At 37.2% G+C, this 72089-nt stretch overlaps 1 pseudogene across 1 annotated transcript; it reads left to right on the top strand.

The window, feature by feature from the left end:
* The first annotated feature begins 1776 nt into the window (after positions 1-1776).
* Positions 1777-28721, top strand: LOC308533043 (heterogeneous nuclear ribonucleoprotein H-like; annotated as a pseudogene). The gene is made up of 3 exons: positions 1777-2169; positions 2580-2878; positions 28714-28721. The product of its transcript is annotated as a heterogeneous nuclear ribonucleoprotein H-like (transcript).
* The last annotated feature ends 43368 nt before the right edge of the window (positions 28722-72089 follow it).

The raw sequence follows: 72089 nt of genomic DNA on the forward strand, positions 1-72089 counted from the left end.
CTAGTTTTAAATATGTGGAGATCCTAAAGTAAAATAGCCCTTTCAGTGCTCTCTCAGGCTACACAGAGCTGAGTCAGCTACCCCGTGATAGTCCAAATTTATTACCTTGGAAATGTCCATATAATTAACAGTGTTTCCAAATCTGTCTTTCTCTCTGAAAAGTAAATTTAGTGGAAGCTCCTTATCAAATACATTATAGTATACAAAGGTCACTATGAGTCAAAGAAATTGCTCATCTGATATTCAAAACTATGCTCTAAGTTCCATATTGACAGGTATACTCATTCAGCTTGGAAATGAGTGAACCGTCAGGAAAAAGGTAGCTAAAGAACTAATGAAAAACTTGTCCTAACGTACAAGCTTTATTAATGCAAAAGATAAGCAAATATGAAAAGCAAACCTTAGCATCCATCAAGCCATTTTTGATATTTTAACTTATTCTTTTAAAGCGTGATTGGAATTGCAACAGTTTTCAGTTAATTTAAGAACTGCCTTATGATTAATATTTGAAGCAGCCAGGCATATAGTCCCAATTCAGAACAGAGTTACCTCTCCAGCTTCCAAATATCATTAATTTATATTTTCAACAGGACTCCACAGACCAGCTTTTAAAAACCTAAGGGCATAGAACTATGTGCAAAGAGCAGGAGTCTGGATCAATCCTTTCTAAGAACTTTGTTTCTGTATGTGATGAACACTTTTAATCCTTTCTTGTCTTTTATTTTTTAACAACATGCAACATTGTTTTGAGATTCTTTTCCTTTTCTTAAAATATATTTTTATTGATTTCAGAGAGGAAAGAAGAAAGAGAGAGAGATAGAAACATCAATGATGAGAGAGAATCATTGATCGGCTGCCTCCTGCATGTCCCCTACTGGGGATTGAGCCTGCAACCCAGGCATATGCTCTTGACCAGAATCAAACCCACCATCCTTCAGTTGGCAGTCCGATGCTCTATCCACTGAGAAAAGCAGGATAGGGCTTTTTTCCTCTTTGAAACAATTTATTTCCTGAACAACTGTGATAGTACCTGCTTTTAGTTATCTTCCTAATCCTTTCCTGCCGTTTTGTCTGAAACTCTCGTGTTGACTTTGCCACAGCAGCCATACTTAGATGCACAATAATAAATTTTCACATATTTAAAGTATACTATTCAATAGGTTTTGACCTATGCATCTACCAGTAACACATCTCTACATTTAAGATAACGCACAAATTCATTACTTTCAAAAGTTTCCTAATTCCTCTTTGTAATACTTCCCTTCAGCCCCGGTGCCTCCCTCTCATTCCTAAGTAATCATTAATCAGCATGCCGTCATTATTGCTTAGCTTTACTTTTCTAAAATGTTATATAAATGGAGTAATATAGTGTGTTCCTTTGCCATCTGGCTACATACTTATTGTGAAATTCATCTACTTATTGTGAAATTTATCTACATGGTTGCATGTATCAACAATTCTTTTTTCTTACTTCAAGTGCTACAATTTGTTTATGCTTTTATCTCTTGAATGACATTTGAGTTGTTTCCAGTTATTTTGTTGTTGCAAATAAAGCTGCTAAGAACATCTGTGTACAAGTCTCTATATGGATATGTACTTTCGTTTTTCCTGTGTAAATACCAAGAATTGAAATGGCTGGGTGATCTGTTAGTTGCATGTTTAACTTTTTTTAAAAGTTCCCAAATTTCTTTTCAAAGTTGTTAAACCATTGATTTGCTCAGCCACGCAGAAGTCGTGTGATCAGTCTGCTTCGACGCCAGGATCCACTAAGAGACGATGCTGTTGGGGACCGAAGGCGGAGAGGGACTCGTGGTGAAGGTCCGCGGCTTGCCCTGGTCTTGCTCGGCGAGCGAAGTGCAGTGTTTTTTTCTGGCTGCAAAATTCAAAATGGGGCTCCAGGTATATGCTTCATCTACACCAGAGAAGGCAGACCGAGTGGCGAGGCTTTTGTTGAACTTGAATCAGAAGATGAAGTCAAATTGGCCCTGAAAAAAGACAGAGAAACCATGGGACACATGGTTGAAGTATTCAAGTCAAACAACGTTGAAATGAACTGGGTGTTGAAGCAGACTGGTCCAGACAGTCCTGACATGGCCAAGGATGGCTTTGTACGGCTTAGAGGACTCCCCTTTGGATGTAGCAAGGAAGGAATTGTTCGGTTCTTCTCAGGGTTGGAAATCGTGCCAAATGGATAATATTGCTGGTGGACTTCCAGGAGAAGCGTATGGGGGAGGCCTTCGTGCAGTTTGCTTCACAGGAAGTAGCTGAAAAGGCTCTAAAGACACACGAGGAAAGAATAGGGCACAGGTATATGCAAATTTTTAAGAGCAGTTGAGCAGAAGTCAGAACTCACTGCGACCCACCATGAAAGCTTATGGCCATGCAGCGGCCAGGTCCCTATGACAGACCTGGAGCCGGCAGAGGGCATAGCAGCATTGGCAGGGGAGCTGGGTTTGAAAGGATGAGGCAAGGTGCCTATGGTGGAGGTTATGGAGGCTATGATCATTATAATGGCTATAATGATGGCTATAGTTTTGGGTTAGATATATTTGGAAGAGACCTCACTTAATGTTTTTCAGGAATGTCTGACCACAGATATGGGGATGGTGGCTCTATTTTCCAGAGCACAACTGGACACTGTGCACACATGCGGGGATTACCTTACAGAGCTACGGAGAATGACATTTATAATTTTTTTCACCACTCAACCCTGTGAGAGTACATATTGAAATTGGTCCTGATGGCAGAGTAACTGGTGAAGCAGATGGCGAGTTTGCAACTCACGAAGATGTTGCTTCGAAAGACAAAGCAAATATGCAACACAGATATGTAGAACTCTTCTTGAATTCTACAGCAGGAGCAAGCGGTGGTGCTTACGGTAGCCAAATGCTAGGAGGCGTTAGGAAGGTTGAGAACCACTGTCTTAATGTAATTTTAGTTTGCATTTCCTTCACTAACTTTTCATGTACTTACTTGTATCTGCATAGCATGCTTAATGAAGTTCCTACTCAAATCTATACCGCATTTGTAAGCAGCTTGTTTTCTTATTAATGGTTTTTGAGAAATCTTTATATATTTAGGAAACAAGTCCTTTATCAGACATTGAATTTGCAAATATTTTCTCCCAACCAGTATTTTGTCTCAAATTAGTGTCTTTATAAGAGCAAAATTTATTAATTTTGATAAAAATCCAATTTATTAATCCTTTGTCATGTGGTCATGCTTTTGGTGCTCTCTATAAATATATATATATATATATATATATATATATATATATATATATATTTGTCTGACCCAAATCACAACATTTTTTCCTACATTTTGTTCTAGAAGTTATATAATATTATGTTTTACATTTAGGTCCTTGATTCACTTTGAGTTACTTTTTTCTATATGATTATTGGTGTGGATTAAGGTGTTGCTTTAGCAAGATTTGTTAAGTAAACAATCTGATCATTTATTTGGGTCTTCTATAGTTTTTCCTCACCAATGTTTTGTAGTTTTCAGTTCTTAAACATTTTTGTCATACATACCTCTAAGTACTTTATTTATTTGATGCTGTTTTAAATAATACTGTTATTAAACTTACATGCTGTAATTATCCATTGCTAGTATATGGAAATAATATTGATTTTTGTACTGATCTTGTATTCTACAACTTTGTCAAACTCACTTATTGCCTCCATTAGATATTTTGTAGAATTTTCCACACAGATAATTATGTCATCTACAAATAAGGACAGTGTTACTTTTTCCCATCCTGGATGTCTTTTTACTGATTTAATTTTGCACTATCTAGAACTCTCAGTACAACATCAAATAAAATTAGTGAGAGCAGAGATCCACTTCTTGATTTGACATTAGGAGAAAAAGCATTAAGTATAATTTTTTGCAGAATGCACCGCCAGGTTGAAAAAGTTTTATTCTTAGTTTTCTGAAAGTTTTTATTGGTGGTTGATGAATATTTTTAATGTTTGTGTTCTGTAATTATTGAGAAAGAACCTGTCAAAAATCAATGCTAAACCTATCAGTTTCATCAGCAAAACATTTGAGTATAAATACCAATTTCCAATTTAATAATTCCTGAATGGCTGACAGAGGACATCCAATAGTTAATATGGCTGTAGCAGTCTGGGTCCAATTAGGAGGTAGACTGACTTGAATGGAGACATGGTGAAAGAAATATCCTGTTTTTCACAGAGCGTATATTGAAGTATGTGTTGAGAGCTGAGAGGCAATAAGTTGATAACTGATCTGCCCCCCCTTTTGGCTAATCAGTTTATATATGCACTCTTCCATTTACATTTTCACTCCCTTGCAATAGCACAACCTAACAAGGTACATCTATCCTTCAGGAGAAGTTCTCACTCTTCCCTAAAATGTAATGACACACAGTCCCAACAGATTTTATTTCCATTGCAGACAATATTAATTGCTCCCCAAATTTAGTCATGGTCCCATTGAGTATTGTACTACCTAAAGACTAAACTTCCAAAACCTCTGCAGAAAATACATTTTTATTAAGAAATAGGAAGGAAAAAGAATAGAATGATTAATATATACAAATATGAAGATGCATATAAAAAGCACAGGAAAAATATGCAAGGTAGCTGTAGTCCCTATTTCTCTTATTTGTCCCAAGATCATAGTTGATCTTTATGGCTTTCTTCTTTAACTGCCCATCCAACATTTCCCTTGGCTTCTGCCAGAATCTCCGCTCCTCTCTTTTCTTAGCTGGAGGAGTGAGAGTGACCTATATACTGATTTCCAAATGGTTTGCAGTTCTGAGTCACCCTGCCTTTTCTGGTCACTGTAGTTTCCCGTTAACATTTACTGTTAGGCATGGCAGTCCGAGAGGCACCCGGAGAATCCCCGTGGTTCAGATACAGTCCTCTGTACCTACCTGCATGTGCGGTAGCAGCCTTGTGTTCTTGATAATAGTATCAATCATTTCAGCCAGCACATTATCTCCTTTTTTACCCTTTTGATTCAATGTCAAAAAGAACCCAAAATGGCCAGATGAAAGCTTCAACTTCTGATTCAATGAAGCCATTATTCTGCAAGGTGGAAGCATTCTCCTCTTAGAGACTAAGATCTTCAAGCCAGCAGGGACCACTGATGCCAGAGTAAAAAGCACTTCAAGTCACCAGGAATAAGCCTCAGTGCAGAGCCAGTGTCTAGTAATCACCGACGGGTCTAAGTATTTCTTTCCCCCGACACAAATTCACTTAGTAAACGGATGCCTGACGATCTCCTTCAGGGAGGCTTGAAGGAGGATTTGCAGTGTGTTCTTGCATCAGTAGTTCAATGTCCTTCTTCCAGGGGACCAGAATTCCTACAGTCAGGACCCCTGGGTCTGTGAATGGATTTGCATCTGGAAACTTGGTGAGAGGATATAATTCTCCACTTTGGCAACCCAAAGAAAAGTTCCTTTTTACTAGATTTAGAGTTTGTCATAATATGTACATTAAGCAATATGCCAGTGGACTGTTCATTTATGTCATTCCTGGAGACATTGTGATCAATTGGCCATCACTAAAGATCTCTGCCGATCAATGAATTCTAATTACTGGCAGACCCCTGTTTCCCTCTATGGTTAATGTGACCACCTTTCCTTTGAGAATTATTTCTGCTTGGCCTCTGCTAGCCTGGGATCCTATCATTCTTTTTTGAAGTTGAGGAGCCAATTTGAAGGGTGGCATCCCCTAAAAACACAGCTGATCCACAGTGGAAAGCATCCACAGCGCTTTTCGGAGATGTTCCTGCCACGAGTGTATTAACCAATGCCTGAGTAAGGGGAGTATTTCTAGGTCTTTTCATGGAACAAAGTTTTGGGATGGGTGCACTGGTCACACATTTAGTCCAATATTTCCATCTCCCTAAGACTTTGAATTCTCTTCTCATTTCACGTCAGGAAAGCTCTGGCACCTCAGTCTCATTAATGGATTTTACAACTGAGTTTATATGCACTCAAATAACCAACTAAGTGGCTCAAGCCACACCCAAATGCACAAGTTAATGCATTAAATCTGGAAACATTAAGTACATTCTTATCAATTAATTCAGCCCAATCTAGTGTTCTATTATGCCCTCTTTGGTTTAATATCCTGAAAATATACTTGCACATATTTCTGCTGATATAGTTTAGCAAGCTCTTGCAACCTTTCAATGTATAAGATCTTTCCATTTCCTCCTGGAGTGTGAAGAAAAGGCATACCTGTGCTACTTGAGGATGATGAGATTTAACACAAGCTATGAGCATAGTGGCAACAGGATGGCTGTAATGTGTCTTGAGGAAAATGAACAATGTCTTTCACAGTGATGGATTATTGCAGAGTTTTCAACACGAGGCTGTCTAATTTCCTTGGCCCTTGGATGGAAAGCTCCTTCTACTCATAAGGGCGTCTCAGCATGACAAAGGTTTTTAGAATAGTTAGTTTCATCTGGGTCCAATGAGATGTCTCCTTTTTGAGTTTCCGGATTCAATTAGTTCCTGATTAATGCCTTAATTTTGACATGAAAAACTAAGAGAGACTTAATTCAACTGTCATTGTATTACAGCAACCCCGTGAATGAAAATTGTGTTTGATTTTCAGCAATATCAGCCACATTGGCAATGAGAAGTAAGAGATTCTTTTAGGGCTGACATGAAAGCTGTCTGGTTATCACAGTTAAAATTCAGGTGCTATTACACCACTTCAGGTTTAACATAAGAATCCCCCAACAGTATACTTTGATCTCTCTTCTTCTGGCCTTTGTAATATTTTTGCCATGTATTTTATTTCTACATAGATTACAAAGTAGATATTGTTTTTATAATAAAGTTATTATTTTCATTTGAAACAATGACATCTTTTAACAAGATAAAAAGTATTTATATTTATATGCATAGCTACCATTTCCAGTAATCTTTATCTCTTTATGTATATCCTTTTCCTTCTCCTTGAAGGACTTCATTCAATATATTTGATATTGCTAGTTGACTGTTTATTAATTCTTTAAGCTTTTGTATGTCTGAAAATATCTTTATTTCTCCTTTATACTTTAACAAGTATTTTTCCTGGGTATACATTTATAGGCTGTCAGGTTTTTTTGTGTTTTTTTTTTTTAAATTTGTATTATTTTCTCTTAGCACAGACAATGTCTAATCAGAATAATGCAATGTATTCTGTCTTTTGTGCTGTGTTATTTCTGATTTAAATCTGCTGTGATTCCTTTCTTTGTCTCTACACATGTAATCGGTCACTTTGCTCTAGATGGTTTTAAAATATGCTCTTTATCCCTGGTTTAAGTGCTTTGATTATAATGCCCCTACAAGATTCCTGTGCTTAGGTTGTGTTGAGTCTGTTTTTATCTGTGGGTTAACAGTTTTCATCATATTTGAAGTGTTCACCTTTTGTTTCTTCTCTTTTATTAATTGCATTGCTCTCCTTTCCTTAGAGGACTCCAATTAAATTTACATTAGGTCACTTACTTTTTCTCCACAGCTTACTGATGCTTTACTTATCTTTTTAATTTTTTTGTCTATTTGTATTTTATTAGGGCTATTTTCTATTGTTGTGTGTTTAAGTTTATTTATCTTTCCTTCATTAATCCCATCTAGTCTATATTTCATCGTAGACATTTTAGTTTTCTCACCTAAAACTGCAACTTGCATTTTTATATCTACTTATATCTCAACTTGCTTAATATTTCCTCTAACTTTTTATCACCCATACAAGACCATACATCATTTGCTCACTCAATCCATAAACCTCACCTTTAATTGCATTCCCTTTGTTCACCAAATAATATTTGGGATATATTTATACTAAAATAGTTATTTGTCTTTTTAAAATTGAAATTCAACTGAGTGTCCTGTATTTTATCTGGCATTCCTAATAGCAAACTGCACCTCATGACATTTCCTAACTACTTTACTAATTTTATTTACATACTAAGCACTGATCCCCAGTAAACCTCCTATGTCCTTCATGGAGTTAATTGTTAATAACCTGTCTTCTCCCACCAGAAAGTAAGCTCTGTGAGGGTAAGTATTTGCACCTGATTTTCCCACTGCTGTATTTCAGAGCCCACAATCCCAACACATATTGGAGTTTTCAAAAACTTCGATGAATGAATAAACAAATGTTTAATTAATTAACTGATCGATTTTTGCAAAAGTTCTTTTGGAAAGGTAAAATGGAGGATGGGAGGAGATAGAAGAAGCTAGAACAGAGGCTGTTGTATAAATCACAGTACTTTCATTTTATCATCTTCCACTTTCCTGATTACATTTCAGAAAATATTACTTAGAAGTGGACAGTGATATAACGTGTGGTTTCCTGAGAAGTAAGTTTTAAGCTGAATGTCCTACTAGAAATGATCATCTAATGGAATGAACCATTTACTTTACATTTGGCTTATCTTTGTCTTCTAAGATGCACGTTTCTTCTGACTGCTTCTGTGAACCACTTTTTCTTTACTCAAACAAGGAGAACTTTAACAAACTTGACTCATTGGTCTCCTGATTCAGATTGAAGGGTGATTGGAAGGACAGTTTCTTGCACAAAGGAAAGGGTGATGTTTTAATTTTCTTTCCCTTGTTCCTTTGAAAGTCAACTGTGTAAATCCTGCTATCTATGTAATGAGACTTGTGAGCTTGGGTTACACGTAAGACTTCCACAAAGAGAATATTATATTACAGTTTCTTTCTCTAGTTTCTAAATGTCAGCATTGATATTACCAGGCAGCATAAAGATATCAATCATCAGAAAGCTTATCGACTGTTCAAAATAGTTCTATCAATATCTAATTTACTGTCTGATCTAATGCACAATGAGCCAGTGCAATGGCAATGTACTGGCTCTGTCTTTCAGGATATCTCATCTTCCCTCTATAGACAACGAGAAAAGCCTTAATTTTATCCATGGATGCTATACACAAATTCTCTTTATGTGTTAAAAGAGAAAATGTTAAAAGAAAATACCAACATTTTGGTTCTTGTTTCACCATAGTTTAGAGTTTAAAATGATTGTATACCTGCCACCAGTTTTATTTTAAAAAAGAACCAGGGATTTTAAAAATATTCTACAAAGTTGTTATTATTGAACTCAAGAATAGCAAACCCTTGCTCATCACCCATAATGAATTATTGCTGATTTTCAACTACATATCTAATTCTCTTTGCAACTGTGACATTCAATTTGATAATGTTCCTCAAAGGGGCAATTTGAACAAAGGTTAAAAGTAGCTTATACACTTCCCAGAGTTCATATCTGATTCCTGGTCTTTCTATTACATTCTCTTCAGTTTTCCCATTTGTACAGCCACGTTTTTTTATTGAGTGAAAAGAGTATCTTACCCAAATTACAGTTAGAGAATTATCAATTTTGGTGGGAAGAGTGTTATATTACACAAAATGGGTCATCATAGCTAAAGGACAACTCTATCATTCATAAAATCTAATGTACCAAAAAATTTTTGATCACTGATATGTGTTTTAGGCCCTGGCTTAGTCACTGTGGGCAAAACAATCAATCAACATACCTAGAGTTTATGGTTTAGTACAATGGTCGGCAAACTCATTAGTCAACAGAGACAAATATCAACAGTACAACGATTGAAATTTCTTTTGAGAGCCAAATTTTTTAAACTTAAACTATATAGGTAGGCACATTGTTATTAACTTCATTAGGGTGCTCCTAAGGCTTAGGAAGAGCCACACTCAAGGGGCCAAAGAGCCGCATGTGGCTCGCGAGCAGCAGTTTGCCGACCACAGGTAGTAGAAGAGAAGCACAGAAGTTCAAAACGTCACAGCTCATCTGAGCTTGCAGATATCTTTTTCTATGCATCCCATTTTCTGCCGTTGCTTTATATAATTTGGCAAGTGTTTAGTAATTTAAGAAGCCCATTTGTAGAGCATGTTAAATCTTTAAAAACTATTTAATATATGAGCACAATTAAAAAACGGATGAACTTTGGTTCCGTTTTCCCCAACCTGCTTGTTCACGGTTCACCCCTCTGGAATGAAAGAGCAGACTACCAGCACTACAGTGACGCTCACAGTTGGAGGGTGAAGCTGACCGGCAATCTCTATGTAAAATAGCGCGCATTAGATTGAGAGCTGAACAAAACATTGACAGGAACAGACTTTGCTTTCCTCCCCTGCTAAAAAAGAAACTTCGCAATTGTTGAAAACGTTCCTCAGTTCTCAGTGCTCACCTCAGGGACGCAAAAGCATTTGGTCGTCACCTGGCCCCAATTCGTTTCAGAAACCTTATTGAAAGAATACGGTACATATAACATAGGCAGACATCCAGGATATCAGCAGAGGGGAGTATGGCACAAATATGACATTTAAATACTGACTAAAATAGTATACTTTCTGCCCAAACTCAGAAAATACAGATGTAAGATCCTCCGGGTGTGTTGGAGGGCACTTACATTTAATAAAAGCCTGCCCTTTCTAAAGGAGGAACATGAGAAATCCTTGCAGATTGTCAGTTTAGAGGAAAGATTGTTGGTGGGAAAAATTGAGCTTCAGCAGCTTCTACATTTGTTCTCCAGGTAAACAGCTGGCCATTAAAGCATGAAAGTTGCTACGATGTTTTGTCACTCACAGACAAAATGGTTTAAATAGAAGCTAGATGACTTTGCTGCTGCAGCATAGTAAAGTCCTCCAAAATTTAATGGTTTAAAACAGAATATTTTTTTTCACATGTTGGAAGGTCAGTTGGGTTGGCTGATCATGGTTGAGCTTGGCTCAGCCTATTCACCCCTTATCCTTGACATTTGTCTGCCTCTGGAGACCAGCAGGCCCGCTAGCACATACCTTCTCATAGTGATGTCACAGCAAAGGAAACCTCCATGGTTCCTACAGATGTGGTCTGAACAGGCATCCTCTTATGTCTTCCTCCACAGTGTAGTGGCTAAGGCAAGTCACCCGGTCAATTCCGAAGCCAAAGGTTAATAAAACTTACTCTGCTTCTTTAGGGGAAGGAGATCCATGAAACAGAGGGAGGGGTAAAAGTGCCAATTAGTGCAACCTTCCTAGGAGTCAATAGAAATACTATTGTTCTATTTCCTCCTCAGATGCCTTCAAACTGGTCTAAAGAACTCACCTCTGATTTCTAGTCAAATCACATGGAGATGGTATTGGTTTTCTATTGCTGCTGCAAAAAATAATAATTTAAGGGCTCAAAACAACAGAAGTTTGTTTTATTTTATTTTTTCATTACAATTGACACTCAATCTTATTTTATACAGTATTAGTTTACTAGTATAGTGTCTGAACTATGATTTACTAAGTGATCCCCCTGATAATTCTAGTACCTGTCTGGCACCATATGTAGTTATTACATTACCACTGACTATATTCCCTATGCTGTTCTTGACATCCCTGTGACTATTCTGTAGCTACCAATTTGTACTTCTCAGTCCCTTTACCTTTTCCCTCCAATCCCCTCTGGCAACCCTGTTTGTTCTCTGTATCTATGAGTCTAGCAATAGAAGTTTATTATCTTACAGTTCTATAGAACGAAAGTTCAACACAGTGTTACTCGGTTGAAATCAAGGTACAGACAGGACTGTGTTCCTTCTAGAAGCTCCAGAACAGAATTCATTTCCTTGCATTTCCCAGCTCCTACAAGCTGTTTTTATTCCTTGGCTCAGGCCCCTTCCTTCACCTTCAAAGCTTGCAAATTCAACCATCCTTCTGGTTCCTATCTGTCTCTCTCATTCCCTTTTAAGGGCATGTTCTAACACTGATGTTTTACCATAATCCAAGATAACATCCCTCTTTTTTAATTTAAATTCTTTATTGTTTAAAGTATCATATGAGTCTCTTTTTTCATCCATTAACTTCTCCCCAGCTACTCCCATGCCCCCAGCACATGCTCTCACCCCCATACTGTCTGTGGCCATTGGTTATGCTCATATGCATGCATACAAATCTTTTGGTTGATCTCTTACCCCCTCACCCCTTGCCTTCCCTCATAGGTTGGACAGTCTGTTCCATGCTTCTCTATCTCTGATTCTATTTTTGTTCATCAGTTTATGTTGTGCATCATATTCCACAAATGAGTGAGATCATGTGTTATTTATCTTTCTCTGACTGGCTTATTTTGCTTAGCATAATGCTCTCTGGTTCCATGTGTGCAGTTGCAAATACTAAGAATTTCTTCTTTTTTATAGCAGTGTAGTATTCCATCAAAATAAAAAGCTGCTGCACAACAAAAGAAACCATCAACAAAACATCAAGAAACCCCACTACATGGGAGAACATATTTGCCAATGTTATCTCTGATAAGGGTTTAATCTCCAAAATTTATAGGGAACTCATACAACCTAACAAAAGGAAGATAAACAATCCAATCAAAAAATGGGCGAAGGACCTAAACAGACACTTTTTGAAAGAAGACATACATAAGGCTAATAGACATATGAAAATATGCTCAAAGTCACTAATCATCCGAGAGATGCAAATCAAAACAACAATGAAGTACCATCTCACACCTGTCAGAATGGCTTTTATCAACAGCAAATCAATAAACGACAAGGATGGGGAGAAAAAGGAACCCTCGTGCACTGCTGGTGGGAATGCAGACTGGTGCAGCCACTATGGAAGACAGTATGGAGTTTCCTCAAAAACCTAAAAATGGAACTCCCATTTGACCCAATAATATCATTTCTAGGAATATATCCCAAGGAAATAGAAACACCAATCAGAAAGGGTATACGCACCCCTATGTTCATAGCAGCATAATTTATAATAGCTAAGATTTGGAAATAGCCTAAGTGCCCATCAGCAGATGAGTGGATTATAAAACTGTGGTACATCTACACAATGGAATACTATGCTGCTGTAAAAGAGAAGGAATTCTTACCATTTGCAACAGCATGGATGGAACTGGAGAGCATTATGCTAAGCAAAATAAGCCAGTCAGAGAAAGATAAATATCACATGATCTCAGTCATTTGTGGAATATAATGAACAACATAAACTGATGAACAAAAATAGAACCATAGTCATAGAAGCATCAAACAGACTGTCCAACCTATGAAGGTGGGGGTGAGGGGGTAAGAGATCAACCAAAAGACTTGTATGCATGCATATGAGCATAACCAATGGGCACAGATGGGGGGAGTGGGGGAGGGCATATCCCGGGAGGTGGGGGCCTGGGAGAGGTCAATGGGGGAAAAAGGAGATTTATGTAATATTTTAAACAATAAAGAATTTTAAAAAATATATATCTACTAAAAAAATGGTCAAAGAACTTAGATACTTTTTGAAAGAGGACATACAGAAGGCCAAGAGACATATGAAAACATGCTCAAAGTCACTAATCATCCCAGAGATGCAAATCAAAACAGCAACGAAGTACCATCTCACACCTGTCAGAATGGCTATCATCAACAAATCAACAAATGACAAGTGCTGGAGAGGATGTGGAGAAAAAGGAACCCTCGTGCACTGCTGGTGGGAATTCAGACTGGTGCAGCCACTGTGGAGAACAGTATGGAGTTTCCTCAAAAAATTAAAAATGGAACTTCCTCTGACCCAGTGATCCCACTTCTAGGAATATATCCCAAGAAACCAGAAACACCAGTCAGAAAGGACATATGCACCCCTATGTTCACAGCAGCACAATTCGCCATAGCTAAGATCTGGAGACAGCCCAAGTGCCCGTCAGCAGATGAGAGGATTGGGAAGCCGCGGTCCAGCTGAAGTCCCTCTTTTTAAAGTTGGTTGATGTGCACCTTTGTTTTCATCTGCAAACTTAATTCAACTTTGCCATATGAACTCTGGCACATTCACGGATCTGACGATTAGAACACGAACAGTTTTGAAAGGGGCATCGATCTGCCTACTGTTAAAGAAAAAGACTGCCATTACACTTGCTAAAGAACAGTAAGGAACACTTTTTGCAAGGGAGCTACCACAATGGGATTCCGTGGTAGGGAAGAGAGATAGGACTCAATACAAGAAAAAGTGGGAATTTATAGCTAAGGAGCAAGGGAGGGGGCAGTAATGCAAAAGTACTAAGAAGAAACGTAAGGGGTTAGTTAGGGGGGTTTCTATCTAAACAACCTAAGAGAATTCTTACTGAAGGCAGGCCAGAGTGATCAGACACACCTGGGAGTGGAGGCTGTGGTACCCAATCAGATATTCAGGGTGTAGGATTCTGGCTACACTGACAGATTTCTTGCTCATATTGGGACAGGCAGAGACTGACACAGAACCCCAAAGTTGAGAAATTGGTTCAGAGGAGCCTGACTATAGTTGATCAAGAAGTGAACCTTTATCACTACCACAGGGATCATATCATTTTATATTACTAACACTTTCAAAGAAACAGGAGTGTGTATGTTCTCAGAGGATGCTGACGTGTTCATTTAATGTACTTCCCTTTTGTCTTAGGTTATTTTTTAAAAATAACATTTATTACTATTCTAATTATACAAGTAAATTGTGTTCATAGTGAAAATTTTTAAATAGAGAAATAAAGAAGACAAGAGTCAAAACAATCTTGCCAATTAGATATCTACTTTTAATGATTTTGAAAATATACTTTATATACAAACCATATATTTATAGACAAATGTTTTCATTACAATCTCATCTGGATAGTGTATAATCAGTTAATCAACCTGTATGTTGGACTGATGGAATTGTTCCTAGTGTGATTAGGAGACAGATTAAAACGCAAAGACAAATTGGAGTATTGTGAGTGGAAGTGGGGGTGGATGTCTTTGACAATGTAATCATCTGGAAAAACCAGAGGGTTAGTCATGGCAACAGTATTCCAACTTCATGCTCTTGCCTTTGCTTCCTCCTGTCTACATTCAGTTGTGGTGGAGTAAATGAATTTCTAGGTGAGCATAGATGTGCATAAGATAAGAGTGGGGACTGTTCTGTTGGACCTGCCATAAGAGCAGGCCAATAATTTTTGCAGGATTTATGAAAGCACTCTCCCTTTTTTTCTAATTTAGCAATTTCATTCCTCAACAGAGTATAACTCAAACCCAGAAATATAAAGGTCATACTGTGGTTAATTATACCAATTGTATCATTAATGGTATGGAAGAGACGAGGTGCATTTTCTAGCAACCAGTTATTATTTCTGGAAGGTTGATCCTACAATTCCAGGTAAGACAACACAAATGGAAATAAAATCTTATTAATTTTTTTGACTAAACAACTAAACATGGTAACTGAAAGATGGTATAAATCATGACCCAGGTGTTATAAAGCATGAAATTAAGAGAAGAAATACTCCTTCCCCTGCTTTTCTCCTGCAGACCACCTCCTCTCTATCTATCTTTGATATCATGGTGCAAGGTCTCCTTATATCACACCTCATAAGTGGCATCCTGGCTACAACAGTTCTCATTCCAATACCTGGCATCCATGACTAGTGATGGTAACAAAATGATTTTGTTCTAAAATTCAAATATTACATGTTTCTCTTAATTTAAACTGATTAATGCAGTCAAGAATAAACTACATTTCTTAGTTAATTAGAAGATCTTCAGAATATGCCCCCTTATTCATTCTACCTTAGCTCTTGCCACTCTCTTGCCAGCACTCTCCATCTAGCCTTATTACATTATTTGCAAATTTAAGAATATTACACAGTTTTAAAGCACTGTGCTTTCCCACAGGCTGCCATATCTCCAGAAAAAGGCCAGCATTTCATTTTTCCTTTAGATCAAACTTCCACATATATTATTTCATAGCTTAAACATCTTTTCTTTCATGAATTTTCCATGACCACAAGCCCATTCAAAAATGTCTTTTCTGAATTCCTGTAAATCATTGTGCAAAATAGAAACAATATACTTATCAGTAATATTACTGTTGATTTTTATTTTCTCTCTTCTATTAGTATCTAATCTTCTTGAAAAGGCACTCTATCTTATTTTGCTTAAAATTCAGATATGCATAGTTCCAAAATTAGGAATAATTTCTCATCCCAAAACATATTAATCAGTCATTGAGTCATTGCTTGACATTCAAAAGTTATTACTCCCACAGAATCTGTTTTACATACTTCAAAGATAGTCTTTACGAAAGGTACTTTTCTGGAGAAATTGAAGACTTTGTGAAAGATTTGTTTTTATGTGAAACGTATTTTAAAAGATATACTATAGGTTCTGTAGGTGAATAGTAGTTCCTTTGAAAGTGGCATTGAGCAGAGATTGAGGGATACTGAGACCCATGATTTTTTTACGTCACACTTCAGAGACTTCCAAATTGGAGACACATCAAAGGTATTCATTGGAGACACATCTCATTTTAAATAATCTGCTCAATAATGAATTAGGGTATTTAGGGTATATACCGTATTTGTCATGTCTTCCTAACTATTGGGTTTATTTTTTTAGGCACATACATTCTTCAGACATGAGTGTTGTGGCTTTTAGTATTTAACAAAAGATTTAATAAATATCCTGGTACCATTGCTAAAATGAGAAATGTCCTATTGGAGTAGAGTGTGCACACTGAGGTGGAGAAAACTGATTTATAATGCATTAAATATTCAGTGTAAATTGGCAAATTGGAAAGTAATTTTTTAATCCAGGTTATTGTCTAGTCTTTTTGGATGGAGAAGAGAGATAAATTCCAGTTCTGCTCATACCTGTTCATACTTTTCTACCTAGGCCAGACAGCTGTCTCCAGATCTCAAAGGAATTTTGCTGATACTGTGGGACATACAATCAAGCAGGGTTTAGAACTATAGTAAAAATGATTAAGAGAAGCTGGAACAATTCCAGGAGGATACTGTGATAAGAATCAGAGAAAGAGACATGGAATTATTCTTAGAACATACCACTGTGAAGGTACAGAAACAGCAGTTTTGGCAGAGGACAAGAACTAAAACCTAGGTGAGTCTAGCACTAAGGTGATTCATGGATATGAAAACTGTTAGAAGTTATGAATACCATCATATCTTTATAATCTATATAGATAGACGAGACATTCCTAAGGGCTATGATTCTTATGTTTATCTAGTTAATAACCAGTCATTATTGAGAAATAAGAAACTACTGTGAGTTTTTTAGGACTAGAATATAATTATTTAAGTTATTCTAAATGTAGAATATGACTTGAAGGTTTGAAATTCCTGTAATAAGTTCATACATCAGTAATTCATTATCATATCAATAAATAATATATAATATAAATAATATATTCAAAATACCAAAAGGAAAGTACCAATTAACCTTGTTACAATAATTATACCAATGGTAGATTTCACACACAAAACAACATTGGAAATCAGAATAGTATGGAATAATTTATCAGGGAGGGGAACCTTACTAACTTCAAATTTTATACGCAGGAAAACTAACTTTGAGGAATGAGAATGAAATAAAGATAGCTTAAGATAAAACAAACCAAAAAAAAAAAAATAACAAGAAAATACTGACAGAATTTACCATAGATAGATCCTTAACTGAAGAAAACTCCAAAAGATATATATTAGGAAAATAGTAAATAATCCTAAGACAAAGACGCTATGAGAGAAGAAATGGTGAATACAAAAAAATTTAAATGGTAGTGAAAAAAAGGTAAACATCAGGAAAAATCTAAAGAAATGTTGGCTGAAAATGATAATAGTAATATTACTTATTTAGTGAGGTTGAAAAACATAGAATCAAAATATACCAGCAAAAATTTTAGTATTAACAATAATCAGAATTTAAATACTGTAAATTTCTTTTAAATCTACAAGGACAATAAGCATATTATTTAATATTAAATGTTGTTATAATATTCATTCCAGTAAAATGTCTATGAAAATCTATAACTTCTAGAATAATAGGAGAAAATCAATATAAAGGTAAAGTCAAGCAAATCAAAATAATTCAAGAAAACAGAAAAATAATTATGGAACAAAATTAGTCAAAGATCATAAAGTTAAAAAATAAAGACATGCGTACATGTGATTTATCCCAATTAATGAATTAATTCTTTAGCTAGCAAAGTTTTAATCATATGTGCTAAACTATGTGCTATTAACAACAAATACACTTAACACTACAAATTGAGGAAAAGATGAAAATATGAGTTACCGCAAGTCAAAAATTTTTTGTCAATATATTAAAAACAGACAAAAATATTTCAAGGGAGAAAAGCATTTTTAGTGTTTTATAAGGTTGTCATCTAATGATAAAACATCTAATTCACCAAAATGATTCCTTTAGTTGTCAAAAAATATTTCTGGAGTCAGACACAGTTCCAGATATCAAACACATAAATAGTGAAAAACAGATGTGAAACCCTGTCCTCGTGCAGAACTTATATTCTACTATAAAAAAATTGCCAACTCTTAGCATGTATGCAATTAATAAATAGTATGAAAATATGGACACAATCAAAGGAGAAATTCATCCATATACAAATGTTAATATACTTCTGTCTCTAATTGGTATAACCAAATAAACAGGTAACTGTAAGGATGTAAGGGTATAGAATATTTAAGCAACTAGAATTAGAGAGTTAATATAATGAGCTTACATACAGCATGCACTCAGCAGTCTATCTCAAGCTCACATAAAATGATGTTAAATGACCAAGCATTGGTCAAAGATCAAGTGCCAACATATTCCAATTCGTTCTGCTTTATAAAGACCAAATTATCTGACTAAAATGTAATAAAAAGAGGTATCTAATCTAATAAAACACAAACATGCAAATTGACCATACCTTCGCTATGCCTAAAGCCAAATCCACCAGCCAATCAGAGCGACTATATGCAAATTAACCCAACCAAGATGGCAGCTGGCAGCCACGGAGCTGGAGCTAGCAGGAGGCTTGGTTGCTCCAGTGATGGAGGAAGCCAAGTTTCCTGCCTGTCGTGGCCGGCTCTGAGCTCCACTGAAGGCAATAAAGTTTCAATTATAGAAGGTAAATAAATCCTAGGGAAAAAAAAAAAAAGGAGAGGCTGGAGCTTCCATCGCTGGGGGGCTTGGCCAGCCTGAAAACGGCCCTCAGCCCCTCATCCAGACTGGCCAGGTACCCCAGTGGGGACCCCCCACCCTAAAGGGGGTGTGGCCAGCCTGAAAAGAGCCATCAGCCCCTTATCCAGGCTGGCCAAACCTCCATGGGGTGAGGGTCCCCACTGGGGGGGGGGGGCTTGACCAGCCTGAAAAAAGCCATGAGCCCCTCACCCAGGCTGGCCAGGCAACCCAGTGGGGACCCCTACCCTGATCCGGGACACCCTTCAGGGCAAACCAGCCAGCCCCCACCCATGCACCAGGCCTCTATCCTATATAGTAAAAGGGTAATATGTAAACTGACCCTAATAGCAGAAAGACTGGGAATGACTGGTCACTATGACACACACTGACCACCAGGGGGAAGACACTCAATGCAGGAGCTGCCCCCAGTGGTCAATGTGTTCCCACAGGGGGAGCTCTGCTCAGCCACAAGCCAGGCTGACGGCTGCCAGTAGAGCGGTGCTGGTGGGAGCCTCTCCCACCTCCTCAGCAGCACTAAGGATGTCTGACTACAGCTTAGGCCTGCTCCCCGCTGGCAAGTAGACATCCCCCAAGGGCTCCCAGGCTGCCAGAGGGATGTCTGATTGCCAGCTTAGGCCCAATCCCCCGGGGAGCTGGCCTAAGCCAGCAGGTGGTCATCCCCCGAAGAGCCCCAGGCTGTGAGAGGGCAGGCCGGGCTGAGGGACCCTCCCCTCCCCCAGAGTGCACAAATTTTTGTGCACCGGGGCTCTAGTTAATAATAATAAAAAACAAACAATATAAAAACCTATACAGTGAGGCCTTGACTTACGAGTTTAATTCCTTCTGAGACCGAGCTCATTAAGGAGCTTGTTAACTGAAATTACCCTGTCAACTCAATGCAAAAAATTGGCCTAGAGACAGCTGGTATCTCAAAAAACTCGTTAGTCGGGACACTCATAAGTCAAGGCCTCACTGTATACTCAATGGCTTGTGTTTTAATGTAGTCAACGTACAGAAATTATAAAACATTTGAGACAAAACAATGAATATCACATACCAAAATATTCCAGGCAACTGAAAAAATTTTACAAGACTTAATTGCTTATATTAGAAAAGGAAACTACAAATTAATATATTAATCATACCATTTAAGATGTGAAAAAATAAAAATGAAATGAATAATGAACACAAAACTGTAGAAATTATGTATAACTTCCAAAACAATAGAGAGAAAGCATAGATTCTAGTTAGATACATTTAAAAATAAATAAGTAAATAAAAGAACATGAGAAAGTATGGACATTGAAATATGGAATGTAGCCTTGGCCAGTGTGGTAGGAGGCATGCAGGAGGCAGCCCATCTGTTTCAGTTTCACATTAATGTTTCTTTCTCCCTCTCACTCTCCATTCCTCTCTCTCTAAAAATCAATTTTTAAATATTTAGAAAAACAAATAGATATGGAATGTGACCTTAAATGTTGCAGATTTTAAAGAGTATTATGCTAAGCAAAATTAGCCAGTCAGAAAAAGATATGTAGCACATGACCTCACTTATATGTGGAATATAATGAACAAAAACTGAGAAACAAAAGAGACCCAGAGACATGAAAGCATGCAACATACTGACAAATCTCAGAGAGAAGGGCATGGGGTGCCTGGGAAGGATGGGAAGAGATTGACTAAAGAACTTATATGCATAACCCATGGACACTCACATTGTGTGGTAGGCCTTGGGAAGGGGGGTTGAAGGGTATCAATGGGGGTAGCATCTGTAATACTTTGAATAATAAAGATAAATTTTTTAAAGATGATATTATCATACTTTTATACTAATACACTTTAAAATTTAAACAAAGTAGACAATTTATAGAAAAATAATATGTAAAACTGGTTCAAAAATAAACTGGAACACAAATGATAATGCACTTATTAAATTAGTTTAAAATTGTGGCACTATTCTTTATTGGCCATTGTCTTTTCATTGTGACTTCAAATGATGAAGAAGATTGAGGGGTGTCTTGGGGGCCACTTTTATTTATTTATTTAGTTAGTTAGTTATTTTTATGTGTCATTTTTATTTGGGGGGAGTTTTTTCTTTATAATTTACCTTTATTGTTCAAAGTATTACATATATTCTCCATTTTTTCCCCCTTTGGCTCCCTCTACCCTGCACCTGCCCTAGTGTTGTAGGCCTTCCCCACTTCCCTCTGAGATTCATAAGTCTGTTCTATGTTTCCATGACTCTGAATCTATTTTGTTTGTCAGTTGATTTTGTTCATTATATTCCTCATCTAAGTGACATCATATGATACTTACCTTCCTCTGATTGACTTATAATTAATTCTATTCATGATCTAATTTCTTCCCAAAGTTCTACACCTAATAAGTATCACGCTGAAGATTAGGTTCTACCATATGCATTTTGGGGGCACAAATACTCAGGCAATTGCAATAACCAAGCAAAAACTACCTATAAGGGCAAATGTATGGATCAATTTTGAATGCGAATGTAGATGGTATAGTAGTACACAAAACTTCAGCAAATTGAATGCAACACATATATTTTTTTAAAAAAATAATATAACAACATTCGGTTTATCCAAAGAACACATTGATACTTATCACTATTAAAAACCCGCATTTTATATTGCTGGCAAAAAAGCGAGAAGAGAGTCAAAATGTAAGAGGAAAACATTAAAATAAATACAAAATTAAAAGTAAGATTAACTTTTAAAAACCATTATACTTCATAATATTAACAAATTCAAACAATAAACATGAGCTTTGATAAAGGTGCAGGTAAGTACAATTTAACAAAAATTAAAATCCATTATTAATAAAAACTCTTAGTATTCTAAATCATATGAAGGACTTTTCAATACATCAAAGGATAAGCTGATGAAGAGCACAGCAGTCAGGTTTTAATATTAGTACTATGTTGAATATGTATTTCTCATTATTAAAAGGTATAGTATTAATTTTTAAGTATAGTTTCAACAGCTTAACTTATATGAAAATGACTTCAGTAAAATTAATTCTATAAATAGTCATATAAAATGCTGATGATGATTATATACCTATATTCATTAAGGAATTGTTAAGAAATGAGAAGTAGAATCTATAATATATCTTGAGAGGTTATGGTATTTAAAAGTGAGTTGAGCCTCTTTCATTTCTCTTTATGCTTATTAACTGCTAATGTAGGACTTTATATGATCAAAGTTGCTAAACAACTGTTTTTATTTATTTGTTGCAACATTACCTAGATATACACAAGAAATATAAAGTAACTTTCCCAAGACATCACAATATATCTGTGTTGGTATACACAGTACATATCACTTAAAATAAGCAAGTATTTAAAGCCCCTTTTGCTCTCAAATATTATATCTTCATGCCAATCTTTTATGATTTATTTCATTAGTAGGTTAGTAGATATTTATTGTTTCAAGAAAACTTTCATTTTTAATTTAAAGCTCAATTTATTGTATTTACTATGGTATATGTTTATGTATATTTACTGTGTCTTATAAAATTGGAATGTTGGAAGATAAAATGAAAACAGACTATTTAGGTAGGTGCGTGCACGTGCGCGCGCGCACACACACACACACACGCACACACACACACACACACTGGGAAAAGGACAAAAGAAACTATCAATTAAAATGTATTTTACATAATATTCTTTGCTAGGCAGTTGAATTCAGATATTTGTAAACATACTATTAATGTAGTGATCTAAAATATTCTTCTAATTTATACCTGAAAATTATATACTTAATGTTTACATGCCAAGCAAATAAATAAATAAACTAAATAAAATGGGCAATGGACTTGAATAAAATTTTTCAAAAGTAACTCATGCACACTGCTGGTGGTGATGTTAACTGGTCCAGCCTTTATGGGAAACAGTGTAGATGTTCTTCAAAAAATTAAAAATAGAACTACCATGTGACTTAACCATTTTACTCTGAGTATCTATCCAAAGGATATGAAATCAGGATCTGGAAGAGACTCCTGCACTCCCATGTTTGTTGCAATAATGTTCAAAATTGCCAAGATATGGAAACAACCTAAATGTCCTTTGACAGATAAATAGATTTAAAAATGTGAGATACATACTCACACACACACACACACAGAAATATTTGTGACATTCATGAACCTAGAGGATATATATTAAGTTAAATAAGCCAGAGACAGAAAGATAAATGCTGCATGATCTCATTTACATGAGGACTCTAAAGAGTGAAATGCATAAAAGCAGAGAGTAGAATGGTGGTTTTCAGGGGCTGGAGGGAAATTGGGAGATATTGATCAAAAGGTACAAAGTTTCAAATATGCAAGTTGAATAAGTTCTAGACATCTAATGTACAGGAATGAAACTCTAGTGAATAATACTGTATTGTCTTCTTGAAATTTGCCTATAGGGTAGATCTTTAGTGTTATTACCTTACAAAGAAAAAGAAGAAAATGGTAACTATGTAAGGTGATGGCTAATTAGCTTGATTGTGGACATTATTTCACAATGTGTACATATATAAGAGTATCATTATCTTATATATTTTTAAAAAGCCTAATATGCAAATTGACCAAACAGCAGAACGACCGGTGGAACGACCAGTTGCTATGATGTGCACTGACCACCAGGGAGCAGATGCTCAATGCAGGAGCTGCCCCCAGCCCGCAGGCCCCAAGCCAGCCTAGGCTGGTGCCATTGTGGGGCCCCCTCTATTGCCCTGCCGATCACCCCACAAGATCGGCCCTGATCACCGGCCAGGCCTAGGGACCCTACTGGTGCATTAATTTCGTGCACTGGGCCTCTAGTATACCATAAATATATACAATTTTTTATTTGCCAATTATACCTCAATAAAGCAGGAAACAAGAATAAAACACACCACCCCTGACTGGTTTGGCTCAGTGGATAGAGCGTCGTTCTGCGAACTAAAAGGTCCCATGTTTGATTCCAGTCAAGGGCATGTACCTTGGTTGCGGGCACATTCCCAGTTGGGGGTGTGCAGGAGGCAGCTGATCAATGTTTCTCTCTCATTGATGTTTCTAACTCTCTATCCCTCTTCCTTCCTCTCTGTAAAAAATCAATAATATATATTTTTAAAAAAGAAGAAAACACACTAAATATTCCAAAGCAAGCTCAAAACAATTGTATAAGGTATATGTATATTTTTCCCCATTGAAAAACTATAATTGTTATAGGAATATGCTGCTATACTGTTAAAAGTCAATCAATAATTAATGTATTGGTTATTAATTATAATTGATCAAAGATCATACATGTAATTAAGTGTTTGGTATATATTGCTCTTTTAAAACAAGTCACAATTCAACTTCAAAGTATGAGTGACTATCATACAATACTTAAACTATTCTAGCAGCCTTGGTATTTACTTTGAATAAACGTTAGGTTATTTGGTCAGTAAAAATGCTTTATAATGCTATTTTTGTATTTTTTATTAAAAGCTGTTCATTTAGTGCTGACTGTGAGTTAGGCATTATTATGGCTCCTCCATACCCTCTAGTGAGCAGGACAGATTAGGCTCATTTGCTCTCAACAGATGGTCTTATTGGGGAGAGATAGATCCTACTCAAATAGAAAAATAAAAATAGTGTCATATTCTTTCAAATGCTAATGAGTAAAATTAACAGGAAATGTGTTTGAAATTGAAGAATCTTATGCATTACTAGAGCCTCGATGCATGAATTCATGCACCAGTGGGATCCCTCCGCCTGGCCTGCGAGATCAGGCCAAAACTGGCTCTCCGACATCCCCCGAGGGGTCCCGGATTGGAAGAGGGTGCAGGCCAGGCCAAGGGACCCCACCAGTGCATAATTGGGGCCAGAGAGGAATGCAGGAGGTTGGTCAGCTAGGGAGGGACTGTGGTAGGGCTCCAGGGCGTGTCTGGCCCATATAGTTCAGTCCCAATCAGCCGGACCGCAGCAGCAGCCTAACCTACTGGTCAGAGCATCTGCCCCCTGGTGGTCAGTGCACATCATAATGACTGGTCAACCGGTTGACTGTCTGCTCCCTGGTGGTCAGTGCACACCATAGCGAGCAGTTGAGCAGCCTTGGCATATCATTAGCATATTATGCTTTGATTGGTTGGATGGATGACAAGATGACTGGAAACTTAGCATATTAGGCTTTTATTATATAGGATTTGTTGAAGAAGTCCTCCCAGATGATATTTTAAATTTAGATCCAAAGTATAAGAAAAGTCACTATTTGAAGATCTGGGAAAAATGATTTCCAGGCAAAGGAAACAGCTAGTGCACAATCCCCAAGAATGACCAGAGGTTGGCATTTCTGAGAAACCAAAATAACAGCACGTGGTTAGGATAAGCAACATGGCTACCAGCAAAGTAGAGAAGGGCCTGTGATAGTGATGATTCACAGCAAGAAATAGTACTCAACCATCACTGTGTGGGTTAGGACAACACCCTCAGCAGACAGCATTCAGAAATTGAGGAGAGGAGACAAACCCAAAAGACAGACAGAGATAAAATGACTCATGAGGCTGGAGAAAAACCTGGGGAAATCATCAATCAAGCTAAGAAGAGAAATGCTGAAGAAAAGGGAGAGGGTGATTAGTTGTGCCAAATGCTTGTGAGATAAAAACAGAGAGGGAATACCAGGGTGTTTTTAAAGATGAGATCCAAGCTGAAAAAGAATGTGGCAGTGGGGGACAGTCAAAGAACGTTGGAGCTAACACATCAGAACTTCCAACGACATTTTAAAAGATTGATATAATAGAACTCCTGAGTAATAGCTGGAAAGAAATCGAGATTTCAGAAATGTCACAACAATCACAGATAATCCTTTTGAGAATGTTAACTCTAAAGGGGCAAAAGTAGGGTAGATAAAGATGAATGAGGGCTCACTACCTTTTTACTGTTTAGTTTTCGTTTTTTAATAGAAGAAATTATGGCACATTTGAGGATGTAAGGGACAGCCATTATATGAGATGTACACACCTCTCAAAAGCCTTAGAACTAGGTTCCCTGCTTGCTCCCCCTCAGCCACCCTGTGGTTGAGCTCGTCCACTTAGGTCCACGAAGCCTTGCAGAGTCAGTCTAATCAGCCATTTGACCTCAATTTTTGTTTCCTTCCTTTTGAACTTGAATAATACACCGCACTCTAGGGCAACAGGTCCAGTTCCCCAAGCAAACACAAAAGGGGCCTAATAATGCAACTGGAAAGTGTGTGTGCGTGTGTGTGTGTGCGTGTGTGTGTGCGCGCACGCGTGTGTGTGTGTGTGTGTGTGTGTGTGCGCGCGCGTGTGTGTGCGTGTGTGTGCGTGTGTGTGTGCGTGTGTGTGTGTGCGCGCGTGTGTGTGTGCGCGTGTGTGTGCGTGTGCGTGTGTGTGCGTGTGCGTGCGCGTGTGTGTGTGTGCGTGTGTGTGTGTGTGTGCGTGTGTGTGTGTGTGCGTGTGCGTGTAACTTCCTGTGGGCGAAAATTTGATGACTGGCAAAGAGAAGCCCTGTTCTTTCTCCCTCCAGTAGACAACAACACTATGAATTCTGTATGTAGTTGTCCAACAGGAAAACCTGCCAAATGATTGGCTTTGTCTTAAGAGGTAATTGTGAGGTAGTGGCCAGAAAGATAATACATCATCTTTCTTGACTTCTCTTCCTTCCCTGACTTAGTTCCTGTGTCTCTTACTCTTGTTAGCCTGACATTGAACCTCTTGAAGATTAATCCCAAGCTTCTCCTCAGACTGTTTTATTGGAAATCCAGGCTTTGAAAGTTATATATATAAAAAACATTTGAAGTATGTGTTCTTTATGGATTCCATTAATGTTCTTTCTCTTTTACTGGTTATGGAAAATAAATAGTTGTAGTTTTATAATTATGACTTGATATTCAATAGGATTATTGCATCTAAAATGTTGAAAAAATATTCCTCTTTTCATCTGTATAGTCATACAAGTGACATTTAGAACAGTATTGTTAGGCAGGAGAAAAAATATTTTGAATTATAATCAATGAAACTAATTTATTCAATATAAAAACCCATCTTTTATTATAATCAGTAAAGCACATTAATTTATAAAAAATTGAAAATTTGCATTTATTAAATATTCTTATCTGTAAAATATATAATCATGGTATTTTTACTTTTATTAAATAAGCCATTTACATTCTTCTATTAGTTTTGGTTACTACATGTTGTCATTATGAAAGGATTATATACTTATTATTAAAGTTTAGAGCAGACCCATGTGCAGATATAAAAAATAAGTTCTTAAGTATTGTTTTATCTCTTTTTTGTTTGCATTTGCTGTATGCTTTATATAACTGAGAAAAGCTATATGTGATATTTGAATGTTTTCCTTTAATGCAATATAGACACTATTATTGAAAGCTATATAAATCTAGATTTACTTTCTAAACATCTTAAACACTTCTTGATATTATTCTCAAGTTTAGCTATTATAGGTAATTTGTTAAAATACTTTTATACATAAATGTCTTTTGTAATTTAGTCATTTTCTTAGAGAAGATGCTTAGACTATAGTACTTAGGCATTATTCCTTTTATGATTCTTGATATAGTCAAATTTCATTCTAAATATTTGTCCCAATTCATATTCTAAAATCAATAAAATAAAATCAAGATGTAATAAAACATCTTCTTTACTACATCCTATTCAATATTTTGTATAAACTTTTATAAATGGCTGCTTTACTGTACAAAAAAAGACTTTCATTTATATTTTTATGTGTTGAACTTCTAGTATAAACATACAGAATTTGTTTTTGCTGAATTTTCTAACTTTTTGTGTTTTGTAAATTTGTAATTTCTTCTTTAGTTATACATTATTGCATGTTAGTATAATTTTCTTATGTTAAATTTTAACTCCACATCTATAATATTTTCTTTTAGTTATTATAATCTTTGCTAATTTATAATTTGCCTTTTTATTTTAGTTTGTCATAATAAAGTCTCTCAAATGATCATGCAATCTAACATCTGTATTTCTTTTGTGCTTTTACAATTTCAGACCATGAATAACTTTTCCTCTGACCAAAAGGGCTTAATTTTTCTCAAAGTTTTTAGAATTTTTATCATTCATTAAACACTTCAGATCAGCTGAAACTTATTTGGATATTGTCTGATATGGGATCTACATTTGCTCAAAATAGAGTTAAATTATTCCAATGATTTGGTTTCCTTTTATTATTTTTCTTTCTTTATTGATTAAGGTATTACATATGTGTCCTTATCCCCCAATTGCCCCTCACACCCTGCTCATACCCTCACCCCCCTGGTGTCTGTGTCCAGTGGTTAGGCTTAAATGCATGCATACAAGTCTTTCTCTCCCCCTTACTCCCACCCTCCCCTGCCTTCCCTTTGAGATTTGACGGTCTGATCGATGCTTCTGTCTCTGGATCTGTTTTTGTTCATCAGTTTATGTTGTTCATTATAATCCACAAATGAGTGAGATCATGTGATATTTATCTTTCTCTGACTGACTTATTTCGCTTAGCATAACGCTCTCCAGCTCCATCCATGCTGTTGCAAATGGTAGGATTTTATTAAAAATCTGCTGATCAATGAATTTATTTTTTATTGTATTAAATTCTATACACTTAAGCTTGCTTCGGTTTTTTGGTCTCATTTATACTGTTCATTCTTTTCAGTCTTGGAACTGAACCTCATTATAACTTTTTAATACCTGAAGGGAATTGCTCTATATTGTTAGTATTCTATTTTTTTTCTATTTTTTTCTTATTCAATAGGAACTTAAGAATGGTTTCAATACATTCAAAATAAAATTTATTTCACTTTACCAATTTATTTTAGAAAAACAACATTTTTTTTTAATACTCTGCTTTCTTACCCAGGAACCGTGCTTACCCCACTTCATTATTTGAGTCTTCTTTTTTATCTCTCAGAAAAGTTATAATATTCTATGTGCTATTTTTTTTTTTACCTGAGTTACTCCATATTCTATCCATTTTAGATAGTTACAGCTTGAAATTTAAACATCCTTGAAAAGTTCATACAAGAGCCTCCAGGCGAAAGCTAATGTTGCCCAGGATGACAGCAGGAGTTTTCAAACTGATCAAAGACGTGAATCCAAGCTTACTCAAAGACTGAAAGAAAAATTGGAGATTTAAAATTGTAGATCATAATAGCATTGCATACAATATATAATTGTCTCCTCTTTTTAAAAGGAAAAGATAAGAAAACATGATGGCTGTTTCGGAATGACAAAGTCTCAGTGTGTTTTCTTTGTCCTAATGCAAAGCAGCCTTCCTGAGGGAGTCCGCTATTTTGGAACAAGCATAATTTTATAAGTTTCATGTATAATGCTTCCTCAGGATTTCATTGTTGTGAATTGACTATGGTTTACTTTTATCAATTTTGGCATCTGGAAGGAATAAACAGTGTAATGTGTGTGAAGCAATGTTGCTTTAGACTTTATGTTGGCGCCTTTCACCACGGCTAAATTAACCATGACTGAGTGTTAGAGGAGAGGAAGGGAAGGGATGCCCTCCTGATCCTGTCAGCATTTCTGGAAGTTTTAATCCCACAGTGAAGTGAAGATGATGAATCACATCATCATTCCTGACCAATCAAGCAGAGAAAAGGGCCAGAGCAGGAAGGAATTTTTTAGACATTTTTATTTATCTTTTTAAAATTATTATTATTCACATTGCACTTATTTTGAAAAATGTCACAGGGCTCCTCTTAACTTTCCACCTCTAAGGACAACTTTGTTTCTGGTTCCTTTGCCAAATTTATCTCCAAGCTACTACAGAGAAGCAAACACACAATATCAAAGCACAAATATAAGATTGATGGGGAGCATAAGACATTTTGGGGGGCATGCAATATTCCATAACGAGATCACCTTTTCACATTCCTAACAATGCTGAAAATTTCTAATGTTTGACAGAATGGCAATGCTTTGAATGTGTTCCTTTCCTTTTCTATAAAGCAGACATTTTACTTAAAAAATAAATTGGAAAATTATCACTTTACAACCAACATCAGAGCTACTACAAGTGAACTTATGTCAGACAAAGAGATTTTCTGTTCAATAGCATTATACGGTCTGGACAAATATAATGTTGTCACTACTTTTGTATTAAGTAAACCTACCTGATTAGAAAAAAATTAAAGTTTATTTGGGAAAATTTTTTAAATGTATTTTTATTGATTTCAGAGAGGAAGTGAGAGGGAGAGAGAGAGTAAGAAACATCAATGATGAGAGAGAATCATTGATCGGCTGCCTCCTGCATGCCCCCTATTGGGGATCAAGCCTGAAACCTGGGCATGTGCCCTTGACCCGAATCAAACCTGGGACTCTCCAGTCCACAGGCAGATGCTATATCCACTGAGCCAAACCAGCTAGAGCTAGGCAAATTTTTAAATCTTAAGCATATTTTTACAAACTAGAGGCCCCATGCACAAAATTCGTGCACTTGGGGCTTGGGGGGGGGGGCCCCTCAGCCCAGCCTACACCCTCTCATAGTCCCAGAGCAGGCCTAAGCTGGCAGTTAGACAACCTTAGCACTGCCGCAGAGGCAGAAGAGGCTCCTGCTACTGCCCCTGTGCTTGCCAGCCATGAGCCCAGCTTCTGGCTGAGTGGTGCTACCCCTGTGGGAGTGCACTGACCACCAGGCGCAGCTCCTGCATTGAGTGTCTGCCCCCTGATGGTCAGTGTGCATCATAGTGAACGGTCAGTCTGCTGTTTGGTCAATTTGCATATTAGCCTTTTATTATATAGGATGACATTTGAATGAAGTATTACTTGATAAACATAAGTGAATACCAACCACACAAGTGATGAATTTGGGAATGATATCCTTCCAAGGGAACTAGTTAGGGCTTATTTGGTGGCAAGCTGGGCATGAACCAAGGAGGACGTTCTGAAAGCATTTAAGCTATAGGCAAAAACAGATGTCTCAGAAACAGGTAATAAATGACAGGTAATAAGACAGGCACAGAAACAGCTTTGCTTCAGAAGGGTCTTCCATTTGGCACTGAGTTGAGGTTAATGTAGACAGTATCAGTCATCAAGCAAGACTGGAAGCAGAGAGAGGAGTCAGTGAAATGAACAGTTGTCTCCACTACACTTTATTTGTAAAAGGCAGCCTTGGTCTCTTCATTCAACAGCTATTGAGTTTCTGTGTCAGAAAGAAAGAAAGAAATGGAGAGGGGATCAATGTGTAATGTGCTATGGTTTCTGCCATCAGAGAATTCACAATGAATCACAGAAGTACATGAATGGTTTTCTCCATATGACTTTTGAACTATTTTCCCCATGTTGTAGGTTTGAATATATCCTCTGTACTTCTCAATACCAACCCAGTCTCAAAGTTTTCATCCTTTCCTCTTTCCTATCAAACTAAGTACTCATTTCTATGATAATCAGGACCCTCTTCAATATGGTCAAATAATTCATTTCCCAACAATATTCTGGGCAAATGTTCAAACTGTATGGCTTGCTCTTTCCTATTTTTTTTTAAATTCTATTTCTTCTAATAGAATACCTTTCCCTGACTTAATTTCTCTCATTTCAATAGCCCCTTTCCCATATCTCACCTATTGATTTTATGTGGTTTTAGTACTATTTTAATACTTTATAATACATTTAAATATATTCATGTTAGCTTTGCTTCATATGTTTTTTTCTGTTAAACCTGGAAATCATGCACAACACCTAGACGCATTGTTCATCTGAAGGACAAGGGCCTTTTCCCATTGGTTTCCTCTCCCATTTTAGTGTTGCCATTAGGGATATCAATTCTTCATCATTTCAGGCTGAGCTTGAGCCCAGATTCAGTGGGCACAGCACTGGAGAAGACCCTGAGTGCAAACCAGAGAAGCCAGTAGTATGACATTGAGATGGAACAAGATCAGCACACAGTGAGTCTAAGGTCCTCCCGACTGATCCACAGATATGATCAAAACAGAGACAAGGCTGCCTACTGAGATGCGTCAGCTCAGAATGGATTGGGAAGACGTTCCTTCCTTTATTGACTTACTGTAAGCAATTTACTTGTGCACAGACTGTGTTCATTCATTTTCACGTATTTTCTCTCTCAGCTTTTTCTTATGGGGCTATATTTATGCTTCGTGGTCACCAACATATATTTTAATATATTATTCTAGTAATGTAGAAAATATTCAATAAAATTATGGAGTTAACTTTCCCAGATGCCTGCAAATGTCTCAGCTGTATGATTCACTATTTATTGAAATTCCAAGGACATACATACATTTTTCTTATTATTCAAAATGATGTTACTAATGGGGATTGTTCTCTCAGTGACTTAAAAGATAGATGTGTGACTAATGGTCCTTCCCATCCTACATAAATGCATACACTGTCCTTCAGTTATGACTTGCCTTGTCTGAGCCAATTTACAACTAAGTCTCTTACACTCACTCTCTTCCCAACATCTTCACTGAAATAAACATCCCATTTTCAATCGCATTGTGTAGGCCTAAATTGATGTGCATTAAATAACAAAAAAATTCCCTTCTAAAGAAAGCGCTCTTTAGCTTCCATTTTTAATGCCTAAAAACATAATCTGTATTCACAAAGCAAAAGATACAAAAGCGGCGGGGTGTTTTCTCTCTTCAAATGCATGGAAAGAGACCAATGTTTTAAAATTGCAAATGCTTTATGTATTACTTATATTACTGTTTATTTTTGTCTGTGCTTTTCCATTAGTTACCATGTTCTTTGATTTATTTTACAAAAAGGTTATTGAAATGAGATTATTTTGGGGGAAAAAAAGTGACAGATCACCTTCCTCTAGAGGTAGTTCTCTCTAGCTTGAATCCTCACCATAGGCATCAGTCCTCTCACTTGTATTTCATCACTTGCCAAGTCCTTTGGGTATTTTTTATCACAAATCTCTGGCTGCCATCCTGTCTTTTCTGATTTCATTTCCACCATCTAGCCACATTGTCTTTCTGTATTTATTCAATATATCCCTAGCGAAAGCATTGTACTAGGTGTAATATACTCCTAATAATTGCAGGTATCTACCTGTGAATATCTCTTGCTGCCAGTCTGTAGGACAAATCAGAATTAGGGACCAGGCTGTAGGATGGATGAGAACTAGAAATTCATCAAAACCTCAGACAGTTGCTACTTTTGTCTCAGGGATGCCTCTCCTCTCTGCTCTTCGTTCTGCAACTACTTTGAATTTCTTGTGCAATACTTGTCTCTACCCCTTTAAGTGCTCATGTTTAAACATGGACAACCAACTGCTGCCAAATTTATGTGTTAAAACTAAATGACTGCCACAATAGATGATTAACACGTTAATGTGAACTCCTCACACTCACACTTACTCATTGAGGCTTAGCAGTCCTGGATCTCAGCCATCCAGTGACTTTTAAAATGGCAATTAGCTAAGAATGTACATATTAGCACTGCCTGATGGAAACGTAAAATAAAGCTTCAGAATCTCCCTCCCTCCTCAGTTAATATCTGTGGATTGTAATGCTATGCTGAACACGAAAACCTAGAAGTTGTTGTCCACTCAAGGGATTGACGTAATCAGGAACATCACAATAAATCAAAAGGAAAGACAGCATGTAAGGCTTAGGCAAAATGTTCTTGGAGAGAAGGAGCCTCACAGTGCCTGTCTTTGAAACCCTGCTCCTTTAAAAAAAAAAAAATATATTTGATTTTTTACAGAGAGGAAGGGAGAAGGATAGAGAGCTAGAAACATTGATGAGAGAGAAACATCGATCAGCTGCCTCCTGCACACTCCCTGCTGGAGATGTGCCCACAACCAAGGTACATGCCCTTGACCAGAATTGAAACTGGGACCCTTGAGTCCGCAGGCCGATGCTCTATCCACTGAGCCAAACCGGTTAGGTTGAAACCCTGCTTCCTCAGCAGCAGCTCACACTTTGTTTGCGTTGTAAGTGCTGATGAGTAAGATCTCAGGGAAAGGGCTCACAGCAACCCAGGCAAGGAGGAGGGCGAAGCCAGGACAGAATCTCGCTGGCATGACAGCCAACAGCTTTTCAGAGAATTCAGTATCTAGAGGAGAGGCCTTCACACTGAAACAATTCTTCCCCTGGCATTTTAGGGGAACCTTTCTGCTCAAAAGGAGACACAGGTGGTCAACTGAGCTTACCTGGTGTCAATAATTGTTGGCCACACTGGGCACAAAGACAGGAAGAGTGGTTGAGGCATTTACTGTGCATCACATCTAAGGGGGTTCTATTCAAATGATTTTGTTCAAATACAAAATTCTGAGACTTTCAAAGAGCTCTCTCTCTCTCTCTCTCTCTCTCTCTCTCTCACACACACACACACACACACACACACACACACACACACACACACGACATAATTAGAACTGCTGAATCTGAGTCACCTCAGTTCTTTGGAAGGTGCATGTACCTGTGGACTGTGATAATACCTTAAGAGTCCCCAGTGGATACAGGATTGATATCATTGTGGGAAAAGGTAAAGTTTGAAATAAACTGCATACTATTTCAGCAAAAAGCCTCTCTCTCTTTGGACATTTCAGGCAGAAGAGAACTGCAGAGCTTGGCCGCCTGGGAATTGGACCCAGACAGCCATGTTTTCCCCCGGGAGCATTCTTTTTACATCTCTTAGTGGGTAGGTGCTGCTCATGGGATGGAGGGGTTTGTGCTCTTGTGCGTGAGTGGCTGTCTGCCCTCAGCCTCTGATCTCCCTGGAAGTCTCAGAGGAAGAACTTACTGTCTCAGCTCTGTTCTTTGAAGTGTCAGGAGAACCCAGTGACTGTAGCTGGAGAGTCACACATCGCAGACGATCAGACCACCCCATCCGTGCCGTGCACTAGACGGCATGGCCTGCAATAATTGCTGTATTTTCCTATTTAAAACGTTTGCTCTAATGAAAAGAACACAGTGGCGATCGCTACTTAAAGAATAGCTTTATGTTTATATTTCATTGCTCATGATCTCAAGTCAACAATTTATATAACCGTTCTTAGCCAGGGAAATAATTTGCTTAATTATGTTTAACACCAAACTATTGTACCTTGGAACATGGTAAAATAATTTCTTAGGAGAGTTTCAAACTGACAGAAGATGTGCATATTCTTTATTCCATAATGCAAGCCCTGCATTAATTGCCTTCTCTAAAGAGCAATTCAGCATCTTTTATGAGCTACATGAGATTCCTCATACAAATAATACAGGCAGGCTTCATCACTCTGCTCCTAGAATGAGGTCACTTTATCAAGATCCTACATGGCAGTGCTTAGTTAACAAATTCTGTCTTTTCAAAAGGCTTTCTCTTCATGGCACCAAAGCTACCCAGCAAACATTTCTCATCACATCTGTCCTGTTCACCACCTGTAGTTTCTTCCACCGGAAGTCAGAGGTGCTTATCAAGGTCACTCGGTTCCAGGACTTGATCCACTCCTGCTCACCTCAAAAACCTGTCCCTTCTCATCAGGGCACTGCACTGAACTGTCATTGGAGGAATCAAGTTCAATGGAAGCCTCTACCACCCTCAGAAGCTGGAAATCGGACACCAATTCTGCTACAGCTGCTGGAATCTCTCCTACTCCTTCCTGGTCTAGATAAAAAATGTTCCACAGAGTTGAGGAAGAAATATTTCCTCTCTCTATCCTAGCTCTTGCTCATGGGTATTCCACAAAAAAAACAGGCTGGGCCCCAAGTGTTAAATAGCTTTTTGTTCATTGCTCAGCTTTTCTAAATTGCTAAATGTTCACACATCACCTCCATGAGCAAGCGTCACTGATTCAGAGCAGAGATGAATGCCTGCCAGTTGCACATTGTGTCTAAAAAGGCAGGGACCTGATGTTCTATCCAGCACTCAGGTGTCAATCAGATCCACTCCACCCACAGCTCAGCAGGGATTATGAAGAGACACACCCTGTTCTATTCAGTCATCCTGTCTCAGTCAGATCTACCCCAGTCGGGCAAACACTTTGTCGCATAACTGGAATTCACTGGGGAAGGGGAGAAGGTGGGGAGAGAGAAGACCCACATTTCTGGAGGCAAAAGGTATTTGAGGGTGAAGGGCACTACCCCAAAACATGTAACAGTAAACATCAAATACCGACAAATATTTGGAGCAAAGAGTGACATCAAGTCCTCCTAGTAATAGATTCTAAGCAATAGGCCACAAACCCAGATAAAAGACCCAATTATGCATGTTTTAACATGCATTTTTTTTTCTAAATGCCTGTTCTCAAGTATTAGAACTAAAATTGTACAGATAACATGCTATTTCTACATTAAAGGAATCCCTGCAATGTAAAATTATCAATTAGTTTTATTTATGTTCCCTGCTTGCCCTGGTAGGTCATTATGTATCTGTGTGAAGAATGTATGAAATAACATAATTTTATGTCTGTTCTATAATGGTGTAAACAAAACCTTTAATTTCTTCTAAATGCACTAGCAATTAAATGGGCTTCCTATTGTACTTCATCTCTTTGTTCATATATAATGTGGAATACACTTAAAATGCCTGTGTGCCCTTTTGTTGAATCCAGAGTTATTCATAATGTGGTTTCATCCTCCTGCTCTGCCCATTAAGAACGGTGTATGCTGTGTGAGGTTACTGAATATCGGAGAAAGAAAAGCTTTATTATTTCTGAAGCTCTGTGAGAGTAACATACATCCTTTAGATCAGTGATCCCCACACCTGGATGATCAACAGAATTTCCTGTAGAGATTTATTATAATTCAATTATCTGGGCTCCATCTTTGGAGATCCTGAATTAGTGGACACCCCACTTTTTTAACTGAGTTAATTCTGAAGTTCACGATTACTGCTCTATCAGAGAGCAATCTCAGAACACAGTAGAGCACCACTCAGGCTGCCTTCAGATCTGAAGATCTATTTCCCCCAACACCTGCCAGTGCTGCTGAAAAAGAGGCCTCATACTGCCTGCCCGCTGGAGAAATGGTCTCACCCAAAGGGCCTGCTGCATCCAAGGCACCAAGGCTCAGCCCCATATCCCACATGGGGCAACTGTGGAGGGTTTTCTCACCTGCAGACCCCCTGTGGGGCTGGCTCAGGCCTGCATTGGGTCTGCTGTGTGGTTCAAGTATGCCTGAACCTGGATACTTCCAGGGGCTGATCCTAAGGAAACCCTAAAACACCTGCACCTCATTCTCCCTTCCCCAGTCAGCTTCCTGCCCTGCCTCCCCCCCACACACACACACAAGCACAGTTCTTTTATTAATCAGAATGTCAAAAGGGAGCCCTACCTAAGGGTTCTAAATAAATATTCCCTCAATTGAAACACAAACCCAGGCCCAAGAAGCAAATAATATTTTATTCCCACCCACCCACCCTCAAAGAAAGCCAGCAGGCTTAGCTACATCTTTTTGTCAATCATTTGCTCAAAGCCCCCTACCTATCACTATGCATTCTTCCCTACAATGAAATAATTTCTCCTCTATTTCTCTAATCCAAACCCCCATTTCTGACATTGCTACTAAAGATTACATTCTTCCTTGAAGCTTTGCCACTTAATTTTCTCAGTACTTATCTATAAAAGTTTATGCAAATCTCTAGCATTATTATGAATTTCTTTACATATTAGCTGCTAGTTTATAGAGGGATAATGTGTTCCTGGAGAGAAGAAACCAAGTCTTCTGGTTTAGTTTCATGTTTATAATTGTTTTACTTTGTTTTATCCGCTGTGCCTACTGAGTGAATGGGAGGCAATACAGAATAGTGATTAATTTTCTAACATCAGACCTTGTTCTCTCTAGCCACTGATTTTACCAGGCTTTCTGAAAGATATAGTACACACACACACACACACACACACAACACTACTAAAAAATAACCCCTTTTCTAAAGTATGACAACTTATTAAAATGCTCAAATTTTAATTATCTTTCTTATAACAAACTTGATTTTTTAGAATTTATTACTCTGACTTTTGTATATGTTTGAACTGAAACAGTTTGTATTTATGTTTTAATTTATTTTGTGTAGTAAATTAATTTTTATTTCTGTGATTTTTAAAATGTGATTAGCAGTCATTCTTCTTAATATCTGAGTTATAGCTATAGTTGTGTTTTTCCAGTAATGTACATTGTTGTTGAGTTATATTGTTCCTTGTTTAGAAGAATGGGTGAACAAAACATTCCTTTTTTTTTTCTGGAGGTAAACTGAGAAGATTTGAATATACTCATCACTTACAAGCTCTGGCACGTTGGACAGTTACTGGATTTGTCTGGTTTTCCATTCACTTTACTGCAAGATTGGGATGAAAATATAGCATGTCCTTAACAGGGCAGAACACTCTGGTTTTGAAGCTTTTCTTTTTCCATTTTTCCTTGTAGTAATTTTTTAAAAATATTTTTCAATTTAAATAAATTTAAATTTAATTTTTCAATTTAAATAAATTGATTTTTCATTTTATTTAAATGAATTGAAATCAAAACTCAAGGATCCAGATTTAATACATTACAGTAAAGTAAATGTATAGAAAAACTCAAGTGAGTGCAGGTTGTAGAGAGAGCTCAATTCCTGTGATGTAAACTTTAAATCCAAAGAAGAAACTCTTGAAGCTCTTTATTGCAATATGTTATTCTGATATCAGAGACGAGAACGTTCTGCACTAAAGCTTATCAGTACATACAAGATTTTTAAGGCACATTCAAGTTTTCTAGAAAAGACATTTAAAAAAACAAAAACTAAGATTACTAAAACTTCAAAGGCACCTATCAGCCTCTCCGTAGCATTTTTTGCTGAAGTGTCAACCTGCCTGAGATTAGCTTGAGCCGAGGTAGCCCCAGCACCAATATGGCTTCTTCCTGTAAATCTCCCCCAGCAGAGCATTCAGACTCAGCTGGAGAATTCCCTTCTTCTGGTTCCGCATATTCACCAGAACCTTCATTCTCTGTTGTACCTTTTTCATTATTGATGGCAATGGCTTCACCCAGAGCTGCCTCCATAACCTCTGAGGTCGTTTCCGTGCTGACTTCAGTGGTTTTGCTGCTGGCACTATTTGGAACCTCTGGCCTGGTTTTAGCACCAACTATGATGGTTACTGCCACAGCAAGCCCCAAAAATGCTAGAGCAAAACAACATGAAGAGACAACCCACTGAAGGGGAGAACATGCTCACCAATGACGCATCTGATAAGGTGTTAATAGGCAAAAATTATAAATATGTACAAATCAACACACACACACACACACACACACACACACACACACACACAAATCCAATTTACAAATGGGCAAAAGGCCTGAATAGACACTTCTCCAAAGAAGACATACAGATGGTCAAGAGTCATATGAAAAGATGCTTAATGTCACTAATCATCAGAGACATGCAAAGTAAAACTACATCGAGATATTACCTCACACCTGTCAGATTAGCTACTATCAATAAATCAATAAACAACAAATGCTGGTAAGGATGTGGAGAACTTTTTCTTAGAACACATCTGCCAAATGAAACAAAAAGAAAATGAATGGAGAGGTTCATGAGGTAAACTACCTGGTAACTGGCATATGGTCAGCTCATGGCAAAGGGGAGCTTTGTTGGCATTCAACTATCTCTATGAAGCTCAATACATCACTGTTGATAGGATGTTTCAGTGTATGATAGAGAAGAAACCCAATGATGGTACATTTATTTTTAACTCGAAAGTGAAATAGCTCAGTTTGGGAGAGAAATATATCAAATATAGCAGTTGACTAAATACTGTAGCAGATTTCCTCTTTGCAGAATACCATACACATTGATAATTGAGTAGTTAAGTATATAAACTAGTGGTTTTAAACCATGGTGGCTCATCAGAATAACTTGTGGGGATTTTTAAAATAGACTTCCCCATTTTACTTTGAGATTCAAATTTAGTTGGAATGGCATGAGTCCAAGGTATCTGCATTTTTAAATCTCCTATGTGATTTCCATGTGCATCCAGGGTGAAAAACCATGGTAAACTTAGCAGGTTAAAATTATTGGCATTAGTAAGTAGGTCATTGGGGAAACAAAAGTATAGTGATGCTTAGAATGTAGAATAGAATATTATCCTCTGAAAGTTAAACTACAAACTGACACATAATATATTGGGGCCAAGAGGTGACTGTACCTTAATGAAGCCATTACTTACCTTTAGAGAGGGTATATACCTACTAGAAAAAGTGTTAGTAATTAATGGAAGAATAGAAAGTGGAGAGTAATACAAGAAAGGTATAGTGTTCTTGCAACAATAATGTAGCAGAGAGGAAATGGTTACCAGGAACATCAAAGACTAGAATTTTATTGGGAAGGATATGTCTTTAGGAAAAATAAACATATAAGCTATAACCTTTACCAAAAGCCTTACCTGAATGTCTAATCTTATCCTGATATCATTGAAAATTCTACTTCTGGAACCTACTGAGTTCTGAATCTATGATCACCCAGTAATCCACTGATATTTGTCATGCTACAAGGGAAAGTCCTCTTGTTAAACTGATGTGAGTAGTTTTTCCACTTGATAAAATTCTCACTGTAAATTAAGACACAGGCATTCACAATGGACTTGGTAAATCTAAGAATCACAGAGTCTGATCAAATTTAGGAAACAGATAAGGTGAGTTCTGAGGCCTGAAAAGCTGAGGACCAGAATTCAAATGGTGGGGAATCTCGTGGTTGGGGTCTCAGTACAGAATGAGTTTCTTTGTTTACCAAGAGACAGTCATCCCTCTGCTTTGCAACAACTGTGCTCTGATGTAAGAGATTTGTCAGAATTGGTGAATAACTTCCTGAAGCAATAGGAAAGGTAGCCTCACCTCAATGTTGAATCTTTTAGGGCAGGAATTTTTGCAAAACGATTGCATGTTTATAGCTTTTCCTCCATCTTTAAATTGGTCTAAAAATTGGTTGAAAATGTATTTTTTAAAACTTCAATATTATTGTGTTTGACAGTGATGTGAGCAAAATCACTAACCCTGTCGCCAGTGAGCAACAAAAGAAGCTGGTTTGATCGATCAGAAAAGCATCAGTGTTGACTATATTCCACTATCTGAAAAGCCAATCTGTAAAGTGCTATCAGTAGAAGAGGTAAAGGAGTGCTGAGAGGAAAATGAAGAGATTCAAAAGCATCATTTAGTAATTCTTTAAGTGACAAGTAACCAAAGATATGAGATGTGAGAAAAGAATATTCAGCTACTTCAGAAATATTTGCAGACATTGTTCTTAAGCACATCTCTTCTGTTAAATGTTTTGATAATAATACAAACACAGGTAAAATCAAGTTAAAAATTCACAATTCAAAAAATAACTGAGTAGCACTGGCTGGTGTGCTCAGTGGTTAGTGTGTTTCTCCACTCACTGAAGGATTGCCAGTTTGATCCCTGGCCCCAGTCAAGGTGCCTGCAACCAATTGATATGTCTTTCTCACATCCATGTTTCTCTTCTCTCTCTCTCTCTCTCTCTCTCTCTCTCTCTCTCTCTCTCTCAGTCAAGGGAAAAAATCCTTGGGTGAGAATTTTAAAAAAATCAATAACAGTAAATAAAAATAGAGACACCTGAACTGAGGTTCAAAGGATGTAAATAAGAAATAATATTATTTCAAATGGAAAAAATAAAAACGGAAGACAATATAATGCCTATAATAGCTAAACCCTAAAACTTAATGACTATTCATTTGAGTTGGAGAGAAGATAAAGCTATTTTAATACTTCATTTGGTTATTTGCCTTTGTCATTTAAACATCTTCTACCAGAGAAAATGTGACAGGCATCTTAAAACACACACACATTATGGTCTTTATTACCTTTTGTATGGAATGTATTCTTTTCTGCTGTCTCAAGTTGCCACACTGTCCAGAGTTCCCTCTCCTGTGCTTCATTCAGCACATGCCAGCAGCCAGGAAAACAATTGGTGCTTTGCTCACTTTCCCATTCAGTGTGACCCAAGGAACTACATTCTATGAATAAATGGATAGATGTATATGTATATGTATATGTATATGTATATGTATATGTATATGTATATGTATATACACATATATGTAACTATTTGTATTTTATTACACATATAATTTTGTAGAAAATGAAAGAATTATAGAAAATAAAAGTTAAATGTTCTTTTTAGTCAGAGATTTATGTTGTTGTTTGGTTATTACAATGAACATTTCAGTGAAATTCCTTCCACTTTTACATGTATACATATACATTTAAACAAACATATACCTTACTATATACAGATATGTGTGTTTATACATATTTTTGTTCAATTTAATATTTCTTCACATCCCATCCACCCTACTCCTTGTATCTTTCCTCCAAGTAGTTTTTTTTTTTTGTTTTTTTTTTTTGTTTTTTTTAATATATTTTATTGATTTTTTACAGAGAGGAAGGGAGAGAGATAGAGAGTTAGAAACATCGATGAGAGAGAATCATCGATCAGCTGCCTCCTGCACATCTCCCACTGGGGATATGCCCGCAACCCAGGTACATGCCCTTGACCGGAATCGAACCTGGGACCTCTCAGTCCGCAGGCCGACGCTCTATCCACTGAGCCAAACCGGTTTCGGCAACCTCCAAGTAGTTTTTAGTTAACATATATTCATTCACCTAAATTTGGCATTTTAAAAAATCTATTAATATTTTCATTTTTGTAAATGACAGTTATGAGTATATAAGTTATCTTGCATTCAGTGAATATATATATATATATATATATATATATATAACTTCTGGCAAATTTTTCTAAATTGTATCATTCAATAAATAAAAGAAATGATCACTTCTAAATCCAAAATCAATAATAGTGTGAATATTTAAAACATTGATGAGAATATAAAGTAGATCAGATGTTCCTAGCCAGTTTGGCTCAGTGGATAGAGGGTCTGGGGTTTGATTACGGTCAAGGGCACTTACCTTGGTTGCAGGTCCTTCCCGGGCCAGGACCTGGTAAGGGCACATGCAAGAGGCAACCAATCATATATTTCTCTCACATCTATATCTCTCTGTCTTTCCCTCTCTCTTCCACCCTCTAAAAAACAATAGAAAAATATCCTCGGGTGAGGATTTAAAAATAAAATAAAGTAGATCAGATGTGGATCCTATTGTTATTAATGTGTTATTTCAGTTCAAATTCATGGATTTGTAAATACCAAAGTATATTATTTTCTACTTGAAGTCTTTAATTCTGATAAACATGAAATTTATCACTTATCACTTATGACCTTTAGGGGTTCTCTCTAAAAACAAAATTTTCTCACAGTTGGAAGAAAATACAACATAAAAGAAGTAGATACACAATTGTATAACTATATTACATATTATATTAATATATATTTTAATATATTTTCATGTTATAACTTCCTCCCCACCTTCATTCCCCCAACTCCTGGGAATATTGCCAGCTAACAGCTCTCAGCCCTTGTCAGAAGAGAGCCATTTTGCACAAGTTTATGCCCCTTCCCAGGAGTAGCAGAATCCAATGACTGATCAGCGTGAGGGAATAAAGGCCTGACCTCCTTGCACCAACTTGTGATACCTCTGCTGAGACAGCCCAGCTCCAGAGCTGCCTGCCCCCTGGCTTGGCTCACTCAGGCCTTCGTTGTGAGGGTACCACTACCCAGCATTTCCCTCTGCCCAAGTCCGTTTCCTCCACTCCCCCTACAGGGGCCACTCCTGATGGAACCCCTCAGTTACCTCATGCCCACTGATCTCCCTCTCAGAATCAGCTTCCTAGGTGACCTGACCTGGAACAATTTTTATCAGACTGATTAAAGCACTCCGAAAGGGCTCCTACTTTTTGAAGGGAAAGTTTTGCAATCTGATTACAAAGCTAATTGTTTATGATTTCACCTTCCACTAGCTACTCTAAAGAGCAGCATCAGCCTTCAGGGTAGGACAAAGTCTGTGGTCATTGATGGATCATTCTCTCATCCCTATTTGATAAAAATGTAGAGCAAATGTGCTGTAAAAATGGCACATTAGAATAATCTTTTCTCAAAATTGATTTTCTGAAGAAGGATTTCAAAAATCTGTGTAACCCCCCCCCCCGCCCCCCGCTTTTGACCCAGCTAAAAGATGTAAAATGTAAGGCTATTTTTAGCCCATTATGAATATACAAAGAACTTGTTCATTACTTACTACAAACACCTACTTAAAGACAGCTGCCCAAGGAGAAAGCAATGCTGCTGCTTAACCAGAGATTGTACTCTATCCTCCCCCGTGTTGATACTTTTGCACGAACTGTTATATATTTCAATTAACCATCAATTCTAATAAGTACACTGCAGAGTTTTGCACTTATATTAAAAAGTCTATAGTAAGAAAAAAAAATGGAAATGGTAAGGGAAACCTTCCCCTATAGTGAAAAGTAGAGGTCAATGAGATTGTCACTTAATCTTCCAAATACTTTTCTTATCATAAAGTAGAAATGAGTCATAATCATCACCATAAAGTCTTTACTGCGTGACAAATGTAAAGCACTGAACAACAGTCAATTTGATTTTAAAAGCATTTTTTGAGTATGTGTTGTATACAAGGCACTATGTTATGTGCTATAAGGAATGTAAAGGACCTAACAAACTCATTTGGGGACATAAAACAATGTTTTATCAGTTTCATGGCAGGTAGTAAAATAACTGGTGGCTGTCCAAGGGCATTCAGGGGAAGCAGAGAATGTCATAGGGTAGGAACTCACAATGATCTGTGGGGATAATGCCATTTAACAGAAGATCAGAAGAAGGGATTAGACTAGGAGAGAGTGGTCATTTCAAGCCAGCAGTATAACTGAAAGAGCATGAAAGTAGGAGGGAATGAAAGAGGTGTGCATGGGAGGCAGAAGTAGCCATTATATTTCCACCTTCTCCCCTCTGGGAAGCTTTGATTAGTCAAGTCAGTAAGTCACTTTTTTTTCTTTGAAACCCAACCTAAGGAGAAACTATATGGTGATATGAGAACTACTATAATTAACTCCACCAGTGGCAATGTTTTCAAAAGCAAGATATGAAATCATTTCATTAAATTCTTCTGAGAATACCAACAGTGGGATTTAAAAACCTGAACCAGAACTATTTAGTTGGAAGTTATAAGATTATAACAAAAATATATATATTTCTCTCTACATCAAAAGAACTCAAACCTGACTATGCTCATGTAAAATCTATTAATATCTCTTTCTACTACTTTTGTTAGCTACTTAATAATTACATTTTATATATTTTTAATTATGATAGACACATTTTTTATTCCAGTGGAGAATAAAAATAAAATTAGCATTTCTTTAAGCTCTTGTATGATAGAGATGGTCTCTAAGGAAACTATTGCTGTTATAGTACATATTTTATATTTTTTAATTCTTAAGAAATTTTACAATCATTTTATTAGTCATTTCTTTTTTAATATATTTTATTGATTTTTTACAGAGAGGAAGGAAGAGGGATAGAGAGTTAGAAACATCGATGAGAGAGAAACATAGATCAGCTGCCTCCTGCATACCCCCCACTGGGGATGAGCCTGCAACCAAGGTACATGCCCTTGACTGGAATCGAACCTGGGACCCTTGAGTCCACAGGCGGATGTTGTATCCACTGAGCCAAGCCAGTCAGGGCTTATTAGTCATTTCAATCCTGTCACCTATTCCTCCCTGCCCACAGAACAAAATCATACCTCATCACAGGGATTCACAGATGCAGAAATATTTAATTTTCATAAAATTTGATATGTAATTAAATATTCCTCAGAATATTTAGTTAGCTTTGAAGAGATGCCAGGTATTACTCCAGACCCTTAGTGTTAACTTGCTAGGACCCAGCACTTATCAACCTCATGGTCTAGAAGAAGGGATAGGATTTAAACAGGTAAATCAAGTAGATGAATATATAAATTAAAATGTTTGTGAGTCCTCTTTAGAAAAAAGGAGAGAAGAAATATTAGTGATAGGGGAAGGATATGCAATAAGAATAGAATCACAGTTAATAGCTATAAAAAAGACATGTATCTAACTGCACTCACTATAGATAAGAAATTTGTCTTACAGACCCTGGAAAATTGTGGAGGATGTGTTGTAAGAAAAAAAAGTCATAAAAATAAGCGGCCTTGAAGACCAGATGGATCCATCACTCAGGATAAGATAGATTATGAAAGTAGATCAAGAACAGGATATGCCTGAAGGGAAACAAACAACTGGGGGCTAATCTTTACAAGGACAATGATGGAAAACAGACCCTGGGAACTCATATTGTTTTAGATTCTTTCCCACCCTCAAACCCTATATAAGAGATGTCTTGAAACTAGATGTCAGAGCAGTCTTTCAGGGCACTCTACCTGCTGTTCTCTTGGCTCGCCAGCATCTGAATAGAAAAACCTCAAAGATTCAACCTTGTCTCTACTTATTGACTTCAGTAGCAACAGGCAGCATGGACATTGCTGGTTCCAGTTTCATTAGCATGGGTTTCCTACATTAGATTGAATATTTGTGGAAAATCTCTCCAAATAATATGGGTTGAATCAGAGGTCTGATGGATGAGAAGGAGACAGTCATTGGAAGGTGATCTGAAGACCCTTAAACTCAGAGGCAACTGTTGTAGGTGCTGTGAGGTGAGAGGACCTTGACAATGTGCAGGCTATGAAAGAAAGATATTTGTGGGGAGCATAGAATGTGAAAGGGAGACGGGAACCAGAAGAGCCAGATCATACAATAGTACCATGCCAATCAGTGTAAGACTTTTATTCTACTTCTGTGGGAAGCCATGCTAGGATTTTAATCAAGAGGATTACACAATCTGATTAAATTTTAAAATAATTTTTCACTTAACCACCACCACAACAACAAAACACCAACTTTTAAAATGGCAAAGGAATTCAAAAGACATTTCTCTAAAGAACATATAAATTGCCAATAAACGCATAAAAAAGTGCTTAGTATCAGTAATCATTAAGAAAATACAAATCAAATTCACATTGACAATAAAATATTTCACACCTATTAAGATGGTTGTCATCCTCCCCTCCCTAACCCCCCAATAAAAAGACCCCCAAAAAGTGTTGGCAAGGATGTGGAGATAACAGAATACTTGTGTATTGCTGGTGGGAATGTAAAATGGTTCAGCCAGTCTGAAAAATAGTATGGCAGATCCTCAAAAAACAAAAACAAAATTCATAGAATTACCATATGATCTAGCAATTCTGCTTCTGGGTATATACCAAAAATAAATTAAAGCAGGAAATAAAACAGATACTTAGATACTTGTATACCACTGTTCATAGCTGAATTATTCAGAGTAGTCAAAAGATAGAAACAACCCAAATGTCCAATGATTTATAAGTGGATAAACAAAATGTGGTATATGCATATAATGGAATGTTTTCCACTTTAGAGAGGAAGGAAGTTCTGAAACATATTGCAACATGAAACAACCATGAAGATGACTTTATGTTAATGAATTTAGCCAGACACAAAAGGACAAATATTGTATATGTAATTTAACTCATATTAGGTACCTAAACTAGGCAAATTTATAGAAATATAAGTAAAATGGTGGCTGCTAGAAGATGAGGGAAAGAGAAAATGGGAGTTTTTGTATAACGACTAAAGAATTTGTTTGAGAAGATGAAAGAAATTTAGAGATGTATGGCGATGGCGGTGATGGTTGAACAACAATATGAATACACTTAATGTTGCTGACTGTACACTTAAAATTATTAAAATGGTATTTTTTGCATTACATATTTTGCCCCAATAGAAATATGGATTATTCCCAGAGCAAGCTTCAGCGTTTTTATGAGGTCAAGATTATTAACTGTGGCATTCAACTTCTGAGTAACATTTAAGAAACTTTTTTATTTTCTGTTCTATTAGTTGCTATATAAGTACTATCTGTCAGTTTACTTAATATCTCTTTATAGCATGTTAAAGATATATATATATATATATATATATTTAATTTTGAACATTTATAATTGCTTAATTTTTATTTCATTTCATTTTTAATTAATCAAGAGGTTTTCTGTCATAAATTTTTGAGGAACTTAAACTATGTTTATTTCAACTATTTTTTTCCAATGCTCCAAGAATTTCTCCTCTTATTTATTGAGTTTGTCAGCTAGGTTTTGGTGTTTGTTAATTGTCTACCTCCCTTTTGAAGTATTCATTTGCAAATTTATTTTGAAAGAGAACGGGATTTTTTAAAATTTTAAATTGTTTTCCTTTTTCTTGGCCTCACCCCAAGTCTACATATTTTATAGTTGCTTCAATCTAAGATTTTAGGGACCCCAGTTCTAAACAACATTTTACTTTGTTGATTTTAACCTTCCAGGCCATAGAAAATCTCCTAGTCAGTCTCATAGTTGGCCTGGTCTCTGTTGTGCTGCCTTTACTGTTCAAACTTCTCTCGAGACAAGGAGCTCTTCAAAGAACACAGTTCTGGGCACTAATCCCAGCTCTTTTCAGCTTCTCCCAGCCGTGGGCAAACTATGGCCCGTGGGCCAGATCCGGCCTGTTTGAAATGAATAAAACTAAAAAAAAAAAGACCGTACCCTTTTATGTAATGATGTTTACTTTGACTTTATATTAGTTCACACAAACACTCCATCCATGCTTTTGTTCTGGCCCTCGGTCCAGTTTAAGAACCCATTGTGGCCCTGGAGTCAAAAAGTTTGCCCACCCCTCTAGTGTAACTTGAGAAGCCCTGCCCTAGCTGTTTCCCAGCATTTACCCTCCTACCATACCCCAAACCCAGGCTGGCTTCATTTGGGTGATCTGAGACCCTGGTTCCTTCATGAATGAACTCCCAGAAAGACTCTGCTTATCTCAGTTCATTTTTATTTCTTTTCTGACACATGAAGTATTTAAATGTTTTGTTGTTATTGTTTTTTTTTTTTAATAAAAAAATGTCAGGGCAGTTTGTATTTTTTTAAAAACCTATAGTTCATCACATAAAAAAGTATAGAATCATATGCAGACAACCATAATACTAAAGTGCTTATTTCTCAGTACAGTATCTAGATGCCTTGTCTTCTAGTGACCAATCTGTCTCCACTTCCAGAGCCTTCTGGAAAAGGACGTTGAAAGCTTATAGAGCTACATAGACCCTGACTTTCACCATCCAGTCTGATAGGCATTATATATTAAAAACTTTCTCCTCAGGACATCTGCACTTGAACATCCAAAAGCAGTAGTAAGGACTCTTCCAGCTGTTCAGGTAAATGAAGGACTTTTTACTTGTTGCTTTTTTCCTCTCATTTTCGTCTTCTCTCATTCTCATTATTTTTGCTTATTTGCTTGTTTTGTTTTAGTTTGTTTAAATATATTTTTATTGATTTCAGAGAGAGGAAAGGAAAAGGAGATAGAGACAGAAACATCAAAATGAGTGAGAATCATGGATCATCTGCCTCCTACACACCCACCCCCTGCCCAATTAGGGATCAAGCCTTCAACCCAGGCAGGTGCCATGACAGGGAACTGAACTGTGACCTCCTGATTCATAGGTGGACACTCAACCACTGAGCCACACCAGCGGGGCTGTTCTCATTTTTTTATGTCAAATATACGGGGGGAAATTTAAATGAGTTTAGTCATAAGATAGCTAGAGAAATAAAGAAAATCCATACAATAATAAGAAATAGTGAGCAAATTATAAAATAAGATTTTTAATTCCCACATCTGGCTTCCCAAGTTAGAGTAACAGACCAAAAGAGAGAACTCAGAGAAATTTCCCCACAATCCTCAGACAAACCAAGATGGTGGGAACCTCATGTCAGAGCAAGAGCTATTGAATTAGTTTTACATAAAACATTCTGACTGTTTGGAATAAGGGTATATACAATATAAAGGCAGAGAAATTGTTAGATCCAAGAGCTACCTGAAGTGTTGAAACACTAGGACTGAGTGATAAATTAATAACTTTGTCGAGATTGTAAAATAAGAAACCAGCAAAGGACAAAAGGACCACATGTCTCTATATCTGGCAATATTTTGGAAGGGAATGAAATCGATAGGGGGATGGACACAAATATATGTTTAATTTAGGAGCACATGGAAATATGTGTAAAAATTTCTCTCTGAACCATACTTGAATGGGGCCTTGCTTAACTACTACTATAGGGTGGGAATTCTCTGATATATAAGAAAAAGTATGTTCATATTTTTTATTGAAAGTGGCTTTTATAATTGAAAATAATAGGGTCAGAGGATGAAAGCTCAAGAAAAATCTCTACTATTTAAACATGTTACATTTCACTTAAATATTCTGAGACTTGTTCTACAAAAAAATTTTAAATGTGATTATAATGTTTTAATGTTATCACAGTGTTTCAAATGAAATAAAGAGCTTTATTCACAACACTTTATAAACTCTCAGTGCTCTCTGATCTTAGTTATTGGTGGTGTTATTATCGTACTCTCCTCCATGCCTTTCCTACCTTTTTCCCCCTTTTATGATAATAAAGACTGCTTATGTGACCTAGAAAATAGAAAAGAACATATGGACAAGAATTTATGGATATATTTTTATTTCTTTACAAATAATAAATTCAGCATAATAAAGAACAATTTGCCTAAGCAGGAAGATAAAAGTCAGTGGGTGTTTTTTGTTTTTTTTTTTTTTTAGCTTTTTTTAAATGCAAGAAATTTGGGGAATAATATATTACTCTGATCATAAAAAATTTAAAAAACAGCAGCAGAGGATCAACTTGGAAACATTCTTGACCAACAAAAATGTTTAACAGAAGGTTGATGGACATTATTTTGCTGTTCCTATTTATCTCACTTCCTCTCTCATAACTGTCAAATACTTTAAAGTACAGTTCATGCATCAAACTATATCATTTTCTAACCTGTTATTTCCAGGAAAAAAAAATGATTGAAATTCATCCTGAGGTCAGCCGTTACAACTGGAAATGCCCAGTGCCCAGTGATGTTTTCCTTCCGAGACAGCTGGCTAGTGAATTTGAATGGCTTTAGAATGTCTGGTAAATCTAAAACAGCCACTTCTCCATAGTTCATCTGACAGTTTTTGGCTTCAATAATACTATACAACAAATGATCGAAAAACTCTGGCTTGAAACAAACAACAAACATTTCTTCCCTGCCTACAGGCCTGCAGTTTGATAGTAGTTTAACTCATCTAGACAGCATAGGCTGGCCAGCTCTGGTTCAGGATCATAGTCAACTCTGGCTTTGGACTGCAGTTCTTGTGTGGGCTTACCTGGGCTTTATGTGAAGGGACACAAGAAGCAAGCCACACTGGACAAACACCTTTGACACCACACGGATGCCTGTGTCACCTCTTCCAGTCACCCCATTGGCTAAAGCAAGTCACATGGCCAACCCCAACATCAGTAGTTCAGTGAACTCTCTACAGTGGAAGAAGAGGGGAGACTGAATATTTACCAAATACAGACCTCACTGCATGTCTTGGTTGCAAAAATTTTGCTCATGTTGTGTGAAAATCATGTCTTGTAATTTTATATTAGTCTGTAAATCATACAATGGAGTCTTGGTGCAAAATAAATATAGTGTCAATGTAAGTTCTATCTTGAAAACAAAGGAAACCTGGTCTTAGTCCATAGGTAATAACATAAACTTCCTATTAAAAGATGTTTCTTGATACAAAGATAATTCTATATTCCATCAAGATTGCATATCCAGAAAATATTTGGGTAATTCTAACAATTTGTGTTATGTGTATATTACCATCGAATGCATGTGAACTTTTTGGTATATTAATATACAGTAAGTGAAAAATAATCTTTCATTACATGGTACACAGTTAGCCCGTAGGGTTGATTGTCACAGGAGGTTACTGAACCAAATACTGTGACTAGAATTTTGAAAGCTGTTGGAAAATTTTATGGTGACTAATGGCATTCATTACCATTCATGCCAAGCCCCTGGTAATGAACTCTCCCACTTGAGGCTCTGACTGATCACCTCGGGGTCAGTGAAATGGTCCCCTTTATGTAGCTAAACAATAGACTATTCATTTGGGAACATTGATAGCATAAAACACAGATAAAAACTAATATTAAAGACTTCCAAATATAAGATTATACCTTAGCATTTCAATGTGATAGAGACAATCCTATATATCACTGACCTTTGTTATTATACAGTCACCTTTTGATCACTCTGACGTGAAACAAAATCTGAGCTGTTTCTCAATCGTATATAAATATATAATTCACTTTTAATACAGAATTTTAAGCAAAATGTTAATCTCAGAGAAAAGGGTACATTTTGGTTTTGCTCAAATATTCATATTAGTATTATTTTGAGATAAGGTTGCTGTCTCCCAAGGCATTAAGTGAGAAGAATTAAGGAGACTGCTATTTCATTTTCTCCCATTTTGCCTTGCTCACCAGTAAATTTTCCACTCTCCAAGGAAATGCACAAAAATGTAAATGCTAATGTGAGTCTTCAGGTTGAGAATAAAAAATCATTTCTCTATCTGCATTGTGGAGTGCAAAGAAAGAATCAAGTTAAGCAAAATATATATAATTTTCCAGTTTCTTCTAAATTGTTTTTTACAGTATTGTTTTTATTCTTTTTATTTTTTAAAAATTGTATATTAGCTGGGTAACAGATATGCTTATATTTTATACAAAGAAAACATTTATCTGCAAGCCAAAATATGCAAGTTTGGGGAAAATATCGGCTATTTTGAATTATGTAAACTTGTTATTTACTCTAATAAAAGCATAAACGTATTTAAACCAGTTTTATTCTAGTACAAGTGTTTCCATGGGTGGAGCAACAATTTTATCTTTTGTATATATCCATATAAAATATTTCAAGTTATTTTGATTCATTTATCATTATTAATAATTTCATGATGAGAGAATAAATATAAAAAGACTTAAGCAGATAAGGATTTGAGACAAATTATGAAAGAAACAAAATAAATAAAAGAAAGATTGATTAGGACTCTATTCCTAGGTAAAATGCAAAATACAAAACAGATAAAATCAGGTCTCAAAAAAACAAAGTTAACAAATAGATGAAAATCTGTGAAGAGTCACAGGTTATTAGAAATATGTAAGTAACTGTGTATATGTGATTACTTGTTGTTTCTCATTTTTCCTGTGTACTTCAAAGGCATTTACATTTTGAAACTTTGTTAGTTTATTTCTAGTTACATAGTCCAAGTTGTTAATTGAATTTGTTTTATCTGACAATATAAAAACCTATTAAGAATATTCGTTAAATTTATTGTATTAGTTTCATTAAAGTGAAATATAACACTCATAATTCAAACTTCTATTGAAATATTGTAGATTTTTATCATTTCAACTGATTTACTTTATTATCTAAGTTATTACAAATGTGATTACATGGACTAAAATAGCTTGTGATTTTTCTGACACATATGTTTAATAAATGGGGTATAGTGCAACTAGTACATGAGTTACAAAGTTGGGCACAGATGGCTGGTGCCTGTATATCTTGATGGCCAGGGCTGGGAGTGCCACAGATGTTGAAGGTTTGGGTCATAGCTGTCTTTTGTCACTGGCATAAACTGAAATATTTAAAAAGTCCCAACTTTCCTATCCGCATCCTCAATCAATAGCCCATTTCCCCCTCTCTATCCAAACAGAAGCCAGCTTAGAAGGGTGTTCAGGAAGAAGACTTTGTAGAGACCCAGCTTCAGCATCGTTGAAAGAGTATAGGGGGTGGGTTTCTGTGAAGAAAAATAGTCCATTATTAATATTACAGATACTCAAATATTTGTGGGTTTAAAAACATGTGCAGAAAGATATCACATAAAAAATTTTAATTTTTAATTAGATTCGGAACATTAAGCCAATGCACAAGTTATAAAATCAACTATTACTCCCATCAATGGTCAATATTGACTCTATCTTCCATTTTATTAAACCATCATTATTTTATATTCATAAAAATATACTCATAATATTTGGGGTAATTTTTTATTTTTTTATGATAGTAAACATCGAATCACAATTTCAATAAATTAAAGTAACTTCTGATGCATAATATATGAATGATTTTTTATCATTTTTCCTCCACTACATTTTCTAATTGGTTATTGCTATTATGTGTAAATATTGAGTTAGGAATATTGTATTAAATCTAGCCACTTTATAAACTATTGTATTAACTTTCTTTATTCTCAGAGAATTCCAAGTAGAAAATCATATTGTCTATAAAAAATCAAAATTTTATCTCCTCTAAAAAATTATGCCACTGCTTCTGCTTCGTATTTTATCTAATTAGAGCATCCACAAACATTGCTACTTTTTCATACTATAAAGATGACTATTGGATTTAACTTTTGACCATTTTAATTTTTATTGTTCTTAAAGCTTTTATATTATTTGTCAGGCTCTGATTTGCTACCACACGTACAAGAAGTAATCTTTTTGTTGTTGTTAATCCTCACCTGAGGATATCCATTGATTTTTTTAGAGAAAATGGAATGAAGGGAGGGAGGAAGAGAGAGAAACATCAATATGAGAGAGACATATTCAGTGGTTGCCTCCAGCATGTGCCCTGACCAGGGGTGGGGATCAAACCTGCAACCCAGGTACCTGCCCTCTACCAGGAATGGAACTTGTGACCTTTAGGTGCCCAGGCGAAGGCTCTATCCACTGAGCAACACCTGCCAGGGCAAGAGGTAGTCTTTTAGCATTTTTCTTATCTACCTTATAGTTTCAGAGCTCTATAATTAAAAGAAATCTTGAAATATGTAATATATTTTGAAACATACCTGTTGAGTAAGATTCATCTCTGAAAAGTTCAATGTGGCTATACTAAATATTAGGAGGAAAATATAAACTCAGTAAAACCAAAAAAGTAAATAAAATAAGTTGCTTTCAAATAGTTTCCATTCCAAGTTGGTTGGGCAATGAGTGATGTCACAAGGGACTCTGTGATAAAATACTGAGCAATTACAATTGTTAGCATTTATTGTTTATGCTTCACAGTGGGCTAGTCATTGAGGTTTGCATAGATCATTACTAAATCTTTTTTATTATCCTTTGAGATAAAGTTTGAAATTATGTAGATGATGAATCTGAGGCCCTAAAGAGATTGAAGTACTTGCCTAAGTCACATAGCTAATACCTGGGCCAGCTTGGTTTAAGCCCTCTAACTTACAATCTTCTTAAAGATTGTCTTCCTAAAGATTATATGCCTCTGAAAACTTAGAAATATAATAATAGGTCATGAAAGTTGTATGGAATTTTTAAGGATGATGTGGTGCTTTGAGAGTGTAGAATATTCCAGACAGAGTCTGTCTAATACTGGTATGAAGGGATCAAGATTTGGGAAACAATATTAGACTAGTCTGATTAAGCAGAGTGTGAATAAAAGAGAATCATAAACTTGGACAAAATTGGGGGAAATCATGAATGCTGACCTAAAAACGTTTTATGTTTTAGAAAGTGATAGGAACAAAAGAAGAAATGGATCTTCTATTTCAGACTTTACAAAGGGAAATTAAGATATTTCAGCCTAAGGAATTATAAAAAAAAAAAGAGAGAGAGAACTCCAAGAAATCAGCAATAAAGACTGAGAAAAAAATATGTGGAGTACAAAAACAAGCTACTTTGGATGCGTGAGTTCATTTTCTTTAAGCCTATTGCAGTCCCACAGGGCAGAGAGAACAAAGCCTTGGGTTCAAACGTTCTGATGCAATTCCCATCTTCAGAATTCGGTCAAACTGAGCTGCAAATATTTTTATTCAAATCCTCCTAAGATTTCAGGTAGCCTCCAGCTATGCTGAACCACTGTTCATGCTGTTTCAAAACTGCCATACCTTTTATGCCTGGAATACAGCTTTGCCTTATCTTAAAACACAAGTGCACACATGTGTGCGCGCACACACTCCGCATGACAAAAAGCCCACAGAGTGGAAACGTTACAAAAAATCTTCAAGAATATCAGAAAAGATTGCTTCATATCCTGCTGCAGGGGGCATTACTCACACTTTTTATCTCACTAGTTTGTTCTTCTTAGAGATGACCTTAGAAACAGCAGCATAGTATAAAGCTCTATGCTAAAGCACATTTTAATGGACTTTCTACATTTTTTTAAAATATATTAATTTTTTACAGAGAGGAAGGGAGAGGGATAGAGAGTGAGAAACATCGATGAGAGAGAAACATCAATTAGTTGCCTCCTGCACACCTCCCCACTGGGATGTGCCCGCAACCAAGGTACATGCCCTTGACCAGAATCGAACCTGAGACCTTTCAGTCCACAGGCTGACGCCAAACTGGTCAGGGCTGGACTTTCTAAATTTAAGATGACTCTGCTTTTAACCATTTTCAGACTTTTGAAAGTCTGACGTGTTTTTCAGCAGTTGGCACTTTCCAGCTAGAAAATCCATTCTGCTGTATTTAAATAGTCACAGGTGTGATGACTGGCAATACAGTTATTTATAATTACAATTACAGCTCAAGGTTCCCTACTTCTACCAAAACTTTTAGCCGCTTCAATCCATATTCCCATGTGGAAAAGGACATTTGCATGATCACATCTGAGAACCACATTTTAGTCATTTTACAAATGTTCAGCATGCGTAATTTAAATGTATGTGTTAAGTGCAAAATATTTTTAGATGACGGTGTCGAAAATACAGTGAGTGAGTGATGCCAGAAAAAAAGTGTAACTTTATGAAAATTCAATTTTTTTATGTATTTTAATCTACTTTGGGTTTCTTTTCAGAGATATTGGTTAAGGCTTTATTGAACGCAAACAGAAGCATTGTTATCTGTGCTATCTGGTACATTTTACCACAACTCACAGGTATTGACATTTAAAATACGGCAGAGAAACTGAATTTTAAATTTTATCTAATTTTAACTAATTTACAGTTAAATTATCTCTTGAAGTTAGTGGCCACTGTATGGGACAATACAGTCTATGGTCTCCAAGCCATTAAAATATGTTGTCAGTGTATATCAACCTTTGACAAGCAATTTAAATATATTAAGTTGTTGCTTTTGTATTTTTTTGCATTATCAATGAATTAATAAATATAAAACACAAAGGGAACAGCATTATAGCACATTTATACATATTTGTTTATATAAAGTAATATATATACATATATATACATATATATATATATCTGTTCTTTCAAACCTTAAAACAATATAATTAAAATTAAAATTCATTGCTGATGGATAGAGAATCTTAAGCCACCAGATGAACACATCGAACAGGTGAGTTCTGTTTCTGCATAGATGGGCCTCAATTAAATGTTTGGTTGGGGGATCTACACAAAATGAAATTATTTAATATTTACAAATGTATCAACATACATTACCTATCAGCTTGAAGCTTTAGAAATGAACCATTCTCTTTTCTGGCTAAAGTCCTTGAAAAGAGCTTCAATTCATTTTTTTCTTCGTTAAATATATGTCCTTCAAACACCCTACCTTTGTGTGTCTTTGCAATGTCGTACAATATTCTTGAGATCTATTTTGTTGAGTAGTCCTATTTAATGCACAGTTATAGCTGTTACTGGTTGATATATGGCCTCATATAACATAAAAAAATGGTAGCTGTCACGCAAAATTATTCACCCCCTATCTTTTCAAGAAGACTTACTTTCATGGGTTTTTACTGCCTACACCCCTGTCTTGGTTATTTTCCCCTCCTTCAATTGATTTTAGATGTTTTTGGTGTTTCTTCCTCTGTAATGTATTACCTACTTTATCCCAATCTGTAGGTGTCATGTTTTTAAGTGAATCAGTAATGGCATAGTTGAGACCACAAGCCTCATCATCCTCTACATGCTATTAGTATTAGACTCCCCAGGGCCAACGGTGCAGTGAACCATGGTAATGAGGTTGATAGTTCATGAAGGAGCTGATGTGACAAATTGCCAACCTGCTGTAGGGACAGCCTTCCGAACCCTCCAGAAGGCCAATGTTATTCTATTTTCCACCCAGTTTTGCTCTATTTCTGAATGTGCTAGTGCTAACACCGCATCTACATGGTGCGTTTCCCACTCCCACCTCACCCTCCTTGGAAAAGGGAGCACCTGGTGTCATGTGCATTCATAACCCCCCTTTCAAATTGCCATGCTCTCAGGGTGAATGTAATCAGCATTTGTAATACATTTTAAAGTACAAATGGATGTTTTCTTTTTCATGCTTTATTTCGGAGGCATTTGTGAAAACAAATATCTTCATTTATTTCTGTTCTGGATCCATGAGAACTTTTTATATCTGTTAATTCCTGTCTTGCTAGTCACATTCACTGAAGTTTGCTCTATTCTCTCATATTCTAAGGAAACACCTTACCTTGAAGGCGTATTTTTATTCCTTTTCTCTGCTTGAGTTTGTAATCTGGAAAAGAAGGCAAAACACTCAAATTATTGAAAGGTAACTATTGCTGAAATACAATTAAACCAGGTGAATTTCTTTGTACATTGAAATAAATAAATTATTTTTTCTCTTTATCTTAAAGGTATTAAAGATATATATATATATTACAAAGATGTTATTGTTGACAAGTAGACAAAGAGAATGACTCATCTCTAACATCTAGGGAGAATTTTAGCCCTTAATGTACTGTGAGGCTACCTTTTATTAGAAATTTATGAGCATTTTATGGAAAGTTTACAGTGAAGAGAATGGTTCCCAAACCACTGCTGACTCGTCCTGCAGAGCGAGCTGGACATCTTGAGCTCATTAGGTGATAGTGAAACTAAAGAGTTCTTACAGGCAGAGGTGCCAAAATAATTCTATTAACTGAGATGCTCCTAAAATTCCCCCTCCCAGGCTTTAATAGAACATAGCTAAATTTTATAAATTGGGACTTTCCTACTTCAGCCCCTAGTTTCCAGCTTCTGGGAGTCATAAGAATAGAGCTTTGTTTCCCAACCTTAAGGGGTCCAATTTTCTACTCACCACATAGATCAGGCACCTCAGGCCCATACATTTTGAACCTATTTGTTTTCCCTTGCATTAACTATGTAAAACACTGCAATTGTTTTACTGCCGTTTCTCAGGCACATGTTTTGTCTTATGTAAACTCCTTGAGGCTAAGGTAAATAGGATGCCTTTTGTCACACCCTGGCTGTAAGATTTTCAGTTAGTGTAACCTGTATGTCATCAGTTGCTCTTATTCAGCACTCTGGGAATCTCATCATCTTGCAGTTTATTATCAGTAGAAATCACTTTTTACTTTATGCTACTCAGAGGTAACAAATCAGCAGTCCACTAACTAGATTTAACCGCTAGACTTATTTTAATTGGTCAACAAAGTGTTATTAAAACATTAAAGCTTGAAAGCTTTTAGGTAGGGCATTTCCAGTTCTACTCAGTCACTTCTGCTCTTTACTTTCTCATACTTCAATAACCTACTATTCAGCCAGAGAATACAGGTGAGTTGGAGACCTTCATCATATTTACTTTATTGTTCCATGGGGCACCTTCATTCATTGAACTCCTAGGTGTTGAGTGCCAATAGAAACCAGCCACTGTTCCATAAGAAGGTAAACAAACAGATGTAAATCCTGCTCTGCATGGAATATATGTTCTGGAGATCTGCATTCTGGGATCTGGTAATTACTACAAAAAACATTTGGAAATAAATGAATGAGTAGGTATGTTGGTCCATCAGGGGTGGGCAAACTTTTTGACTCGAGGGCCACAATGGGTTCTTAAACTGGACCGGAGGGCCGGAACAAAAGCATGGATGGAGTGTTTGTGTGAACTAATATAAATTCAAAGTAAACATCATTACATAAAAGGGTATGGTCTTTTTTTTTTTTAGTTTTATTCATTTCAAACGGGCCGGATCTGGCCCGCGGGCCGTAGTTTGCCCACGGCTGGTCCAGGTCCTCTGAAATGCAGATACTAAAATGAGATTAAATATGCGAGAATTTTTTTAAGAAAATGCCTATTTGAAAAGAAATAGGGCCTGTCCAAATTATGACTTGGCTTATATGATTAAACCCAATTCAAAGTAGGTGGTTCTACATGCATGATAACTTGCTCATGGTGAAGAATTTCATCTCTACCAGAGTGGAGCCACGGAATTTGTTTCTCAAAGGAAGTTAAATTATCTTTTTCTCTATCTGATGGCATGGCCTTGCTTCTAATACCCAGGGAACTGCATCAGTTTTCTCACTGGACCTTACCACAAATTCCATTCTGCATCTCATTCTCCTCCTGACACATCCAACACCATAAAGTCAACTACATTAAGGATAAGACCCAGAAGCAGGGCTTGTTGCACCCAGCCTGGATCTACTACACTACTCTTTCTTGTTCCAGGTATTAACATAAAAACATTCAAACCTGTAAAGAATTTTTGTGAGTTTATTTGAGCCAAACTGTCGACATATGCCAGGGAGCAGAACCTCAACTAATTGAGATAATGCTCTGGAGAATGGTGGGTTACATCTATATTTATACACTAGAGGCCTGATGCATGAAATTCGAGCATGGGGTTGCGGGGGGGTGGGGGGGGGGATATGTCCCTCAGCCCGGCCAGCACCTACTCCAATCCAGGACCCCTCAGGAAATGTCTGACTGTAGGTTTCGGCCTGATCTCGCAGGGATCAGGCCTAAACTGGCAGTCAGACATCCCTCTCATAATCCGGGACCACTGGCTCCTAACTGCTCACCTGCCTGCCTGCCTGATCACCCCTAACCACCTCTGCGTGCCAGCCTGATGCCCCTAACCACCTTTGCCTTCCGACCTAATCTCCCCTAATTACTCCCCTGCCAGCCTGATCATCCCCTAACTGCCTCTGCCTTGGCCCCCACCACCATGGCTTTGTCCAGAAGGATGTCCAGAAGATGTGTGGAAGATGTCTGGTCTAATTAGCATATTACCCTTTTATTAGTATAGACTAGAGGCCCGGTGCACAAAAATTTGTGCACTTGGGGGGGAGGGGGAGTCCCTCAGCCAGGCCTGTGCCCTCTCGCAGTCTGGGACCCCTCGGGAGATAACACCCTGCTGGCTTAGGCCTGCTCCCGGGTGGCAGAGTGCAGGCCCAATCCCTAGGTGCAGCCCCTGGTCAGGCTCAGAGCAGGGCCGATTGGGGAGTTGGGGCGCCACCCCCTGTCATGCACAGAGCAGGGCAGATTGGGAGGTTGTGATGCCACCCTCAGTCACGCTCAGGGTAGGGCCGATTGGGGAGTTGGGGCACCTCCCCCTGTCACACTCAAGGCAGGGTCAATGGGGAGGTTGCGGCGCCACCCCCTGTTACGCACAGAGCAGGGCCAATCAGGGGGCTGGGGCACTGCCCCCTGTCACTCACAGAGCAGGGCTGATCAGGGGGTTGGGGAGCTCCCCCGTATCAGGCACAGAGCAGGGCTGATCAGGGGGTTGGGGCACCTTCCCCTGTCACGAACAGAGCAGGGCGGATAGGGAGGTTGTGGCCCCGCCCCCTGTCACACACAGAGCCACAGGGCGATCAGGGGGTTTGGGCGCTGCCCCCTGTCACGCTGATCCCGGTGCCGGGAGGCCTCGCGGCTCCGCTGATCCTGGTGCTGGGAGGCATATTACCCTTTTACTATATAGGATAGAGACCTTGTGCACGGGTGGGGGCCTGCTGGTTTGCCCTGAAGGGTGTCCTGGATCAGGGTGGGGGTCCCCACTGGGGTGCCTGGCCAGTCTGGGTGAGGGGATGATGGCTGTTTACAGCTGGTCAAACACTTTCAGGGTGGGGGTCCCCACTAGGGTGCCTGGCCAGTCTGGGTGAGGGGCTGAGGGCTGTTTTCCGGCTGGTGGGTGACTAAAGCTCCCAACTGCTCCTTTTTTTCTTTTTCTTTTTTTATTCTGGGCCACCTTTAGCTCTGGCTCCAGCTCTGAGGCCTCTGCTGCTGAAAGCAGGTATCTGGTTTGTTTGGTTTCTATAATCGAAACACTGTATCAACTCCAGCTCTGAGATCCCGGCTGGTTGAAAGCAGATTTCTGGGGTTTTGTTTAGCTTCTATATTTGTTACAATGTTTCAAACTGCAAGCTCAGAGGCCAGCAAGGCAGGCGGGGAATGTTGGAGTCCTCCGTCACTGAAGCAAGCAAGCCTCATGTTATCTTCAAGCTGCCTGGCTGCCATCTTGGTTGGCAGTTAATTTGCATATCTCCCTGATTAGACAATGGGAAGGGTAGCGACGTACAGCTAATTACCATGTTTCTCTTTTATTAGATAGGATTGCAATCAAAGAAAGGGACGTAGGTGGGTTACATGAAATCTATTAGTAACAGACCAGAGAGGTGGGAGAAAGCAAAGTGGGGAAACCCTTGGTATTGGATAAAAGGTAAAATGTTAGACACATACTTAGGTGGGTGCAGGAACACTTAGCATGATAACTGAAGGAATTTTCGGTATCTGTCTGGCATCCAGGCACGTTAGGCTATAACCCAAGGGGTACAGACAAAGGGGAGTTACAAGTTACCCAGACATTTCAAAGGGTATGTTGTCATAGATGCAAAAAGACAGATAGGCTCAGTTACGGTAAAGGTTGACCTTGTCAGTGAAGATACCGACCTAGGACGTAACTGCCCACCAAACTGCTTTTAGTTAAAGTTTATTTTCAGACCATCCTTTGTAGTTACTTTAGATCTCTGAGTTTGCAAGACTTCCATGCAGGCCTCCCCTGAGCTTGTCAGGTTAGCATGTGGCCCCTTTCGTCCACACAGCCCAGACTTAAAGTTGCCAGCCCTCCATTACCAGCTTTACCTGTGGGAAAAGTGTTGCCTCAAAAGTCCAAAGTGGCCTGCTGCACAGCTGCTTTCTTTGTGGTGGGGGATGCAAGATGCAGCCATTTTTTACCTTGGAGGGGATATTCCAGGTTGCCCCTGACCACTGAACCACTAAAAATGTCCTATAGGTCAAGCCTTTTTTGCTTCTCCTCCTATTTTGCCCATATTATGATAATTGTGGGTCCTAGCTTCCAGTTGTTAAGCACTGCCTTTTGGCCTCTATTCAAGGCCCTTCTCCTCACAGATGCTCATGAGCTCAACTGGGTGAATGTTTCTCCTACCCTCATGCCTGGCCTGCAGAGAAAAGCCACCACTGAACTTATTAGTGATGTTGGTGGCCCTCTCATCACCACATTCCTGATGGACCCTCTCAGGGAGCATACTTCTTTCTTGGATCTTCTAGCCTCATCTAACATATCTGGCTGGACCTCATAAGTAAGCATCCATTACCGCTTACTTCCCTCAGCGTTTATACTCCTTCCTTTATGCTCTGCTGGGGAAGCTCAGGCATTGCTGTTTCTCTGAGAGTTGGCCATGGCTTATTCCAGGTTTCTCAGAGCCATCCAGAGTGAATTTAATCCATGTTCTGGTGTCCTTGCTAGGGTGTTAAATCTCTTGTCAGAGAAAGTATCACCAAAACAATGAATTTTTGCTTTCCAGCCTAACATTGCAGTCACTAACCAAGCACTCTCAACATCCAGTCTCAGTACTTTCCTGGCTCCTATCGGTACTAGTACACGCCAACTAGTAATCATAGTCTTTTAGATGGATAGCCTCTTTGCCAGCATGTCACCAGTTGGGTTCCGCTGAGATTTAACCCTGATTCTCAACATGGATGCTGAGAAAAGAGGTGGTAAGTTTCTGATGGGAGCACTTGTTGCTTTGCAGGGGAGTGGTTTCGTCAGCACTATCCATGCCAGCTACTTTTACAGAAAGGTGAGCATCTCTGCAGGCCTGGAAGTCCAGAGGAACTAGAGAATCACCATCCTCAGGGGCATCTTCCACATGTCTTCATTGATGATTTTAGGATTCCAAGTTTTTCCTACCAGGGCTCTGATGTTGGCATAATAGACCTGCCTTTTCTGAGAGTTCAACTGTCAATGGAGCTCTGCAACTCCCACAATTAGATCTTCAAGCTGCCTTTCAATAGTCTGCCCTTCTGGTACAGGTAGTGAGTGCCTCTTTATAAGCCACCACTTGCACTTTCTCCTTTTCAAACTTAGCAATTGACTGCTAGTTAACAACTCTTATTCTCTTATCATTCTTGCAGAGTATCAACACAACGTAACAATTACTGACCAACTCTACTGTCTTGGTAGGCATTGTTTCCCTCCTATTTTTTTCCCAAAGCCTGCCTAGTTTCATAAGACACAGCATTCCACTCCACCAGGACATATTCAAAACACATGTGTTTTCACTATAAATAGTGCTAAATCCTTAGATAACAATGTTACCCAAAATAAAATTTTTTGGTAAAAATATTTTTAAATTATATAGACATTACTAGATTTCATTCCTATTCAATTTATATTGTAAACATTTGTGTTTTCACCAGTAACCTATGAGACCACATATTAACCCTTATATTATTCAATATTGAATATCAATTATTTCACATTCACCAGTCCTGTACATGAAAAAAATGTCCTCATTGCAGTTATAATCTGCATTTTCCCTACTGTGAGTCAATAAATGTTTTTATTGCCCCTCTGGCTTTTATTTCTGTTCATATAGTTGCCTACTCTTATATTTTATTTGCCTTTCAGTTATCAGTTTGTAATATCTATATAAAATCTATTTGTGCCCTAACTGGTTTGGCTCAGTGGATAGAGCATCAGCCTGCGGACTGAAGGGTCCCAGGTTCGATTCCGGTCAAAGGCATGTACCTTGGTTGCGAGCACATCCCCAGTGGGGGTGTGCAGGAGGCAGCTGATCAATGTCTCTCTCTCATTTATGTTTCTAACTCTCTATCTCTTTCCCTTCCTCTCTGTAAAAAATCAATAAAAACATATTTTAGCCAAACCGGTTTGGCTCAGTGAATAGAGCATCGGCCTGTGGACTGAAAGGTCCCAGGTTCGATTCCATTCAAGTGCATGTACCTTGGTTGCAGGCACATCCCCAGTACTCCTGTGCAGGAGGCCCAGTAGGAGGTGTGCAGGAGGCAGCTGGTCGATGTTTCTCTCTCATCGATGTTTCTAACTCTCTATCCCTCTCCCTTTCTCTCTGTAAAAAATCAATAAAATATATTTAAAATATATATATATTTAAATAAAATCTGTTTGTATATGAGTGTTAGAAATATATTTTTTTTGTATTTTTGCCTTTATGTATTTTTCAAAAGGGAACATTTTTTAAATTTATATACATACATATTTATAATTTCTTTGTTGCCTATGTGATTTTAATCTTGCAGCTATCCATATGAGAAGACAATACAAATTTTTTCAACTTTTTTCTTCTAAATAAATTTAATTTTTTAAGATATATAACTTGAATTTTAACCGCGCCCCCCCCCACCCCCAATGAATTTGAAATTTATGCTCATATGTGGTATAAAGAAGGTGTCTATATTTGTCATCAAGCAAGCCACTTATATAGGGACATCTATATATATATAAAGAGCAGCGTCCATCAAATCCAAAGTAACCAACCAAAGGCTCGACCTAGCACCCAGGCTGCATGCAGCAGGCTCAGGTGAGTGGGGACTGTGGCAGTGGGGACCGGGCTGGGGGAGGTGGGGCTGGCACTCACACTCACTCTCAACCACACACACGCACAGACACACACAGCGCCCACCAGCTCGCAGCCTTTTCTCCCTTTCTTTCCCTCCCATCCAGCTCACTCTCAGAGCCTCTCTCAGAATGAGGCCCTAGGGCTGGCAGAGGGTGGAGCTGCCCCTACTGGCCCCACCTCCTCCCAGCTGGGAAAGAGGAAGAGGGAGAGAGGGAGGCATGGAGGCCTGGAGGACTGCTGAGAAAAACAAAGAGAGACAGAGACTGGAAGAGACTGGGATGGAGAGATGGAAACAAAATAGCAATATTAAAATATTTCTTCTAATTAATTCCCTTTTAATGTGCACGATTTTCATGCACTGGACCACTAGTTTATAAATGATTTTCTTACCAACTATGTTCAAACTTAAGGATATTTCATTTATAAGGGTTTTATTTTTCTTCAAAAACTATATATATAATTGATTTTTCACAGAGAGGAAGGGAGAGGGACAGAGAGTTAGAAACATCGATGAGAGAGAAACACCGATCAGCTGCTTCCTGCACACTCCCCACTGGGAGTGTGCTTCCTGCACATTCCCTTTTGAAAAATACATAAAGGTAAAAATACCTCGCAACCAAGGTACATGCCCTTGACCAGAATCAAACTTGGGACCCTGGAGCAGGTCAATGCTCTATCCACTGAGCCAAACCAGTTAGGGCAACTATATTTTTAATTTTCAGGAATTCTAAAATACTCTCTTGTTGTATCTAACAATAGTGATTTCTTTTCTGGCTTTTTGCTTGGTTTAATAATGTTTAAATAATAATGTTTTATCATTCTCTACAAATGGTACTGTCATCCACTACCTAAACAAATATTTCAAAATTACTTTTATTTTATTCACGTATTTTGAAAGTTTTTTTTGACAAAGTAAGTTTAGCCATTAGCCCCCACCAATAACCCTGAGACTCCAATTCATCAGTTTCTTCCAATATTGATTTTGGAGAGACCATAGCTCCAATAATTTCTCTAATGATTAATGAAGTTGAGCATCTTCTCATATATCTTTTGGCCATCTGTATGTTGTCTTTGGAGAGGTGTCTCTTTAGGTCATTTCCTCATTTTCTAATTGATTGTTTGCTTTTTGATGCTGAGTTGTATAAGTTCTTTATAGATTTTGGATACTAACCCCTTATCACCTATCTAATTGACAAACATGCTCTCCCATTCAATGGATTGTCTTTTTATTTTGTTGATGGTTTCATTTACTGTGCAAAAACATTTTAGTTTGATGTAGTTCCATTGTTTATTTTTTCTTTTGTTTCCTTTGCCTGCAGAGATATATCAGAAGAAAACATTGCTATGAAAAATATCCGAAATTTTACTGCCAATGTTTTCTTTTAAGATTTTTAAGGTTTTGACATTTACTAGTAAGTCTTTAAACCATTTTCAGTTTATTCTTCTTGTGTGTTGTGTAAGAAGGTGGTCTAGTTTCATTTTGTGCATGTATATGCCCAATTATCACAACACCACTTATTGAATAAACTATTTTTACCCCATTGTATGTTTTTACCTCCTATGTGAAATATAAATTGACCATCAAGTCATGGGTTTATTTCTGTTCTTCATATCTATATGTCTGTTTTTATGCTAGTACTAGGCTGTTTTGATTACTATGACCTTATAGTATAGTTTGATATCAGGGAGTATGATTGCTCTAACTTTGTTCTTTCTTAAGATTGCTGTGACAATTCAGGGTCTTTTGTGGCTCTATATAAAGTTTGGAAAATTTGTTCTAATTCTGTGAAATATTCCACTCGTGTCTTGATAAGTATTGTGTGAACCTTTAAATTACTATGGGTATTGAGGAAATATTAATGATGCTAATTCTTCCTATCCATGAACATGGTATATATTCCCACTTATTTGTATCCTCTTTAATTTCTTTCTTCAGTGTCTTATGCTTTTCTGAGTACAGATCTTTTACATCCATGGTTAAATTTATTCCTACATAGTTTTTTTTGTTTGTTTGTTTGTTTGTTTTATTTATCAATTGTGAATGAGGTTGTTTTCTTAGTTTCCATTTCTGATATTTCATTCGTGGTGTATAAAAATGCAAGTGAATGCTGATATTTATTTTGTATCCTGCTACTTTATAAATTCATTGACTATCCTAACCTGTTTGGCTCAGTGGATAGAGCGTCGGCCTGTGGACTGAAAGGTCCCAGGTTCGATTCCCATCAAGGGCATGTACCTTGGTTGTGGGCACATCCCCAGTGGGGGGTGTGCAGGAGGCAGCTGATCAATGTTTCTCTCTCATTGATGTTTCTGACTCTCTATCCCTCTCCCTTTCTCTCTGTAAAAAATCAATAAAATATTTTTTTTTAAATGTAAATAAATAAATAAATTCATTTATCCATTCTAGTTGTTTTTTGGTGGAATCTTTAGGGTTCTTTATGTATAGTATCATGTCATCTGCAAATAAGAGTAGTTTTACTTCTTCCTTTTCAATTTAGATGTCTTTCATTTCTTCTTATCTGACAGCTGTAGCTAAGACTTCCAGTACTTTGTTGAAAAAGAGTGGTGAAAGTGGACATCCCTGTCTTGTTTTTTATCTTAATGGAAACTCTTGTAGGTTTTGCCTATTGAATATTATGCTGGCTGTAAGTTTGTCATATATGGCCTTTATTAACATGATATATGCTCCCTCTATTCCCACTTTGCTGAGAGTTTTTATTATAAATGGGTGCTGACTTTTACCAAATGTTTTTCTGTGTCTATAGATATGATAGTATGGTTTTTATCCTTCATTTTGATAATGTGGTGTATCACATTTCTTGATTTCAGATATTGTAACAACTTTGCATCCCCAGAATAAATCCCACTTGATCATGGAATATGATCATTTTAATGTATTCCTGGATCTGGTTTGCTAATATTTTATTGAAGATTTTAGCATCTATGTTCATCTATGCTCCAACCATGATTGGCCTATAATTTTATTTTTTTTTTTATTTTCTTTATCTGGTTATAGATTTAGGATAATGCTGGACTCCTAAAATGAGTTTGGGAGTCTTTCCTCTTTTTGAAATTTTTAAAATAGTTTGGGAAGAATAGGTATTAGTTCTTTGAACGTTTGGTGAAATTCATGTGTGAAGCCATTCGGTCCAGGACTTTTCTTTGTTGGGAGTTTTTTATTATTGCTTCAATTTCACTAACTGTAATCTATCTATCAGATTCTCTGATTCTTCCTGGTCTATATGGATGGTTTTTAAAGTTGTCTACTAATTACTATCAAAGAAAATTTTAAGTGCTGGGTCACCTATAATTTTTTTTAATTGAAAAACCCAGACTTGGTCCACTGGCTATTATAGGTTAGAACTAACTTCTGTGTCCTAGAAATATCACTTTAAGCCATAGGTGTTTTGAAATTATTTCATTGATAAAACTTTAGCTTTGTCTGCTGGCTAGTGACTGGTGTAATGAGCTAGTTATGCTGGGCCTTAACAAATTATGAGAGGTCTCAGGGCATCAACAAGATAAATTTGACCATAGAAGGCCTCACTAGCATTACAAAGGCAGACCAGGCAGAATCAGCTACAGCTCAAACTTTAGATGGTACCATCTCTGAATAGTAGGCTTTGGTAACTTTTCCTCAACCTATATTTTTGCTCAACTTTTGCTAAGTAGATATGAGGTAAAGATTGAAAAGTCTTTTCTTATATAGATTTCTTAGAAAGTAGGAGGCAAAACACAAATTTTCTATTTGTTCCTGAGTTTTCAACCTGATATTCAAACTGATCTTCAGTTTAGCAATTAAGATACATTTGTTCACAATGTATATATACAAATTTTATATATATATAAAAGACAAATTTTATATATATATAGTCTGCTCCAACCATGATCTTTAAATATATTCTAAACTATGTTCAGTTCAAAAGGAAGAATCTGAGAAAGAGATAAATTCTTCAACTCAGGTGACTTTTTACAAGCATTTAAAAGTTGTTTTCTAAATGTTACAAAGTTGGTTCCGGATGACTATATTACAGTGATGGCGAACCTCTGACACGAGTGTCAGAGGTGACACGCGAACTCATTTTTTGGTTGATTTTTCTTTGTTAAATGGCATTTAAATATATAAAATAAATATCAAAAATATAAATCTTTGTTTTACTATGGTTGCAAATATCAAAAAATTTTCATATGTGACACGGCACAAGAGTTAAGCTAGGGTTTTTCAAAATGCTGTCACGCCAAGCTCAAAAGGTTCGCCATCACTGCTATATTAGATAAGCTCTGACTACGGATTTGAGTTGAGTCACCCATAACAAGAGTATGTTTTACAAATCAACCAAAAATAAAGAGAAACCATATTAGAAATAGAATATGCCATCATCTATTTTATGGAGCAGAAAACCAACTAATATAAATTATTTCAGATAAAAATCAAAAAGGCAATTCAAAAGCCAGCTCTTGCAACACTGTCTGAGAAATCAAGGTTGCACATGAAATTAAAAAGAAAAAAAGTAGAAGGTATTTAAAGATGTGGAGGGAAAAAAAAACAATAATGAGCCCAAACCGGTTTGGCTCAGTGGATAGAACATCGGCCTGCGGACTTAAGGGTCCCAGGTTTGATTCCAGTCAAGGGCATGTACCTTGGTTGCGGGGACATCCCCAGTGGGGGATGTGCAGGAGGCAGCTGATCAATGTTTCTCTCTCATCGATGTTTCCAACTCTCTATCCTTCTACCTTCTTCTCTGTAAAAAATCAATAAAATATATTTTTTTTAAAAAAAAGATAATGAAATACCACTATAAACTTATTAGAATTGCCAAAATCCAGAATACTGACAACACCATATGCTGATGAAGATGTGGAGCAACAGGGACACTCATTCACTGCTGTTGGGAATGCAAAATGGTACAGTCACTTTGGAAGACAGTTTGGCAATTTCTTACAAAACTGACTTACATATCCTTACCATAAAATCCAGTAATCGCACTCCTTAGTGTTTACCCAAAGGAACTGAAAACATATGTCCACCAAAACACCCAAACAAGGATGTTTATAGCAGCTTTCTCCATAATTGCCAATGAAACTACTCTGTGTAATACAATAATGATGTGAACATATGTCATTATAAATTTGGCCAACCCCCTTCTATGAAATAAAACCCTAATATGCAAATTGACTGAACAGTGGAACAACCAGTCGCTATGACACACACTGACCACCAGGAGACAGGCGCTCAATGCAGGAGCTTCCCCCTCGTGGTCAGTGCGCTCCCACAAGGGAAGTGCTGCTCAGTCAGAAGCTGGGCTCATGGTTGGCAAGTGCAGCAGTGGAGGCGGGAACCTCTCCCGCCTCTGCTGCAGGCGGGTGGTAAGGAGTGAGGGGTTCCAGACTGTGAGAGCCCTGGACTGTGAGAGGGATGTCTGACTACTGGCTTAGGCCCAATCACCCTAAGCTGACATTCCCCAAGGGGTCCTGGACTGTGAGAGGGCACAGGCTGGGCTGAGGGACTCCCCCAGTGCACAATTTTTGTGCACAGGGCCTTTAGTAGATTATAAAACACCAAAAGTTAATCCTAACATGAAATACGGATTCTCGGTGATAATGATGTGCCAATGTATGTCCATCAATTGTAACAAATGTACCTACTCTGGTGAGAGATGCTGTTAATGAGGGAGGCTATGCATGTGTGGGGGCGGGGTTATATGGGAAATCTTTGTACCTTCTGTTCAATTTTGCTGTGAGCTTAAACCTTATCTAAAAAAATAAAGCATATTTTTAAAAACTGTTTAAATATAGTACAGCTATGCTTTCAGACCAAAGTGATAGAAGTATAAAAACTAAATTAAAAAGACGGAGTTATTAAACTCAAGGTCAGGTAGGAACTTTCCTCAGAAGAAAGGTTTACTAATTATGCAAAAACTAGATAATTATGAAGATGAAACTTATACCTTAAAGGCCAATATAGACATATAAAAAGAAAGATACACTCATTCTAGCTTCTCTTAAAATATCTATAAGTGGAAGGGGTGTTTAGCTGCTATTAAATCAGTGAAATTGACAGGGAACCAGAAAAATTCAACAGAAGAGAAGCCAAGTGAGAAATAATTCCTCAGAGTTTGCCAGTATCTAAGAAAGGATTCATGGGAAGCCTCGGACACAAAAAGAAAACTTAAGAGTATGAGCAATTCAGGAGCTACTCCATACGAGTTTGTCTTTACAAAGTAGTTGCAGAAAAACCTGGTAAGAGTTTCAATGAGAAGACCAAGGAGACCAGGAGAGAAGAAAGACAACAACAAAACCCAAGTATTATTATTTGAGTTTCAAAGTAATACAACCATAGTAAAGTGAAGATACAGGTATTTATTGCACCTTAAAATTTTCTGGAATTAATTCTTAAGGCATGGTATAGGAAAATTGAGACATAGGACAAGAGAGCCAGGGAGGACAATGACAGATTACAACCAGTCCTGAGTTAAATGTTCCTGATGGCAGAATATAAAAAGAAGCACAAGATTTGATTCAGCCATGGATGCTTTAATTACACCCAAAACTTTTTGACATCTATTTTCTCACTAACTGAAAATATAAGACAAAATGTAGAGAACTATATTAGAAGGCTATGATGCTAGAAATGGAATCTTCTGGAAAGTATTATAGAAAAATAGAGCTAAATGGAAAAATCTATCCCACCACTTCAGGAAAAAAAAAAAAATAGCAGAAAGAAATATTGACCCATACATAATACGTTCAAAATTTCT

This window comes from Myotis nattereri (genome assembly GCF_964212035.1).
Source record: "Myotis nattereri genome assembly, chromosome: 1".
NCBI classification, from domain to species: domain Eukaryota; kingdom Metazoa; phylum Chordata; class Mammalia; order Chiroptera; family Vespertilionidae; genus Myotis; species Myotis nattereri.